At 50.5% G+C, this 72089-nt stretch overlaps 5 non-coding genes across 5 annotated transcripts; 2 read left to right on the top strand and 3 right to left on the bottom strand.

The window, feature by feature from the left end:
* Positions 1-27519: 27519 nt before the first annotated feature.
* Positions 27520-27593, bottom strand: TRNAN-GUU (transfer RNA asparagine (anticodon GUU)). The gene has a single exon. It is a non-coding gene; the product is annotated as a tRNA-Asn (tRNA).
* A 20549-nt stretch (positions 27594-48142) lies between these two features.
* On the top strand, positions 48143-48227 carry TRNAY-GUA (transfer RNA tyrosine (anticodon GUA)). The gene is given in 2 exon segments: positions 48143-48179; positions 48192-48227. It is a non-coding gene; the product is annotated as a tRNA-Tyr (tRNA).
* A 519-nt stretch (positions 48228-48746) lies between these two features.
* TRNAS-AGA (transfer RNA serine (anticodon AGA)) lies at positions 48747-48828 on the bottom strand. Its single transcript has one exon. It is a non-coding gene; the product is annotated as a tRNA-Ser (tRNA).
* Positions 48829-54385: 5557 nt separating this feature from the next.
* Positions 54386-54467, top strand: TRNAS-AGA (transfer RNA serine (anticodon AGA)). The gene has a single exon. It is a non-coding gene; the product is annotated as a tRNA-Ser (tRNA).
* An 11560-nt stretch (positions 54468-66027) lies between these two features.
* TRNAY-GUA (transfer RNA tyrosine (anticodon GUA)) lies at positions 66028-66112 on the bottom strand. Its single transcript is given in 2 exon segments — positions 66028-66063; positions 66076-66112. It is a non-coding gene; the product is annotated as a tRNA-Tyr (tRNA).
* Positions 66113-72089: the final 5977 nt, after the last annotated feature.

Raw genomic sequence — 72089 nt, forward strand, 5'->3', positions numbered from 1 at the left:
TAGGACCAGGGGCCCAGAAAGAGAATTGGTAGCCCCAAGGAAAGGTCCTCATTGTCAGTTGTGGAGAAGGACCCCAAAGAAAGTAAAAGGTGGCAGGTTCAGCTTAAGGCAGGACTGATCCTAAACAACGCACACAGTGTTAGAGGAGGCCTCACAAATCCCCAAGGTGAATAACTCTACCTGCACCGAAAACCTGGTTACCCTCCTGAACTGTACCTGCTACCGGACATCAGTAAAAGAAAGGTACTGAAACAAAGACTTAATGTGTGTGTGTGCCTACTGTGACATTACTGCCTATAGCGTTCGTACAAGCCGTATGCCGATGACCTCATCAACCATACACAGCGCTGGTAACCGATTTTACCAGTTACCACAGGAGGCGTCAGGACACAATACTCCCATCATCCTCACCCCCATCCCTTTACTGACGGTCCAGGGCACGGAACCGGGAACCGACCAACCGTGATCCCCACAGAAATAACCCATCCATCCCGGTATCCGAGTACCCCTACCCCTGTCGACCGACTGAATCCTCTTAAAGAAGAAGTTACAGGTCTGTGAGAGACAGAAATCTTGCTTGTTTGTAATTGACCAAATACTTATTTTCCACTAAAATTTGAAAAAAAATTCTTTCCAAATCAGACAATGTGATTTTCAGGATTTATTTTTTCATTTTGTCTCTCATAGTTGAGGTCAACCTATGATGTCAATTACAGGCCTCACTCACCTTTTTAAGTGGGAGAATCTGCACAATTGGGGGCTGACTAAATACTTTAAAATACAGCCTGCAGCTGAGGATGACTTTCTGTTGATAGATGGTGAGGAGAAGGTGCAGGAACTGCTATAGAAGGTTCGGGCAACCCTGATTGAATCAGGGCCTGCAATCCTCGGCGTCATAGCATGTGTTCCATCCCAGGGTCCGATTGTGTCCCGGCTTCCACAATATTCCCCCAGTGTGCCATTAGGGAAATGTAACGTCCCTGGCCACAAGCACTTGTTCAAGTGTCCCTGGTTAGGTGGACTATCCCAGTAACTGCTTTGGTGAGGGCACGGGTAATATTATGGGACACGTGGTTGTGTAAGGTGGGGACAACACTCCAGGAGAAATAGTGGCGGCTGGGGACCGACTACTGAGGGACGGCCGCCGCCATGAGGTTGTGAAAAGCGTCCGTCTTCACAAGCCTAAAAGGCAACATTTCCAGTGCAAGCAGAATGGAAATGTGGCAATTTAGTATTGTGGCTTTTGAGTGGGTCGCTGTGTATGTGCGCTTGCGTTCCAAGGATTGGAGTAGGGACAACTGAATTCTGCACTGGGACAAGAATGTGGACGTGGTTGCTGACGGTTGTTGCAAGTGTACAATGACAGGTACAGGGTGGGAGGCATCTTTGCCTGCATCTTGGACAGCGGATTGGCATGCACGTACAACAGCGGAAGAAGCAGTGGTGTCACCAGCAGTCACCGTTTCTGGACCCTGGGGTTCGACCCACTTAGTCGGTTGCTTTGCTGTCATGTGCCTGAGCATGCTGGTGGTGCTCAGGCTGGTAGCTTTGTTGCCCCTGCTGATGCTGACATGGCAGATGTTGCGAATGGCCATTTTTGGGTTAACAGTAGTGATGAGCGAGCATGTTCGCTACTGCTCGGTGCTCGCCCGAGCATCTCACTATCTAGATCAGACCTGGCGCCGCCATGCTCGTCACAGTCACTCTGGAATCAGGCAGAGTAGGGAGAGGTCCTGCTGAGCTAGGGAGAGGTTCACTTGTTTATTAGGTAGTGTGGGTATACCTCAAAATATTCTACACATATCCATCTCAACAAACAGTCCTTCTGAGGACTAATCCATCTGCAGAGATATTAGGCAGGCAGTGTATATAGGCAGGCAGGCAGGGTATATAGCAGACTGCAGTGCACATAGCACAAGAGGCTCCATTCCAGTTCTGTCTGCTGCTGTTAGATATTTCTAGAAATAGGCCCAGGTATCAGGGGCCAGGAATAATTTTTTTTTGGATCTTAATCCTCATTATTTGCTTAAAACTCAATCCAGAGAACACTGTTTTTCTGCGCCATTTGCTTGTTGGCACTGCAGAATACAGCCAGGTTCTTTCCATATTACAGCGCTAAAAATCGAGCTATTTAAAACTGTGGTTTGTCCGTCACATGGATCACATATAATTGCGCTGAAAATACTGCCATTTCTGGCCTCCATTAAAAATTTGTTTCAGTGTGTCAGTGAAGATATTGATACCAGTTTGCTGTTCAAAATAGTTACCTACAGGCCAGGTATTTAAAACTGTGGTTGGTCCGTCACACGGATCACATATAAGTTTGCTCCAAATTCAGCCATTTGTAGTGAGCGTGGAAGATATTGTCTTCCTTTTAAAATGGGCAAGGGACAGGGAACTAGACATGATGGTGATGGTGCATGCAGAGGCCGAGGCCGTGGGCAAGCTGAAATTGTGCCACAACAAACACCAACATTTTCTCGCTCGACTTTCCTGTCCCAGTAAATAGGGAACCGCAGAACACCACTATAGAACCCAGAGCATTGTGAAATGGTTATGCGCTGTATAGCAGATAATGCTTCCACCACCAGCATGATCAGGCACATGGCAGCAAAGCACCCAACTTTGTGGGCCGAACCCCAGGGTCCAGGAACAGTGTCTGCGGGTGGCACCACTGCTTCTTCCGCTGTTGTGCATGCAAGCTAATCCCCTGTCCATGGTGCATGCAAAGATGCCTCCTACCCTGTGCCTGTCATTGCACACTCTCAAGTAGCAGAATCAGGAAGCACTTCCACATCCTTGTCCCAGCGCAGCGTTCAGTTGTCCATACCTCAGTCCTTGGAATGCAAGCGCAAACACGCAGCTGACGCCCCACAGGCCACACTACTAAATTCCCACATTTCGCGACTGCTTGCGCTCGAAATGTTGCCTTTTAGGCTCGTGGAGATGGAAGCATTCCGCAACTTGATGGTGGCGGCCATCCCTCGGTGCTCGGTCACCAGCTGCCGCTATTTCTCCTGGTGTGCCATCCCCGCATTACACAAGCATGTGTCCCAAAACATTAGCTGTGCCCTCAACAACGCAGTTCCCGAGAAAGTCCACCTAACCACGTACATGTGGACAAGTGCTTGTGGGCAGGGACGGTACATCTCGCTGACGGCTCACTGGGTTAACATAGTGGAAGCCGGGACCGAGTCGGACCGTGTGACGGAACACGTCCTCCCGACGCCAAGGATTGCAGGCCCTAGGTCAATCAGGGTTGCCCCCACAGTCTACAGCTCATTTACCTCAGCCTCCTCCTCCTCTTCAGCATCCATCTCCGAAATGACCACATCATTCACAAGCTGGAAGCACTGCCTTGGCCAAGCGACAACAGGCGGTGCTGAAGCTAATATGCTTAGGGGACAAACCGCGCAATGAAGAGCTGTGGACAGCTCTGAAATAGCAGGCAGATCTGTGGCTCACACCGCTGAACCTTCAGCCAGGCATGGTCGTGTTTGACAATGGCCCGAACCTGGTGGCGGCTCTGAGGTGAGGCGAGCTCACACATGTACCATTCCTGGCCCATGGGCTTAACCTTGTGGTTCAGTGGTTTCTCAAATATTACCCAGAGCTGCCAGATCTGCTTGTTAAAGTTCGCCACCTGTGTGCCCATTTTAGAAAGTCACCTACAGCTTCCGCCACCCTTGCCGTGTTTCAGCAGCGTTTGCAGCTTCCGGCTCAACGCGTGATGTCTCCACGCATTGGAGCTCTACACTGCAGATGTTGGGAAGGATTTGTGAGCAGAAGAGGGCAGTTGTTGAGTACCAGCATCAACAAGGCTGTTGGTATTCAGTTCAGACTCCACACATAAGACCTCAGGAGTGGACATAGATGTCAGACATATGTACCATCCTCCAAAACTTTGAGGACTCCACCAAGATGGTGAGCGGTGATGACGCCATAATTAGCGTCACCATCCCGCTTCTCTGTCTTCTGAAATGCTCTCTGCTCACAATCAAAGAGGATGCATTGCAGGCAGAGCACGATGAGATGGAGTAAGGAACCATACAGGGTGATTACACACAGCCCAGCCTCATCTCATCCCAACGTGGATTGGGTGACAATGAGGAGGAGGAGGAGGAAGAACAGGAGCTAGTTTCATGCGCTTTAGATGGTACTACCTGCACAACTGTCATACTGTCTGTTCAGCATGGATGGCCTGAGGACAGAGAGGAGGAGGAGAGCATGGTCAGTCATCCTCTTGGTGAGGACACGGAAGTCTTGCCTGTTAGCAGTCTGGCACGCATGGCTGAGTTTATGTTACGCTGCCTTTCCCCTCGCGCTCTCAAAATTTTGGGTGACAGTCATTACTGGTTGGTGACACTTCTAGATCCAAGCTACAAGGAGAACTTTATATCTCTTATTCCCGCGGCGTACAGGTCTTCAAAAATGGGGCTGTACCAGAAGGCCCTTGTTGCGGAACAATTAAAAAAATTCCCATCTGAAAATGCTGGCGGCAGAGGTCACAGTTCATTGCACAACTAAGGACTACAGGCAAGAGAGACACAACTCCTATCTAGTAGAGGCAGGGGAACACTGTAAAAGTTATGGGAGAACTTTCTCAGCCCCTCTCATTGCACAGACCCTGAGGCGTGGAGTACTCTCACAAGGAGTGCAAAGTTTCGGAAGATGCTGAGGGAGTACCTTGCCGACCGTACCAATGTCCTCCGTGATTCCTCTGTCCCTTATAATTATTGGGTATCCAAGCTGGATACGTGGAATGAACTTGCTCTCTATGCCTTGGAGGTCCTGGCCTTCCCTGCCACCAGCGTTTTATCAGAGCGGGTTTTTAGTGCCGCTGGTGGAATTATAACTGATAAGCGCATCCGCCTGTCAACTGAAAATGCTGACAGGCTGACTCTTATAAAAATGAACAAGGGCTGGATTGGGCCAGACTTCTCAACACCACTGAATGATAGCAGCATAACATAAACTCAAATCCAGTGTCTTTTCTTGGGAGGTGTATTCCCATGCACCTCTTCACACCCACACATGGGTATACACTTCCTTATGGCTATTTCCTCTCGTCCTCCTCCTTCTCCTCATCTTCCACCACATCACCAGGGTGACCGTGGTCCGTGATGCAACACCCACATAATTATTTTTAAAGGGTGTTTATGATGCCCGTAAAAAAAATTTTTTTATACAATATGTTCATGTATACCCCCCAGGGGTAAATATTTGTCAGCCCATACACTTAGTGCATGGGCATTACAAGTATAGGAGGCCCGCTCCTTTCTAATGGGAACATTTTTTTTATGAGGCCCTCCTCCATTTCTCTTCCAAGGTTCATTGGAGTGCCTCCCAATTTTTGACAGCCCTTGCATTCACTGCATAGGCCAACACTATGGGAGACCCACTTCCTAATAATGGGAACATTTTTAATGAGGCCCTCCTCTAAGTCTCTTCAAAAGGGTATTGGGGTGCGTCCAACTTTTCAAAGGGGTATTGGGGTGCATCCAAATTTTGGGCAACCCTGCCACTCACTGCATACGCAATAACAGTATAGGAGACCCACTCTTTAGTAATGGGAACAACAAAGCCTAGCCAGCTGATGGCTCTGTAAGAATAGTGAGGGCCATCTGCTGGCCCTTTAAGAATAGTAAAGGCCGCCTGATGGCCCTATATAAATAGGCTTTGTGACTTTGAGAGTCCCTCCTTCATAAATGAAACAGGATGTGTCTGATGATATCTCACAGACCACATGGCCAAATAAGGTTGTAAATTGTTATAATGACATTTCCCGGTGAATGCATTTGTCTTGGTTGAAAGACAAAAATGCATCAAAAACGCTACGTGTGAACATAGCCCAAGGTGTGGAGGAGTATTTTTGTTTTTGGTTATTTATTTTGCCTTATATACAAGTTATTACCCTGGAAAGGATGCTCCTTAACATATTTCCCAGGAAAATCCATTTTGGTTTTGTTTTTGTATGTTTTATTGTGAGTCCGTAAAAGTGGCTTAATACTCTGACAACGTTGTTGACAGCAGTGACCTGGGAGTCAGAAATGCTTCCAGGGGTCTTCCCCATGCTGTCCCCATGTCATTTGAGCACTGTTCCCATCGATTTGGGCAATTTTTAGGCCGTCTGCTGACCGCCGGGGGGAGCCACCAGAAAAGTGCTGGAGTTTCCCATAGACTTACATTGGGCTCGTTGCTCGGGTCGAGCACTCGAGTATTCCAATGTGCTCGACCCGAGCAACAAGTACCCAAGCATTTTAGTGCTCACTTATCACTAGTTAACAGTGTTAACAGACAGGACTTCCAGAGTCTAGCACTTTTTTTAAAGACTAACAGTTGGACTGGCAACTTCCCTCGTGTTGGTGTTCTGAGGAACAGTTGCCCGCCTTGTGTCTGTGGCCACCCCACTGCTTCTTCCTACCTGTTGTGGTGCTACACCTCCCTCCCCCTCTGCGCTGCTGTCCTCAGTCTGCATGTCACCTTCCCAGGTTGGGTCAGTGACTTCACCGTCCACCACCTCATCTTCCACTTACGTACCCCGGTCGTCCTTCTGACTTTCTTGCAATTGTGTCTCATCATCATCCACCTTTTGCAACAGTAATTGCACTTTCCCACCGTTGCCTTCGTGTGACCGTGGCTGCTTAAATATTTCAGCATCACTACATGCGATCTCCTCCTGTCTCACTTGAAGCGGTCAGGATGAGAGGCCAGAATCTATAAATGGAAATGTGAACAGCTCTTCGGATTGTCCAAGTGTGGGATCAGTTGTCTCTGGGTACTCGGCATGGTGGGAGGAAGGAGGATCAGGGTGAGGAATGAGTGGTCCAGACTCACGGCTACTGAGACTGGACCGTCTGGAAGATTGGAAGACAGGGTGGTGGTGGTGGCAAAGTGACTGGAAGCATTATCTACTATCCAACCAACAACCTTTCACAGTGCTCTGGCTTCAAGAGTGGTGTTCCGCGGCCCCTTACAAAGTGGGACAGAAATATACAGTAGGTCGACATAATGTGGGTGTTTGTTGTGCTCCCTCAGCAGGCACAGTTTCATCTTGCCCTCGGCCTCTGCGTCCACCATCAGCATCACGTCCACTTCCCTGTCCCTTACCATGCGCCTCGCCCATTTTAGCTTCTGACTCGCCCCCCTGGGCCGTGGGGCACGCACAACCGGGCAATAGGGAGACACTGGGAGTAGTAGTGGCGGCCCGGTCCCGCGGCTCAGGGTGGTCAGACCAATGGTAGTCTGATACTGTACTGTAGATAATGTCCGACTACGCCACCCGTGGATTGCGGTTATTAGGAACCGCCGCTGCAAGGCAGTCCGCTGGGGCTGATGATGTATGCAGCTGGGATGGTGTGACTCCCCACAGGAAGAGTGCGGCCCCAGGGCAGTGTAGTGGATGGTGGGAGTGATGGTGGTGAGAGTCCCAGTACCGGTAGTGCTGGAGGAGCGAAAGAGCACACAGACAACGTACTGCAGTCCAATGTCGTTTACTCACAGTTCAAGTACTCCAGGTCACTTCTGTACAGGTAGTGACCGCCTGAGCCGTGCTGCATCCGCTCAGGAACCAACCCCTATCTGCCCCTACAGCACTGGGTATTCCACCCCCCTCCCCACTCCAGCCAGGGACATAGTCGGTCGTGCCTGCACTTCTGTCTAGTGGGAGCACCGTTGAGCTGTCCCTCGGAAATGGGGTGTGTGTGCTGTATGCAGCTAACTGAGCCCTGGTCCATACTCCATCCTTACCTGGGAGTGGAATATCACACCTCTGGTTTGAGGTGCAATACCCCTGTAGCGGCCGAACCCTCGGGGCGCTACATTCCCTCCTGGTAAAGCACAGCACGTCCTCGGGCTGGAAAAGAGCAAAACAGTTGATTACAGGACATGCAAAACTTTTTTAAAACTTTTCACATTTAGAAACAGACAACACAGCTCAATTCCCTTTATGGGACACACTTTTTCTTCACTAGGCAATATAAAACATTTTTAACACTACTGGAACTCTTTTGTCACTTGTCATATAAAACGGTTTCAAGATTATGTAAAACATTTTCTAGCAGCATATTAAACTCTTCACATAAAACATCCTTTTAAGCAAAACACATTCTTGTATTCTCGGATCATGGCCGTGGTGCAACTTGCGACCAGGTGTTCATTCTTCTAAGTGCAAAAACTCTAGCAAACTTGTAAACGTGAGGGACTCCCTGTCCCGAGGTAGACGTGGTAGTCTTCTTATAAAACCAGTAGGGGGCGCTTTAGGAAGCGCAACTATTTACAGGGGGTGGCCACTCTCAGTCCTCGGCCAGTTTTGGGAAGGGGAATGGCTGCTCACAGTCCTCAGCCTGTTAGGGGATGTAGGGGGTAACTTTCACACAGTTCCATGACAGTTCTATAACAGTTCTCTGTACCCTGACGGGTAACTATGTACATTGGCGCCTTTTCTTACTCTCTACAGTCGTCCTCCATATGCGCCTTGCTCCTCCTGGTGATGATCTTCAGGCCCGTCCGGGCCCTCTTGGTACTCAGAGTCTGAGTGGTACTGCTCCTCCTCTTCTACCACTCTGTGAACGTGCAGGGCGTAACATCCCTTCACGCCTTGGTGGGGGGTGTAGGACACCACGTCTCCTGGATATAGATCCTGCCCTCGATGACCTTCTGGCAGGTGGCTCTCTACATCCCTCCTAGTCACAAACACGTTGCTGATGGTCTCAGGATCTTTAATGAAACCCCAGCCATGTTCCATGTGAAATTTCATGACAGTCCCGGTGACTTGGGGACCGCGGGCAGCTCGGGGATCTCGCCGGGTCTTCATCTTCTGCTCCGCACTCTGGACCTGCAGCTTCTCCTGTTTCATGCGCCGCTCCCGCTGCTCCCTCTTGAACATCTCCAGCTGTTGGCGGCAGTACTCCCGTCGACAGGCGGTGTCCGGGGGCGCTAGGCCTTGCGACCGGGCCTGCGATTGTGGTCTGCTAATCATGCCCGGGGTCAGAGAGCACGGCGTGGGGCGGGGCTCGCTGGAGGTATCGATGGCCTGGGAACCCATTGGTAGCGGTGGAGCCACTGTGTCGATGGCGGGTTCAGGTACGTCGGGCTCCGCAACAGGGTGCAGGGGCAGGTCGGCGGCCCCAGAGTTCGGGGTAGGGGCGTCTCCGTTACCTGCCTCTGCTGTCGCGGCCTCCTCCGCGGCGTCGTCCTCGGCCTCCGCTCTGCTTTCACTGCCCTCGGTGGCTGGTGTGCCGCTGGATGTTGACGGCGCCTCCTGCTGCAGCATCACGGCCCGCCGGGCCATTTCTTCTTTCCACCCGGCAATCACGCCCCGCTGGCCCGGACCATCCTCCGGTCCAGCTCCTCCAGTGCTGCCCACACATACTCGGGGTCTTCCTTGGGGAGGTGTGCTAGCAGCTCCGTGAAGCTGCATGGGGATTCGGCCTGCAGCAGGCCACGCGCCAGGGCGCTGGAGCTGGTTCCTGTCTCTATCTTCGGGTGCGGCCTGGCCAGACTGATCCAGACCGCGCCCTGCCCCACAGTTTTCTTCTCTTTCCGCCCCCAGAGGGGGTGGTCCTGGGGCATTCTGCTGTCAATCACTCTCAGGGGCAGCCCCCCCACGTTGACGTACATCTCCACAGCCGCTCTCATGGCTGTTGGGGGTGGGCTCCTTCTTTGGCGCCATTCTGGGACCTTGCCCACGATGGGAGGTGGCTTCCTGTTGTCTTTTGGCGCGCACATTATGGCGCTAGTTCTTCTGGGGCGGGCGCCATGTTTGGTACAATAAAACAGTCTCTTTTCAGGTGCGCAATACCCGCAAGCTGACTCGCCCCCTTGGCCGTGGGGCACGCGGAACCGAGCAATAGGGAGACGCTGGGAGTAGTAGTGGCGGCCCGGTCCCGTGGCTCAGGGTGGTCAGACCAATGATAGTCTGCTACTGTACTTTAGATAATGTCCGACTACGCCACCCGTGGATTGCGGTTATTAGGAACCGCCGCTGCAAGGCAGTCCGCTGGGGCTGATGATGTATGCAGCTGGGATGGTGTGACTCCCCACGGGAAGAGTGCGGCCCCAGGGCAGTGTAGTGGATGGTGGGAGTGATGGTGGTGAGAGTCCCAGTACCGGTAGTGCTGGAGGAGCGAAAGAGCACACAGACAACGTACTGCAGTCCAATGTCGTTTACTCACACTTCTGTACAGGTAGTGACCGCCCGAGCCGTGCTGCGTCCACCAGGTGCGGGGCTCGGTCAACTCCCAGGCAGTTCAGGAGCATGGCACAGGACCCCCTTTAATCCTTTCTCTGGCCTGCCTCACCAGTGACCCACTTTTGTCCAGCTGCCGCGGACTTGTGCGGTTAAACGTGGGTCCCGTCCTCCGCTGTCCTATATGGTGCCTTCCTAGCAGGTTTGATGAGGTGTCGCACCTTCCTACGCTCAGGAACCAACCCCTATCTGCCCCTACAGCACTGGGTGTTCCACCCCCCTCCCCACTCCAGGCAGGGACATAGTTGGTCGTGCCTGCACTTCTGTCTAGTGGGAGCACCGTTGAGCTGTCCCTCGGAAATGGGGTGTGTGTGCTGTATGCAGCTAACTGAGCCCTGGTCCATACTCCATCCTTACCTGGGAGTGGAATATCACACCTCTGGCAGAGGTGCAATACCCCTGTAGCGGCCGAACCCTTGGGGCGCTACACTTCAACAAATTTTCAGGATTATTACCGCAGTAATATTTGACCACCACAGATAGACAAGTTTCTCTGTAATAGCGGTATAACCATGCTATTGTTTAGCGGCCAACTCTGGATATATGTTTTGAACTCACAACTGACACACTTTAAATGAATTATAATAATAAAAGCTTCCAAAAAATGTCAGGATTATTACCGCAGTAATATTTGACCATCTCAGATGGACAAGTTTCTATGCAAGCACTATATAGCAATGCTATTCAAATCAATCAAGACTGGCTGTATGTGTAACAAATGGAGCAGTATAAATGGTGTATTATATGGCTTTTCACCAAAATTATCAGGATTCAGAGCAAAAAAGAATATTATCAGCCTGATATCTAGGGCTATGGACAGGAGATCCAGCAGCAGAAAGACCATGCAGTAGCCCCTATTCTGTAATATACGAGGTCTCCACAAACTCTGCCTAACTACTGCTATCAGCGGGATTAATATCCATCAGAATTAGTCCTTACAGGGACTGTTAGTGTAGATGAAATACATAATAGTGGTGGGATCCCAGCCTAAATGCAGGTAAAAATCTCTCCCTGACGCAGCAGCAGCAGCAACTCTCCCTACACTGTCTGATCCGGAGTGACTGACGAGCATGGCGGCTCCAGGTCTGATATAGAGCTGATGAGGCTGTGCGGCCAGCCAATCACTGTAATGCCACAACCAATATGACTGCCGCAATACAGTGCATGGTAGGCAATCCCGCATGTTCATTGGCTCTGTAATGAGCGCCAAACATGTGAGAAGGGTACCCGAGCTCCCGCCAAGCAACCCCGGAAATACTCGCCGAGCGCCGAGTGTAGCATCGGCGTCCCTGCCTCCTGCTAGGCAGGGACGCTGTTCCCCTCACCCCTCCGCTCCGTGCCCAGCGTCTTCCTCCCGCTCTGCTAGCAGCGCGCGCTCCTTCCCGGCCACGGTGCTTAGGGCGCGCGCGCGCTCCCCCTCTCTTAAAGGGGCCGCGCGCGCCGTCCTAAGGAGTCCCCGGCCAATGGCGGTGCCCGAGCAATGTTGTAGCACAGTTCATCACTCTGCTTCAGCCCTCAGGTCCCGTTTCCAGTTACCTGCCAGTTACCTGCCAGTTTCCTGCCAGTTTCCTGTCTGATACCTGCCTGTCTCGTGTCAACCTGCTACTATTCCTGCGGTCCGACAGTCTGCCTACCAGCCCTGCCAGTCTGTCTATGGATCCGTCTGCCCGCTCACCTGGGAGCGCACATCTGCTACCTGCCTGCTAGCCTACCTGGAGGCTCCGCCGTCACGTGCTGTGACCACCAGCCTGTCCAGAGACTCTTGCCCGCTCACCTGGGAGCGCTCACCTTCTACCTGTCTGCTAGCCTACCTGGAGGCTCCGCCGTCACGTGCTGTGACCACCAGCCTGTCCAGAGACTCTTGCCCGCTCACCTGGGAGCGCTCACCTTCTACCTGTCTGCTAGCCTACCTGGAGGCTCCGCCGTCACGTGCTGTGACCACCTGCCTGTCCAGAGACTCTTGCCCGCTCACCTGGGAGCGTCCACCTGCTACCAGCCTGCTTGCCTACCCGGAGGCTCTGCCGTCACTTGCCGTGACCACCCGCCTGTCAAGAGACTGTCCCGGTCACTTGCCGTGACCACCTGCCCGTTTACCCAGAGACTGTCCCGGTCACTTGCCGTGACCACCTGCCCGTTTACCCAGAGACTGTCCCGGTCACTTGCTGTGACCACCTGCCCGTTTACCCAGAGACTGTCCCGGTCACTTGCCATGACCACCTGCCCGTTTACCCAGAGACTGTCCCGGTCACTTGCCGTGACCACCTGCCCGTTTTCCCAGAGACTGTCCCTGTCACTTGCTGTGACTACCTGCCCGTCTTCCCTGGGCGCCACCCGCTTCCTTACAAGGGCCGCCCCCTTGTATAGTTGCTCAGAGGTTCCGCCTCCCAGACCCGTTACAGTTTGCTCGGGCCATGGAACCCGGTGGCACCCAAGCTCCCTCGCTCTCGGACCTATGTCATGAACTGTCCCGTCAGAGGTCCCAACAGGAGTCCATCCTGGGTCACCTGCGGAATGTCAACTCTCGCCTGGACACTCTGACTGCTCCACTAGCAACCACCGCTAGCGTCATGACCCGCAACCCGGCAGCGCCGCTGCCCACCAATACCTTGGTATCCTGCCCCGGACCCCGGCTTTCTGCACCTCCTCGCTTCGGAGGCGACCCCGCTCAAGCTCGGGGCTTCATAAACCAGTGCACCCTGCACTTTGAACTCCTGTCCCACCAGTTTATCTCCGACCGGGCCAAAGTTGCCTTCATCATGTCTCATCTCACGTGGGAGGCACTGGCTTGGCTAAATCCTCTATGGTAGAGAGGAGACCTCCTGGTGTCCGACCTGCCAGCCTTTCTCACGGCTTTCCGGAAAGTCTTTGACGAACCCGGACGGAAGACCTCATCCGCATCGTCTCTGCTACGCCTCCGTCAAGGAGATCTCACCGTGGGCCAATATGCCATACGGTTCCGTACCCTTGCTTCGGAGCGGGCCTGGGATAATGACGCTCTGGTGTCTGTCTTCTGGGAGGGTCTGTCCGGCCGTATTAAAGATGAACTCGCCGGTCGGGACATTCCTACCACTCTCGACGACTTGATAACACTTGCCACCCGGATTGACATCCGGTTCCAGGAGCGCGCCAAAGAGGTCACCCGTGAGAGGAGGTTTCCACGTCTAGCCCCTACTTTCCAGAAACCCGTCACTCCCTCCGTTACTCCCCAGGCACACTCACCTGAGCCTATGCAGGTCGACCAGACCAAGATGGTCAAAACCCGTCAAGACTCACGCCGTGCCGAGGGGAGCTGCTACTACTGTGGCAGTAAGGAGCACCGGATCCGTTCCTGCACTGAGAGATCGGGAAACGCCTGTGTCTAGGGTCGCTCAGAGAGGTCGCCCTAGACAAAAGTAAACCCTCTCCATCCCTGATGCTGTCAGTCTCTATCACCTGCGGAGAGAACCGCTATTTCGAACTGGCTCAACTTGACTCAGGAGCTGCTGGTAATCTCATCTCTCAATCCCTGGTAGAGAGGTACCGCATTCCTACCAAACCTCTGGCCGTACCTTTATCTGTCGCCGCCGTGGATGGGGGCCTCTTACCACATCCTATCCAACTCATCACAGAATCCATAACTCTGCAGGTGGGAATGCTGCATTCTGAGAGCATCTCCTTTCATGTTCTACCTGGACTCTCTCACGCACTCTTGCTGGGTCTACCTTGGCTCCAGAAACATGCACCCGTGCTTGACTGGCAGACCGGAGAGGTCCTTCGCTGGGGACAGGACTGCCATAAGACTTGTCTAGTTCCCGTTCATCCTGCTCGTCCTTCTCCTACCCCAGTCAATCTACCCGGTCTACCGGCTCCCTATTGGTCTTATGCGGATGTCTTCAATAAAAAAGAAGCAGAGACATTACCACCTCATAGACCATATGACTGTCCAATCGACCTGATACCCGGCTCTACTCCTCCCCGTGGGCGTATCTACCCTTTGTCCACAGCAGAGACCCGGTCCATGTCTGAATATATTGAGGAGAATCTGGCCCGGGGATTTATCCGGAAATCTACCTCCCCGGCGGGAGCAGGCTTCTTCTTCGTCAAAAAGAAGGACGGCTCACTCCGTCCATGTATAGATTATAGAGGCCTTAACCAGATTACAGTGAAGAATAAATACCCCCTCCCGCTCATTCCTGAATTATTTGACCGCCTGAGGGGGGCTAGAATCTTCACCAAACTGGACCTCCGTGGGGCGTATAACCTGGTCCGTATCCGTCAGGGGGATGAATGGAAGACGGCATTCAACACCCGGGACGGCCACTATGAATATCTGGTAATGCCCTTTGGTCTCTGTAACGCTCCCGCCGTCTTTCAACAGTTGGTCAATGACATCTTCCGGGACCTTCTCTACTCCTGCGTAGTGGTGTACCTGGACGACATCTTGGTCTTCTCTCCGGATCTCCAGACTCACCGGAGGGATGTTCGTCAGGTCCTGCTCAGGCTCAGGCAGAACCACCTCTACGCTAAATATGAGAAGTGCCTCTTTGAGCAGACCTCGCTTCCGTTTTTGGGCTACATAATTTCTCAGACCGGCCTACGAATGGATCCTGAGAAACTGTCTGCCATCGAGAAGTGGCCTCGACCAGAGGGGTTGAAGGCTATTCAGCGGTTCCTGGGCTTCGCCAACTATTACCGCCTCTTTATACCGCACTTCTCTTCCCGGACTGCCCCAATTTCCGCGCTCACCCGTAAGGGCACTAATCCCAGAGAATGGCCGCCCGCAGCAGAGGAAGCCTTTCTTTCCTTAAAACAGGCTTTCTCTTCCGCCCCGGTGCTGCATCGCCCGGACGGCAACAAGCAGTTCTTCCTGGAAGTTGACGCCTCCTCCTCTGGAGCCGGAGCGGTACTTACCCAAAAATCGTCTTCCGGGAGAATGGTAACTTGCTGCTTCTTCTCCAAACTCTTCTCTTCTGAGCGCAACTAATCTATTGGAGACCGAGAGTTATTGGCCATTAAGCTGGCTTTGGAGGAGTGGCGTTACCTGCGCGAGGGGGCTCTTCACCCGGTAATAATTTACACTGACCACAAGAACTTGGCTTGCCTCCAGAGTGCCCAGAGACTTAACCCGCGCCAAGCCCGGTGGTCCTTGTTTTTTGCTCGCTTTGATTTTGTTCTTCATTTTCGCCCGGCTGACAAAAACATCAAAGCGGACGCCTTGTCCCGATCCTTTCTGGTGTCTGATCTCGAGGAGGAACCTAAACATATCATCGATCCCGCCAGAGTAATGCAGGTGGCTCCCGTGAGTCTAAATCGTCTCCCTCCCGGTAAGACGTTCGTCACTGTACCTGATCGGGAGAAGATCTTACACTGGGGTCACTCGTCTAAACTTGCTGGCCACGCCGGTCAGAAAAAGACCCTCCAGTTTATTACCCGGCACTACTGGTGGCCTACCCTGCACAAGGACGTAATAGACTTTGTTTCTGCCTGTGTGTCCTGCGCCCGCAACAAGGTTCCGAGGCACCTGCCAGCCGGTCGCCTCCTTCCGCTTCCTGTACCTGCTGCCCCCTGGCAGCATATAGCTATGGACTTCATAACAGATCTCCCTGTCTCTGCCGGTTGTACAGTCATTTGGGTGGTCGCTGACCGCTTTTCCAAAATGGCCCATTTCATTCCCCTGCCAGGCCTTCCGTCTGCACCCGAGCTGGCTAAAGACTTTATCCGCCACATCTTCCGTCTTCATGGCCTGCCTCTCCACATCGTGTCGGATCGTGGGGTTCAGTTCACCTCACGCTTCTGGAGAGCCACATGTAAACTGCTAGACGTCACCTTGGACTTCTCCTCCGCTTACCATCCACAGTCCAATGGTCAAGTGGAGCGGATCAATCAGATCCTGACCAGTTACCTCCGGCACTTCGTTAATGCCCACCATTCAGACTGGGTGGATCTCCTGCCATGGGCCGAATTCTCTTACAACAATCACGAGAGCGAATCTTCCTCCAAATCTCCGTTTTTTGTAGTCTTCGGTCAGCATCCTCGGATCCCATTTCCCGTCTCCACCTCGGTGGATAATCTGGCTGCGGAATCTCTCGTTAGCGAATTTTCCTCCATTTGGGAGAGTACCCGATCCGCACTCCTTCAGTCGTCCGAGCGGATGAAAAAACACGCTGGCAAAAAACGCCTGGATCCTCCACAATTCCGTCCTGGAGATAAAGTCTGGCTCTCGTCCAAGTATGTCCGGCTCAAGATTCCCTCCTACAAGTTAGGGCCTCGGTTCATCGGCCCACTGGAGGTTATCAAACAGATCAACCCGGTGGCCTATAAATTGAAACTCCCGGCCAACTTGCGGATCCCTAGCTCCTTCCATGTATCTCTCCTCAAACCCGTGGTACTTAACTCTTTTTCCAAGTCTACAGGTACGCCTCCTGCTCCGGTTTCTGCTGAAGACGAGTTTGAGGTAGAGAACATTCTGGCCACCAAAAGGGTAAGAGGAAAGACCTTTTTTCTGGTAGATTGGAAGGGGTTTGGTCCTGAGGAGAGAACGTGGGAGCCCCGGGAGGACATCCATGCCCCTCTCATCCTTGCTAAATTTCTGTCTGGCCTAAAAAAGGGGGGGGGCCTAAAGGGGGGGGTACTGTAGCGTCGGCGTCCCTGCCTCCTGCTAGGCAGGGACGCTGTTCCCCTCACCTCTCCGCTCCGTGCCCGGCGTCTTCCTTCCGCTCTGCTAGCAGCGCGCGCTCCTTCCCGGCCACGGTGCTTAGGGCGCGCGCTCCCCCTCTCTTAAAGGGGCCGCGCGCACCGTCCTAAGGAGTCCCCGGCCAATGGCCAGAGGACTTCACCATATATAAGGCACCTCCTCCAAAATGGAGGTGCCCGAGCAATGTTGTAGCACAGTTCATCACTCTGCTTCAGCCCTCAGGTCCCGTTTCCAGTTACCTGCCAGTTACCTGCCAGTTACCTGCCAGTTTCCTGCCAGTTTCCTGTCTGATACCTGCCTGTCTCGTGTCAACATGCTACTATTCCTGCGGTCCGACAGTCTGCCTACCAGCCCTGCCAGTCTGTCTATGGATCCGTCTGCCCGCTCACCTGGGAGCGCACATCTGCTACCTGCCTGCTAGCCTACCTGGAGGCTCCGCCGTCACGTGCTGTGACCACCAGCCTGTCCAGAGACTCTTGCCCGCTCACCTGGGAGCGCTCACCTTCTACCTGTCTGCTAGCCTACCTGGAGGCTCCGCCGACACGTGCTGTGACCACCAGCCTGTCCAGAGACTCTTGCCCGCTCACCTGGGAGCGCTCACCTTCTACCTGTCTGCTAGCCTACCTGGAGGCTCCGCCGTCACGTGCTGTGACCACCTGCCTGTCCAGAGACTCTTGCCCGCTCACCTGGGAGCGTCCACCTGCTACCAGCCTGCTTGCGTACCCGGAGGCTCTGCCGTCACTTGCCGTGACCACCCGCCTGTCAAGAGACTGTCCCGGTCACTTGCCGTGACCACCTGCCCGTTTACCCAGAGACTGTCCCAGTCACTTGCCGTGACCACCTGCCCATTTTCCCAGAGACTGTCCCTGTCACTTGCTGTGACTACCTGCCCGTCTTCCCTGGGCGCCACCCGCTTCCTAACAAGGGCCGCCCCCTTGTATAGTTGCTCAGAGGTTCCGCCTCCCAGACCCGTTACACCGAACATCTCGAGCAATGAGACTTTCAGGCGAGTAATGAGTATTGAGGAGCACGCTCGCTCATCACTATGGGTCACTCATCGGAGGTCTCTTCTGTTCTGGCACGTGGGGGATCTACAAATGATATAAGTCACATGGAGACCGTTCAAGCAAAATCTGCCCTCCAATATGGCGCTCCTTCCTATCTGTGCCCGGCCGTGTCCTCGGACAGTAGTGTCTGATCACATGTGGGGTATTACTGCATTCAGGAGTGATTGCAAACCAAATTAGGGGGTCTATATTTTCCTATTACACTTATGAAAATGAAAAATTTGGGGATAGGCAAGATTTATGTGGAGAAATCTTTGGTGAATCACCTGAGGGTTCATGTTGCTCACCAGATCCATAGATGAATTTTTAAGGGGTCAAGTTTCAAAATAAAGTCACTTTTGGGGGGGGTTCTGCTGTTTTGGTCCTTAGGGGCTCTGCAAATGCAAAATGACGTCCACAATTTATTACAGTCAAAATTGTGCTTCAAAAGTCTAATAGCGCTCCTTCCCGTCCTGCCGTCTGGCCAAACAGTAGCTTCTGACCAAATGTGGGGTCCTGCTGTTCTCAGGAGATTGCTCAATACATTGTGGGGTCCACTGTTTCCTGTTATCTCTGTGAAAATGAAAGATTTGATGCTAAAGTGAAATTTTAGTGAAAAAAAAATAAAATGTCATTTTTTTCCTTTTGTTTTCCTATGAAGCAGCTGAAGGGTTCATACAATTCCCGAATGTGGTCTGAAAACTTTAAGGGTTGTAGCTTTGTAAACGGGGTCTTGTCTGGGCACAATATGACATATAGACCCCTCAAAATTACTTCAAGACTCAAGTTGTCACAAAAAAAAAACAGGTTTTGTAAATTTTGTACATTTCATTGGAAAAATAAAAACTTTTAAGCCTTCTAACATCATAAGAAGATAAAAAGCGGATTAGAAAATGATGTGGAAGTAAAGTTGACATTTGGTGACAGAAGAGACTCAAGGTTTTCTCTCGAGCTCTATTTTTCGGAGGAGGATTTATTATACACTGCTCAAAAAAATAAAGGGAACACTGAAATCCCCCATCCTAGATCTGATGAATGAAATCTTCTCATTGAATACTTTGTTCTGTAGAAGCTGAATGTGCTGACAACAAAATCACACAAAAGTCATCAATGGAAATCACATTTATTAACCAATGGAGGCCTGGATTTGGAGTTACCCCCAAAATTAAAGTGGAAAAACCCACTACAGGCTGATCCAACTGTGATGTAATGTCCTTAAAACGAGTCAAAATGAGGCTGAGTATTGTGTGTGGCCTCCACGTGCCTGTATGACCTCCCTACAATGCCTGGGCATGCTCCTGATGAGGCTGAGTATTGTGTGTGGCCTCCACGTGCCTGTATGACCTCCCTACAACACCTGGGCATGCTCCTGATGAGGCTGAGTATTGTGTGTGGCCTTCACGTGCCTGTATGACCTCCCTACAACGCCTGGGCATGCTCCTTATGAGGCTGAGTATTGTGTGTGGCCTTCACGTGCCTGTATGACCTCCCTACAACGCCTGGGCATGCTCCTGATGAGGCTGAGTATTGTGTGTGGCCTTCACGTGCCTGTATGACCTCCCTACAACGCCTGGGCATGCTCCTGATGAGGCTGAGTATTGTGTGTGGCCTTCACGTGCCTGTATGACCTCCCTACAACGCCTGGGCATGCTCCTGATGAGGCTGAGTATTGTGTGTGGCCTCCACGTGCCTGTATGACCTCCCTACAACACCTGGGCATGCTCCTGATGAGGCTGAGTATTGTGTGTGGCCTTCACGTGCCTGTATGACCTCCCTACAACGCCTGGGCATGCTCCTTATGAGGCTGAGTATTGTGTGTGGCCTCCATGTGCCTGTATGACCTCCCTACAACGCCTGGGCATGCTCCTGATGAAACTCAGTATTGTGTGTGGCCTCCACGTGCCTGTATGACCTCCCTGCAACACCTGGGCATGCTCCTGATGAGGCTGAGTATTGTGTGTGGCCTCCACGTGCCTGTATGACCTCCTTACAACGCCTGGGCATGCTCCTGATGAGGCTGAGTATTGTGTGTGGCCTCCACGTGCCTGTATGACCTCCCTACAATGCCTGGGCATGCTCCTGATGAGGCTGAGTATTGTGTGTGGCCTCCACGTGCCTGTATGACCTCCCTACAATGCCTGCGCATGCTCCTGATGAGGCTGAGTATTGTGTGTGGCCTCCACGTGCCTGTATGACCTCCCTACAATGCCTGGGCATGCTCCTGATGAGGCTGAGTATTGTGTGTGGCCTCCACGTGCCTGTATGACCTCCCTACAATGCCTGGGCATGCTCCTGATGAGGCTGAGTATTGTGTGTGGCCTCCACGTGCCTGTATGACCTCCCTACAATGCCTGGGCATGCTCCTGATGAGGCTGAGTATTGTGTGTGGCCTCCATGTACCTGTATGACCTCCCTACAACGCCTGGGCATGCTCCTGATGAGGCTCAGTATTGTGTGTGGCCACCACATGCCTGTATGACCTCCCTACAACGCCTGGGCATGCTACTGATGAGGCTGAGTATTGTGTGTGGCCTCCACATGCCTGTATGACCTCCCTACAATGCCTGGGCATGCTCCTGATGAGACTGAGTATTGTGTGTGGCCTCCACGTGCCTGTATGGCCTCCCTACAACGTCTGGGCATGCTCCTGATGAGGCTCTGTATTGTGTGTGGCCTCCACATGCCTGTATGACCTCCCTACAACGCCTGGGCATGCTCCTGATAAGGCTCTGTATTGTGTGTGGCCTCCACGTGCCTATATGACCTCCCTACAATGCCTGGGCATGCTCCTGATGCAGTTGCGGATGGTCTCCTGTGGGATCTCCTCCCAGACCTGGACTAAAGCATCCGTCAACTCCTGGACAGTCTGTGGTGCAACGTGACGTTGGTGGATGGAGCGAGACATGATGTCCCAGATGTGCTCAATCGGATTCAGGTCTGGGGAACGGGCGGGCCAGTCCATAACTTCAATGCCTTCATCTTGCAGGAACTGCTGACACACTCCAGCCACATGAGGTCTTGCATTGTCCTGCATTAGGAGGAACCCAGGGCCAACCGCACCAGCATATGGTCTCACCAGGGGTCTGAGGATCTCATCTCGGTACCTAATGGCAGTCAGGCTACCTCTGGTGAGCACATGGAGGGCTGTGCGGCCCCCCAAAGAAATGCCACCCCACACCATTACTGACCCACTGCCAAACTGGTCATGCTGAAGGATGTTGCAGACAGCAGATCACTCTCCACGGCGTCTCCAGACTCTGTCACGTCTGTCACATGTGCTCAGTGTGAACCTGCTTTCATCTGTGAAGAGAACAGGGCGCCAGTGGCCACTTTGCCAATCCTGGTGTTCTGTGGCAAATTCCAAGCGTCCTGCACGGTGTTGGGCTGTGAGCACAACCCCCATCTGTGGACGTCGGGCCCTCATACCACCCTTATGGAGTCGGTTTCTAACCGTTTGTGCAGACACATGCACATTTGTGGCCTGCTGGAAGTCATTTTGCAGGGCTCTGGCAGAGCTCCTCCTGTTCCTCCTTGCACAAAGATGGAGGTAGCGGTCCTGCTGCTGGGTTGTTGCCCTCCTATGGCCCCCCCCATGTCTCCTGGTGTACTGGCCTGTCTCCTGGTAGAGCCTCCAGCCTCTGGACACTACGCTGACAGACACAGCAAACCTTCATGCCAAAACTCGCATTGATGTGCCATCCTGGATGAGCTACACTACCTGAGCAACTTCTGTGGGTTGTAGAGTCCGTCTCATGCTACCACGAGTGTGAAAGCACAACCAACATTCAAAAGTGACCAAAACATCAGCCAGAAAGCATTGGTACTGAGATGTGGTCTGTGGTCACCACCTGCAGAACCACTCCTATATTGAGGGTGTCTTGATAATTGCCAATAATTTCCATCTTTTGTCTATTCCATTTGCACAACAGCAGGTGAAATTGACTGTCAATCAGTGTTGCTTCCTAAGTGGACAGTTTGATTTCACAGAAGTTTGATTTACTTGGAGTTATATTCTGTTGTTTAAGTGTTCCCTTTATTTTTTTGAGCAGTGTAGTTAATGCTAAAAAAAAAAAAAATGTTCTGTGTTAGCCGGGAATCGAACCTGGGTCAACTGCTTGGAAGGCAGCTATGCTCACCACTATACCACCAATGCTTGGACTGGAGATTGGTGTTTTTTTCTGGCTTCCATCGCTCTGCCTGGGGGAAGTACATGAAAGCTCACTGGATATTTCCCATACAGCTCACATACAGCTCAGGTACTTTTTTTGATGGAGATTCTACAATCTTTCTTTCTCCCCTATCACTTCTGGACTTGCTGCTTAGCTCCTTTCCATCATTCAAACGCCAATGGTTCATTGAGGCTTCTCTCCCATATGGTCTAGCGGTTAGGATTTTTGGTTTTCACCCTGGTGGCCTGGGTTCGACTCCTGGTATGGGAAGGTGTTTGATTTTGCTTTTACCTTGTTATTCTTACAGTCAGAATCTTATTGTCCATTAAATAATGTACATGTATAATATATTATAGAAATGTCCAGTATTATGTGACCCATACACCTGGAGACGCAGTGAGGTGATGGCGGCAGGAGAGCTGCAGTACACAAGCCTTCGATAGCTCAGCTGGTAGAGCGGAGGACTGTAGTGGGGCACAGACATCCTTAGGTCACTGGGTCGATTACGGTACAAAGGACATTTTATTACTTATTGTTAGTAGGGTATAATTATCTCCAGAATTAAGCAGCCACATTACTGATGGGGTCACATTAGCCACATTATTAATTTTCCTTAACAATCCCTCCTCGCCGTCCGCTCTCCTGAAGTAGGGCTTCTATTAGGGTCATTACGGTTCTTCACTTACAGCGGATTATCCGGACAGAAGTTTCCTGAACTGAACTTACGTTTCCTGACGTTTTTGGTGTGACCAGTAAGCAGAGAACTTGGAGCACTGGGCAAAAACCCTTTAAACAGTAAAAAATTCACCATCAAACAAAACCAACCTACATGACAAAACATGGAGAGCGTGGAGAAAAAAAGAAGAGTACTTCAAATATTGTAATAGGACAGTCCCCAATATATCCAAACACAATAACTAAACCTTAGCTTTTCAATTTCTCCTTTGCACATATATCCATTCTACATACCTCAATTGGATTTACACCCATTGTCAGCTGTGCATGGTACACTAGTGTGCAGACATCATTGCTCAACACAGCGACAGTAGTCTTGTGTAATAGCTATTGAGAATTATTGGCAAGTCTTGATTTATTGGACCACCATTAAATCACCAAGCAACTATTTCTGACTACTGAGAGAAATCACTTGGTGAACAAGGTCCTATAATATTATTGAACATTGATTTTGCAAGGTCATTCATGTATTCATGTTATTTATGTGGTGTGTTCCTGTTCCAACAAGGTCTCTTCATGGAAATGAAAATATTATTCCAAGATGTCAGGGGGCACAAGTCAGGTTTATCCACCCAAAACCTCCCCGATAAGTCATTCCTATGAATATATTTACAGTGGAGGACATAGTGGAGGACATAGTTTATAAGGCCGAAAAAAGACAAGCGTCCATCCAGTTCAGCCTATTTCTTGTGCACTGCAGCTATTCCGCAGCGTTGATCCAGGGGAAGGCAAAAAAAAACCATGCGGTATAGGCCAATTTACATCATTGAGGAAATATTCACTTCCCGACTCCAATCTGGCAGTCAGATTAAATCCCTGGATTAATTAACTATCACTAAGCATAAGATGTAATTTTATTGTTCTCAAGAAAGGCGTCCAGGCCTCTCTTGAACTCATTAAGTGAGTTGGACAGCACCACTTCCTCTCCCAGAGAGTTCCAGAATCTCACGGCTCTGACCGTAAAGAATCCCCTTCTATGCTGGTGCAGGAACCTCCTTTCCTCCAGACGCATAGTGTGCCCCCTCGTCTTTGTCACCATCCTTGGTATAAACAGGTCATGGGAGAGATCTCTGTACTGCCCCCTGATGTATTTATGCATGTTTATGAGGTCTCCCCTAAGCCTTCTCTTTTCCAACGTAAATAGGCCAAATTTTGACAACCTCTCTGGGTATTCTAGTCCCTCCATTCCCTTTATTACCTTAGTCGCCCTCCTTTGTACCCTCTCTAGCTCCAATATGTCTTTCCTGAGCCCCGGAGCCCAGAACTGTGCACAATATTCTAAGTGCGGCCTTAGCAGCGCTTTATACAGAGGAAGAACAATGTTCTCATCATATGCCCCTATTCCTCTTCTGATGCATGCCATGACTCTATTTGCCTTCGCAGCTGCTGCCTGACACTGGGCACTCCAATTTAATTTGCTGTTAACCAAGACGCCCAGGTCCTTCTCCATGTCAGATTTCCCCAACGGTTTCCCATTTAATATGTATAGGTGACTGCTGTTTTTCTTTCCCATGTGCATGACCTTACATTTATCGGCATTGAACCCCATTTGCCATTTTTTGGCCCAACTCCCCAATTTATCTAAATCCTCCTGTAGCTGTGCCCTATCCTCATCTGTATTAACTACTTTACAAAGTTTAGTATCATCTGCAAACATTGCTATTTTACTATGCAACCCTTCCACTAGATCATTAATAAATATATTAAATAATATAGGGCCCAAGACAGACCCTTGAGGCCCCCCGCTAGTAACCCTGACACCCCCTGAGCTTACTCTATTGATAACCACCCTCTGCTTTCTATCACTCAGCCAGCTATTTACCCACTTGCACACATTATCCCCCAGACCAAGCATTCTCATTTTATATACCAACATTTTGTGTGGCACGGTACCAAACGCTTTGGAGAAGTCAAGGTCTACAACATCCACTGACTCTCCCCGGTCCAGCTGTGAGCTCACCTCCTCGTAGAAGGCCATCAGGAGCGATCCCTCATGAATCCATGTTGATATGGAGTTAGACAGTTATTATCATTAAGATATTCTACAATAGCATCTCTAAGAAATCCTTCAAACAATTTACCCACAACAGACGTTAAGCTGACTGCTCTAGAGTTCCCAGGGTCACTTTTAGACCCCTTTTTGAATATTGGTACCACATTTGCTTGGCGCCAGTCTAGTGGGACAGTCCCTGTCCATAAAGAGTGCTTGAATATAAGATACAGCGGTCTGTCTATCACATTACTTAATTCTTTTAGTACCCGGGGGTGTATGCCATCTGGGCCTGGTGACTTGTCTATTTTGATATTATTTAGGCATTTCTGAACTTCCTCCTGGGTTAGGTGGGTGATATTTAGCGGAGGGTTTACTTTATCACTCTGCATTTCCTCCGATAAATTGTTTTCTTTTGTGAAAACAGTGGAGAAGAAGCTATTGAGTAGGTTTGCTTTACCCTCATCGCCCTCTAGGATTTTACCCAGGTTATTTTTCAATGGGCCAACGACATCAGTTTTAATCCTTTTACTGTTTATAGAGTTACAGAACAGTTTGGGATTGGTTTTACTTTCCTTGGCAATTAGTCTCTCTGTCTCCTCTTTTGCTATTCTTATTTGTTTCTTACAGATTTTGTTTTTTTCCCTATAAGATATTAGCGCTTCCTCGCTGCCTTCTTGTTTAAGTTTACCGAAAGCCCTTTTTTTGTTTTTCATTGCCCTCTTGACTTCCTTATTTAGCCACATTGGCTTCCTCCTATTCCTAGCCCTTTTATTCCCATAAGGTATCTACCTTCTACAGTGACTATGTAGGACTGTTTTGAAAATTTCCCATTTTCTATCCGTGCTCCTATTACTGAAGATACTATCCCAGTCTATAAGGTGAAGGGCATCTCTTAGCTGAAGTTTTTGTGACCCCCTTGCTGGGCACCTACTGAAGCACATGTGGAATTGTATAATGTTGTGGTCACTATTTCCCGGGTGCCCCCCGACCTGCACCTCAGTTATTCTGTCTGGCCTGTTAGTTAATATTAAGTCTAAAAGGGCCGTCCCTCTAGTTGGTTCCTGCACAAGTTGTGACAAATAATTGTCTTTGATAATTGACAGAAACCTGTTTCCTTTCTGAGATCTACAGCTTTCGGTTTCCCAGTCTATATCGGGGTAGTTGAAGTCCCCCATAATAATCACCTGGTTATTTTTTGCTACTTCGTCTATTTGTCTCATTAATAGACTTTCCGTGGCTTCTGCTATATTTGGTGGTTTATAACAGACTCCTAAGATAATTTTATTATTGTTTTTTGCCCCATGTATCTCCACCCATAAGGACTCGACCTCCTCATTTCCCTCCCATACATCCTCCCGTATTGTAGGCTTTAGACACGTCTTTACATATAGACAGACTCCACCCCCTTTCCGACTTATTCGATCCCTTCTAAACAGACTGCAACCCTGTAAGTTACCTGCCCAGTCATAGCTTTCATCTAACCATGTCTCGGTTATTCCCACTATGTCATAGTTACCTGTAGATATTTCTGCTTCCAGTTCATCCACCTTCTTTGTCAGGCTTCTCTCTTCCTCCTCATTTTTGCCTTTTTCTGAAGATGATGTTTTTAGCTCTTTGGCCTCGATTCATGATTGTGTTTTTCGGCTGTACCTCAGTCATTACTTACTTTGAGCCTTTTTTAAGTCTATTTCCTCTGTGTTCACCTGTTTTTTCTTCTGGTACCCATTGTAGGCGAGGTTTGGAGTTTCTACATCAGGGGTGGGGAATCTTTTCTCTTCCAGGGGCCATGTGGATCATTGTACCATCCTTCGGGGGGGCGTATAAATTACCCGCTAACTAAGTCCGTCCTGACGCGGCGCTGGTGTCAGGACATAATATTTCATTGCACGCGCCTCAGCGTTCGGTAGTGAAGACTGCGTACACGTGCTCACCGAGCGAGGAGACATTAACCGTCAAAATACAGCTGCCAGCCCCAAGTACTGGGGTCCCCGGATATCTACCCGGGGGCAGATAAAAGGCCATCGAGGGCTGTAAATGTCCCACGGGCCTGAGGTTCCCCACCCCTGTTCCAGATGTTTTCGACTCATCCAATTGTCACTTTTTAAAAAGTCAACACATTTTTGTTAGAAGATGTTCTCCAGTCTCCCCATGGAGTGAATTCATGGACGTCTATAGTTTTTCTGCAAGTTTGGGGAGATTTTAGCCGAACATGTCACTTTTCGCTCTAAAAAGACTCCTAAAAGAGAGAAGAGAAAAATGATAAATGATTTTGCAACAAAATGTAAGAACCGCCTGCGACACTGAAGAAACTGGCGCATAAGATACCAATGAATGGCGCAAGCCGAAAAAGAAAAGTGACTTTCTGTGAATGATTTATCAGGAGACAAGTGAAGCCGCGTCACTTGGTCGTTTTATGGAGACAAAGGACTAGAACTCTGTTAAGGTCTCCACGTGCAGGTTTGTATCCTGCTGACTACATGAGAAGTTCTTCTGATGGACACTAATTACAGATCTGTGCCTTATAGGGGCTGTTTTGCTGGGTTCACGTTACTTGTATTCCAAAAATGCAAATTATATAGAATCCGTGAATTTTGTAAAATTATTAATTGACAACATAAAGCAATTTGGGTAGCTGTCCAAGCAAAAGACACCGACGTCCCTGGGTGGGCTCGAACCACCAACCTTTCGGTTAACAGCCGAACGCGCTAACCGATTGCACCACAGAGACGTCTGTGCTCAGCAGTTCTGCCTGAACAGCAAGTAACCAACATTTCCGCTCAGTGCACATTGTTCATTAGCGGCTGATGGTGACTATTGAGCTCCTGGTTCGGAGGACGACACCACAGAATCCTGGGAATTTCCTCTACATTCAGACATTCTCATTCTTATTCCAGTGACTTATGATCGCTCAGACGATGTCCTGGGAGGTTTCTACGTTTAGGTATTGGTGGCTCCTCTCTTGGGTTTTATAACACTGGATGATGTCGGGTTTTCATATAGATGGTCTTGGGTTCGATTCCTGGAAAGGGAAATTAAGTTTCAATTGTTCCCTGAGAAATTCTATAGTTGTATTATGTGAATAAATATTGTTATTAACTAGAAAACAATATAACGGTATTGAATACATTTCATCACTGTCGTATTGTCTGCGACCTTATAAAACTCCATCACAACTTTTATGTGATCTTCTTTTATGGGCTTGATGTGTTTTTTGTTCCTTGAATTTTATTTTATATATGAAGGTCTATGGGAAAACAGTTTGAAGACAATCTCCTACAGCGCGTCTCGGACCCCGGGGGCCATTACAATATGTTTTTCTTTGAAATGCTGCAGCGTTTTAGAGTTAAACATACCTGGCTGAGATCATATGTAGCGCCCCGAGGGTTCGGCCGCTACAGGGGTATTGCACCTCAGACCAGAGGTGTGATATTCCACTCCCGGGTAAGGATGGAGTATGGACCAGGGCTCATTTAGCTGCATACAGCACACACACCCCATTTCCGGGGGACAGCTCTATGGTGCTCCCATTTATATATTTATGCAGGCACATCTGACTATGTCCCTGGCTGGAGTGGGGAGGGGGGAGGAAAACCCAGTGATGTAGGAGCAGATAGGGGGTGGGTTCTGAGCGTAGGTAGGGGCTCATTGGGTGCTGGTCACCTGAGCTCACATACAGAGGAGGAGGTATAAAAGGTGGGCACCATCTTAGTTCTGGGAGAAGTTCAGTGGAGAAGTGACAGGGAGCAGAGGCTCTGTAGGAGCTCTGCTCAGAAGGCAGGCCTAGAGAAAAGGCCGGGGCCAGAGAGGAGGAAGGAAGGAGAAGGAAGGAAGGAGAAGAGGCCGAGGGAAGGGGGAGAAGAAGGAACAGGAAAGAAGGAGAAGAGACAGAGAAGTAGAAAGGCTCAGAAACAAGAAGGCAGAAGGGACCCTAAGAACCCACGAGATATCGGGTGAAGGGTCAGGCAGAAGAAGGGTACCGGATCCCAAGTTGGTGGAGGTAAATTATCCCTCAGCCAAAGACCGGAGGTTGTGATCATCTATTGGTGCGACCCCCCGCCAAACCTGCTAGGAAGGCACCAGGTAGGATAGCGGGAAACGGGTCCCACGTTTGCCCGCATAGATCCGCAGCAGCTGGACAGAAGTTTGGTCACTGGTGGGGCATGAGCCAGGGAAAGGACAGAAGGGGGTCCTGTGCCATACTCCTGAATTGCCTGGGGGTTGACCGAACTCCTCACTTGGTGGACGCAGCAAGGCTCAGGCAGTCATTGCCGGCAGAAGTGACTCGGATAACAACTGTGAGTAAAAGACCCTGTATTGCATCACTGACTCTGTGTGATTTATGCTGCGCCTGCACCATCACCCCCAGCATCCACCTACACTGCCTCTGGTGACATCTGGGACTAGTGTCCTCCTGGGGATCTGCCATTGTTTCTTTGTGTTTGTTGCTTTCTTTTGTGATATTATATGTGTAATGGACGTTGAACGAGGTGGCACGGGGTGGTAGCCGTGGGCGAGTCTACTGAGCAACCTTCAGCAAGCACCTCGGCACCTCGCACATGAATAAATAGATAGAGTCAGTGCTTTTAAATAAAACCAACTTTACTGACAGATTGCAGTGTACAGGCAGGTACAGCAGATATTCTCAGGCCCAGGTCTTATGCAGGGACAATAAGCCGTTTCTCTACCTTCCGACTCAGTTTATCACAGCAGGCAGACGCTCACCTTCAGCACACCCTCTGTCCTGGTTGTCGCTTGCCCTAGGGAAGCTGTGCTACTCGGATAAGGCTCCTATCCCTTTTCCACAGTCCCTGTCCTCTCTCGCTGTTCTACTCGGATATAGATATATACATGTACATCCCTTTTCCACAGCCTCTGTTCGGTCCTCAGCTCCTGCTGAGGGCTTTTGGCACTCTCTCTCCCGCGCACCTTCTAACCCTGGCCTGGGTCTATGGCTGCCGGACTCTGCTTAGTGCCTAGTCTCTGTCCTTGCATCCGTGCAACTTCTAACCCTGGCTCAGGTCTCTGGCTGCCGGACTCTCTGGTACTCACATGGACCCTTGATGTCTCGTGTACTGGCCTCTTCTCTGAGTGCATTTACACCATCACTGGTCCTTACTCATGGGCTTACGGCCCCACTGCTTCGACCTATCCTCGATCCCGACCTGTCATGAGCAGGTCCTCTCTCATGGGCTTACGGCCCACACTGCCTCGACTCCTTCTTTGCGGGGACACCCCCGTCTTCACACAAGCTCCCTTTCTCTGGAGCTCTTCTTTGACACCTTGTCCTGGGCATGGCCGCCTGGACACTGCTCCTTGACTTCCTGTCTCCTGTCTCTAAGCTCACTGCCTCTGCTCCTCCCTGCTGCGCTCCTCCCCCTGGCCAGCTCTGCCATGCTGCTGTAACTAGGCAACTACTGCACTGTACAATACAGGGAGAACACATAAAAGCATCAACATTACATTAGACATTACACTCACACGGGGACAACTACTGCTGCACGTGGGAATAATAACAGGGAAAAGTCCTTCTTAAAAGGGTGGTGGTGTCCATCCCCCTTACACTCCCCCCCTTCTTAAACATGGCCGTCCTCAGACATGCAGGGACCCTGTAAAGAAACACAGCATAAGCACAGTCCCAATGTGCGCATCTTAAAGGGGTAACCCACACACATACATTCTGCTCCGGCGGAGTCGCAACGAGTCCACTGCTGTGAAGCATAGAAGTCCAAAACATGCAAAATCCAGCCTCACTTGACGAGGCAACAAAACAAAAGAAAGACCCCACGAAAAATCTCTTCCCCTTTAAGGGACAAAAATGTCCCTTTAAGAAATGCAAAAATTGCTGCAAAGTGTCCTTTGCATGCCCAACTGCATCCAGGCAAAGTCCATTACATTCCCTGTGTCTACAGGGACACGATTCCTTCTCCAACGATACTAAAGCATTTAAAGGGGTTACACACACGTGTGCCTGCTCCTGCAAGGCTACACCAATCCGGACCCCAGCGGCAATTGCTGAGGTCATCAAAGTCCAAGTCCATAACAGGCCTCCGATGTCGAGGCTCCAACTGGTATAAGGGAGAAAACAACAACTGCCATCGCAGCTTCACTTCGGTCCAGTTTGACCGGCTTCAACGCCCTCAACTTGCGGGGTAAAACCCTTTTTCAGCAAAGAAAAATTCTCTTCAACTGTCAACGGGCCTCACTGGAAGTATCAGGAGGGCTCGGCAACATCGGTCTTCCACTCATATTCACTCTCCAACTTGCAAATGGCGACAGGCCACCTGCACTTCTCCACACGAGGATCCTCCTACCCCCATCGTGCTGCTTGGGGCGGGCGTTCTTCCTCTTTTCCCTCCATCTGCCGGCCTGCAGATAAAATTCTGGGGACTGCCTCCTTCTCTCAGGTCGTCCCCTCAGCACACACTTGCTATCGGAGGGCGGGCCACTTCTTTGCGCGCTTTCTCTGCCTCCCGAGGATTTCGCGCCACTGACCGCCATCTTCTTGTCAGTGTTCGGCGCCATCTTGGACCACAGCGTTGTCGCCACTGCAATGCGCCATGCGGGCGCCGTCTCACAGGCCTCAGGGGTCCTCCCCACTAGTCCGGTGGGCACAGGACGTTTGGATACTATCCTGCCGACTACGCCAAGAGTAATGAAACTAAATGGGAGGAGACACAGATTAGATATTAGAAAAAACTTTTTGACAGTTAGGGTGATTAATGAGTGGAACAGGCTGCCACGAGAGGTGGTGAGTTCCCCTTCAATGGACGTCTTCAAACAGAGGATGGACAGACATCTGTCTGAGATGATCTAGTGAATCCTGCTTTGAGCAGGGGGTTGGACCAGATGACCCAGGAGGTCCCTTCCAACTCTACCATTCTATGATTCTATGATTCTATGATTCTAATACAGGTACTTTAGATGCAGTGACACAGAAACACAGAGCAGCCAGTACAGGGTTATTAAACAAGGGGGATTTATTGTAACAGGGTCAATCTCCATGCAGGGAGTAACAGGGCAATTATGGGGACAACAAGGGGAGTAGCTGGTAACAGTCTATAACCGAAAATCTACAGTTTCGCTAGATGTAGCAGAGTCGACATGGTTGTAATCAGCAGTTTTTCACTTAGCTGACTCTTGTTCCCCACAAGGCAGTTTCCGGCTGATGCCAGTGTTGTTTTCTTCTGGCTTCCCCACCTAAACATTGTTCTGTCTTCTGGCGGCAGCGGGCGGTTTCCGGTTTGACCTGCTGAGCTGACTCGCCCCTGGGCCTGCTGTGTCGCGCAGCGTCTCGCGCACGGGGGCTTACCCGGAACCGGATCAGATGAGGGTTGTAGTCTCCGAGTGGCGGGGACCCGGTCCATGCCCAGGGAGTCAACTCAGTGTGTGGCAGTCTTGATAGATATTATTTGAGTGTCGACAACGCCACCCGTTGATTTGCAGCTATGGAGCTGCCGCCGCAGGGCAGACCGCTGAGGCCGGTGTAGAATTGTGCAGCGTGATAGTATAACCCCCAACGGGAGGGGTATGGCCTCAGGGCAGCCGACGTGGAAGATGAGGGTAGCAGAAACCACTCAGAGACGGTGCGGTGTAATTCAGGGTCTTTACTGGTAACAACGATAGACCCTCCCGGAGTACTTGCTAGCGAACGGGGCCTGGTCAGTCCTTGAGCAGATGGGATCTCCCCTGGCCAGGCGGAGTTGTAGGCCTCCCAAACTGACTGTACTCTTCTGGCTACCTTGCTAGAAGCGGATATAAGTAGCCCACGTCCCTGAGTGTACCGTGTGGTGCTCACCCGTATGGCCGGTGACTCGGGGCCTTCTAATGGCTTCCGCTCCACGATGGCGGCGCTGGTCCCATGCGTGTGACCGTGCCTTCGGGTTTCTGGGCCTGAGGACCTGAAATCCCCTGCCGGTCGGCTTCTGCTGCTGGGTAAGAGTTAGTCCCCACAGCCTCGGACGCCGGGTCCGGTAAGAAAGCTTCTCAGTCAGGGCGAGCTCTGCAGCTGCCAGCCCCTGACTTGTAGTAGTATTGCTCCCACTGAGCTTCTGCTGTTTCTTCCTGTGACTGTTTCTTGTCTCTACTCTCCTTGACTGACTAACCCTGCTTCAGCCCCGGGTTTATATAGGGGAAGGTCTTCCCCTCCCAAGACTGGGCAGGAGGTGTGGCATGCACAGGATCCCTGACCAAAGGACCTCCCACCTGCTCTCAGACATAACATTACATTACTGTGGGAAACCAGACCCCTGGGGTGCCACATTCCCCCCTAGTGAAATTTAGTACTCCGGGACTAAACATATTTTAGAAAAACATAACAAGATATAACAACAATAATAGTAGAATAAGAAGAAACACATAAAGGTGGTCACGGCATGTCCGTAACCGGGTGTAGTCTTTGAAGAAAAGCAAGGTGTCCATTTCACCAAAACAGGGAGACGTAACCAGGTAGGGGTTTGTCCTGCCCCGAGTCCTTAACAGTCTTTAGTCCGTCCTGGGTTACGCTCCAACTATGTACAAAGGATTCCCGGTAAATCCACCAAGGACTCCTACAAATAACTAGAAACACAAAATTATACACAAGCAACAATACACAGGTAAACATAAATAAAACAATTTATACACTTCAAATCCTCCAACGTGCGGGTAACTGGCCTCTAGTGGCCCTAGTGGACCTACGGAGCTGACTGTCTAGCCCTGAACTACAGGGTGTAGGAGCTGTCAAGGGTAAACTGGGCAGCTGTCTACCGGCTCTTTGGCTCACTAGGGATATGGCAGGCTCACTGCAAGCAGAGGGTTGATCCTCCTGGTCTGCGGGTGTGGGGTCTTCTGCCTCCTGGACCGGCTGTTCTTCCAGCTCTACCTGTTGCTCCGTAGGTGCTTGGGATGCTGGTTGGAGGAAGGTGAGTACGGGTACCACAACTGCACCATTGACTTGAGTCCAAGACCGAGGGAAGTCCCCGAGCACAGTACTAACCATATCTTCCCTTTCCTCTACGGGTCGATGGTCTTCTTGTTCCTCTTCAGGGTTCCTCAGTTGTTCGGGACACTTCTTCAGGTGGTCCCGAGATACAATGGCTGTAGTTTCCCCTCCGTCTTTACTGATGGTACAAACCTTCGGGTTCTCGTGGCTTGAGGGCAGTACGGTGTACGGGTCCTTCTCCCACTGGTCGTCCAACTTGTGGAGCCGTCTCTTCCTCTTCAAGACCTGCTCTCCGGGTACCAGGGGAACAGCGGGAGCATACTGGTTGTAAGTTTTCTCTTGTCTTTCCCTAGCCTGACAGAGACTTCGCTCCACGCTCTCCTGTACTCTCCGGTACTGCTGCTGCCTCTCTGTGTCCCAGTCTGCTTCTGGTGAAGTGTCCTCAGGTGTCAGGACTCCCATTTCCAGGTCAACAGGTAACTTACCAGGTCTTGCCCTCATTAGGTAAGCCGGGGTACAGTTGGTGGAACCTACCGGGATGTGGTTGTATAGGTCCACCAGATCGGGCAGCTTCTCAGGCCACAGACTGCGTTCTTCCAGGGGCAACGTTTTCAGAAGATCCATTACCACCTGGTTCATTTTCTCACAAAGTCCATTAGTTTGCGGATGATAGGGTGTCGTCCTTATCTTCCGGCAGCCATACAGAGTGCAGAATTCTTGGAAGACCTCCGCTTCAAAGGCAGGTCCCTGGTCTGTCAACACTTGGTCCGGGTACCCGTGTGGACGGCAGAAATGCTGCTGGAAGGCTCTCGCTGCTGTTCGAGCTGTTAAGTCCTTGACGGGGACGACAACCAAGAACCGGGAGTAGTGATCCACGATGGTTAGTGCGTAGACGTAGCCACTTCTGCTTGGGGTCAGTTTTACATGATCCAAGGCTACCAGTTCCAACGGCTGCCGGGTGACGATGGACTGCAGGGGAGTCTTCTGGCTGGCACGATCCTTCCTTCTTAGGTTGCACGGGCCACAGTCTCTGCACCACTTCTCAATGGTTCCCCTCATGCCTACCCAGTGGAATCGCTCGCGCAGCAGGAACTCCAGCTTCTTCCACCCGAAGTGTCCAGCTCCGTCGTGGTATGCCTCCATCACCATGGCTGCGTCTCTTCGTGGCACCACTACTTGCCAGAGTAGTTCATGCGTCCGGGAGTTAACCATTCTGCGGCACAACTTCCCCTTGTAAAGGAACAGTCGACTCCTCTCTGCCCATAGTTGTTTGGCTTCCTCCGGAGCGTCTGGTTCAAGGCAAGCCTCCGGGCGAGTCAGCATCTCCTTCACCAGTCGGACGGCAGGGTCGCTGTCTTGCGTTTCCGCCCAGTTGTAGTGAGGTAAGGGGTTCAACGTAGCAGCCTGCTTACTCCTTACCCGGTGGGAGTACTGGATAGTCCCATGACGGTGGAACGCAGGGAGTTCAACTTCTTCCAGTCCCTCCGGATCTTCTCCTTCGTCCGGCAGGTTGGGCATCCTGGACAGGGCGTCCGCGTTGGTATTGGAGCGTCCGGCCCGGTATTTGATTGTGAACTCGTAGTTGGACAGACGGGCCATCCACCTTTGCTCCAGGGCACCGAGTCTTGCCGTGTCCAGGTGTGTCAACGGGTTGTTATCCGTGTACACGGTGAACCAGGAAGAAGCGAGGTAATGCTTAAAGCGCTCGGTGACTGCCCATACTACGGCCAGGAACTCTAGCTTAAATGAGCTGTAATTCTCGGGATTCCTTTCGGTGGGTCGCAGCTTTCGGCTGGCGTAGGCGATTACTCGTTCCTTCCCCTGCTGGATCTGGGACAGTACGGCTCCTAGCCCGATGTTACTGGCGTCGGTGTAGAGGATAAAGGGCTGGCTATAATCCGGGTACGCCAGGATTTCGTCCCCCGTGAGGGCCATCTTCAGCTGGCGGAAGGACTCTTCTTCCAGCTCCTCCCATTTGAAGGGCGGCTTCTGGTTCTTGGCCTTCCGGGACTGGCCTATCAGGAGGTCCTGCATAGGTGCTGCCTTTTTGGTGAAACCGGGAATAAACCTTCGGTAGTAGCCTACCAACCCGAGGAACTGCCGCACTTCTTTTACGCTGGAGGGGCTTGGCCATTCCTTAATTGCGGTGATCTTATCAGGGTCGGGAGCCACTCCGTCAGCGCTCACCACGTGTCCCAGGTACTGCACCTTTGGTTTCAGGAGGTGACACTTGGAGGGTTTCACCTTTAGGCCGTAACTCGCCAGAGCTTCGAACACTTCCGCCAGGTGTTTCAGGTGGTCCTCATACGTCTTGGAATATACGATGACATCGTCCAGGTACAACAGGACCGTCTCGAAGTTTCTGTGGCCCAGACAACACTCCATTAGTCGTTGGAAGGTTCCTGGTGCGTTGCAGAGTCCGAACGGCATGCAGGTGAACTCGCTAAGTCCCATCGGGGTGGTGAATGTGGTCTTCTACCGGTCCGCCTCTGCTACAGGAACCTGCCAGTACCCGCTAGTGAGATCCAAGGTAGAGAAGAAGTTAGCAGATCTTAAAGCAGCCAATGACTCCTCTATCCTTGGTAAGGGGTACGCATCCTTGTGTGTGATACGGTTGATATTCCGGTAATCTACACACATCCTCATGGTGTTGTTTTTTTTTCTGACTAAGACTAGTGGAGCTGCCCAGGGGCTACAGCTATCCCTGATCACCCCAGCCTCCTTCATGTCTCTAAGCATCCCCTTGGCGTGTTGGTAGTGTGCAGGGGGTACGGGTCGATACCTCTCTTTTATGGGAGGATGGTCTCCCGTGGGGATGTGGTGTTCTACCCCCTTGACTCGCCCGAAGTCTAACGGGTGTTTACTAAACACTCTCTCGTACTCTTGAACCACCCGATAGACTCCCTGTTTCTGATGTGAGGGAGTGGAGTAAGTACCCAAATGTAGTTGCTGACACCAGTCCTCCTTTGTTTTCTTAGAGCCGTTACCTTCCTCCGGGTGAGATGGAGGCAAGGGTTCCACAGATTGTATAGCATTTTGGTTAATGGTATATAATTTGGCTAGCGTGGCATACCGGGGTAGGTACACTTCCCTCTTCCCGATATTGATTATGCTAACGGGCACCCTCCCATGGCGTACATTAACCACCCCCCGTGCTGTCAAGATGGTGGGCCTACTGTCTGAGTAAACTGGTTCTACCATTGCCTGGTAATCTCTACCTCTCAGACCAATAGCTGCCCGGCACCAAATCATCATTTCACTTTTTGGGGGCATGGCAATAGGAAAAGGGTCACACATTCTTACGCTACCAACCACACCGCCGGAGAGTTCCACCTGTTGCCGTCGCATCAGTGCCCGGATCTCTTTCTGGAGCACCCGCTGCTCGCCGGAGCTGGCGTTCTTGGCAACCTGCTGTAAAAGGAAAATCACCTCTGCAAGACAATTTTCAATTACATTAGTTCCTAGAGTTATTTTTGGGTGACTCTCATGTTTGTCAATATCTACAATGATCAGTCCCTGTGCTGCCAGTTCGACTCTACCGATTTTGATGGTCACCTCTTTAAATCCGATCTGTGGCACGGGCTGGCCATTGCTGGCGATGATACTCAAGTCGTCGTCAGGGTAGCAGGTAATATCCGAGTCATTCCAGTACTGCTTAAAGAGCACGTACGGGATGGTGGTGACCTGTGACCCGGTGTCCAGTAGGGCACTCATGGGAATGCCATCCAGTACCACAGGCAAGACTGGACGTCCTCCCACATATCTGTCGCGCCAGTTCGATGGGCCTGGTGATCTTTTTCCTGGGGGTTGGCCCTCTACCCCAGGTTGTGCCCGTTTAAAGAACAGTACCTTGCCATATGTCCGGGTTGATTGCAGCGGCGGCAGATGGGTCGTCCGTCTTCGCTGTATCGGTCACTGGGTCTTCCTCTGGCCGGTGGGGTCCTCCTTGGTCGACGCCACGGGATGTCCTCCGGTCCGGATGCCAGCTGGATCTTCCCTGGGGTGGAAACCTGTAAAGACTGCACAGTTCGGGTTAGCGCAGCAACGCTCTTAGCTAGCTCTTGGACCTGATGGTGTAGGTCTGGAGCCGGGTCATTGTCCAAAGCCTGCGCATCAGCTCCCACAGGCCCTGCCGACAAGGGCGCCGCCTCCTGGTGGTAAGTGCTAGCTGGGCGCCTGTGGGTCACAACGCCACCCGCTTCCGGTTCTCGGAGCACCTGGATGGCTCTGTCCTTGAACTGTGCAAAGCCCAGATGGGGATCCTGTAAGGCCATCGCCCGCAACTGGGTTCGGTGGGCATTACAATATAGTCCCTCTATAAATTGTTCGGTCAACAGCCTGTCCTCGTTTCCCACTCCATCAGGGTCGGTCTGCTTAATGGCCCTCAGGGCCTCTTGTAGGTTTAGTGCATAGTCCCTTATACTCTCATGCGCTCGCTGCTTGCACCCGTAGAATCTAAGCTTAATCTCGGCTGAGGTGCGGGTATCAAAGGTATCCTTCAGCCGGGTTAGTATCCCTGCGACAGTCTTCCTCCCAGGTGGCCAGGATTTTACTTCCCTTTTGGCTGCCCCGGTTAGTTGGGCCACCAGGATGCTCACTTTTTGCTCTTCTGTGAGGGGGTACACCTGGAAGAGGCTATCCAGCTTTTCTCTAAAGTCATGCAGGGTATGTGACTCCCCTCAGTACTGGGGTAGCCAAGCTGCTCCCGGGATATAGGGCATGGTGAAGGGCATAACTGCAGCAGCGGTGGCGCTGGCGGGGGTTGAGGCAATGAAGCTCTCCTCTGCATCCGACATCTTCCTCCCCCCTAGTGGACCGTGGCCTACCTTGCGATGATCCTGTTCCGTAGGCCGCGGCTCCGCAGTAGATCGTCAGGGTTGAGGACCTTCCGTCGCGCTCCGGTGACGTCGGCGTCTGCTGGGCTCCTTCCAGGACCTTACGCAACGTCCGGACGTGAGGCGGGGCTTCAGTTCTCGCGCGCTTTCGGAGTCCACGCCCCTCTTCTTCCCGCGCGGCGTCCTCAAGATGGCGTCCAACGGCGGGAAAACTCCACGGATGGCGGGAAGAAGGCTGAAGATGGCGCCGGATGGCGGGAATCTTCACCGATGGCGGGAAAACTTCACGGATGGTAAGTTTTAAAAGTCTCTTTTTCAGGCACACAGTACCCGGTGGTTGCGGGCACGAAATCCTGCCGACTACGCCAAAGTTGACTCGCCCCTGGGCCTGCTGTGTCGCGCAGCGTCTTGCGCACGGGGGCTTACCCGGAACCGGATCAGATGAGGGTTGTAGTCTCCGAGTGGCGGGGACCCGGTCCGTGCCCAGGGAGTCAACTCAGTGTGTGGCAGTCTTGATAGATATTATTTGAGTGTCGACTACGCCACCCGTTGATTTGCAGCTATGGAGCTGCTGCTGCAGGGCAGACCGCTGAGGCCGGTGTAGAATTGTGCAGCGTGATAGTATAACCCCCAACGGGAGGGGTATGGCCTCAGGGCAGCCGACGTGGAAGATGAGGGTAGCAGGAACCACTCAGAGACGGTGCGGTGTAATTCAGGGTCTTTACTGGTAACAACGATAGACCCTCCCGGAGTACTTGCTAGCGAACGGGGCCTGGTCAGTCCTTGAGCAGATGGGATCTCCCCTGGCCAGGTGGAGTTGTAGGCCTCCCAAACTGACTGTACTCTTCTGGCTACCTTGCTAGAAGCGGATATAAGTAGCCCACGTCCCTGAGTGTACCGTGTGGTGCTCACCCGTATGGCCGGTGACTCGGGGCCTTCTAATGGCTTCCGCTCCACGATGGCGGCGCTGGTCCCACGCGTGTGACCGTGCCTTCGGGTTTCTGGGCCTGAGGACCTGAAATCCCCTGCCGGTCGGCTTCTGCTGCTGGGTAAGAGTTAGTCCCCACAGCCTCGGACGCCGGGTCCGGTAAGAAAGCTTCTCAGTCAGGGCGAGCTCTGCAGCTGCCAGCCCCTGACTTGTAGTAGTATTGCTCCCACTGAGCTTCTGCTGTTTCTTCCTGTGACTGTTTCTTGTCTCTACTCTCCTTGACTGACTAACCCTGCTTCAGCCCCGGGTTTATATAGGGGAAGGTCTTCCCCTCCCAAGACTGGGCAGGAGGTGTGGCATGCACAGGATCCCTGACCAAAGGACCTCCCACCTGCTCTCAGACATAACATTACATTACTGTGGGAAACCAGACCCCTGGGGTGCCACAGAGCCCCTAGTCCATAACACTGCACCTCACTTGCTCGGCTCCACAGACCCTGCATCTCTTCTCCCTCTAGTCGGGCTTGACCCCAACTGTCAACTCCCTGCTTTTCCACGCAAAACTCCTTTTTCTCCCACTTCCTGGAGACGCCCCCAGTTCCCCAGTCACCTGACTCCTGTGCTCACAGTCTGTCTTCCCCCTGCAACCAGAGGCACAGCCCCGGCAGTTCCGGATCCCTTGTTCTGAAAGTACTTACACCCAGGTCTTCCCCCTTTCAGACTCACAATGTCGGAGCAGTCACCACTCGGGGCCATTACTCGGCTGTTGTAGACCTCTGAACACTGAGACCTTGTAGTTCTCCAGTGATAGTCGCCTCGTACTGTAATAAGGAGTAGCTGGGGTAACTATGAGATCAGGAGTAAAAAGATTATAACAATTTGATTAAAAAATAAATCAGCGAAAGAAGCTTTGAAGGAACCAATCTCACTACCTCTCGCACGCTAAGCCATTAATAAACATAAATGCTAATATACGATGGTCCCCAGCACTTATATACTTCTTTATGTGTTCTATTCTATACTGGAGTAGACACGCCACCTGATTTTCGAGGACACATCTTGCAGCAATAATGCTACCATTGTACTGACACCCATCATCTGCCAACTTAGTAAACTTGTTGGGGTGCCATCACAGGACGAGCCTCCCTGACACTCTGACTTCTGTCACCCAGCTAGCTGCCTCACTGTCCTGCAGCTCCGTGCTACCATCCTCCCCCACATCTATCCCCGCGAGCACCTGCTCATTGAGGAGCAAACTCCTTTCCATAATGTCTATGGTTCTCAATGTTGCCAGCTATTCATTTATACCTGGTGGTATAAATGATGGTGATGGTCAGTGTGAAAGGGAGACATTATGGAGTGAGCCAGTGTAAAGGGGGACATTATGGAGAGGAGCAATATGGGGACAATATATAGAGTGTTATTGAGGGGGGGGGCATTATGGTGAGGGGCAGTGTGGGGGGACGTTATGGAGAGCGGCAGTGTGAGGGACATTATATAAAGGGGCAGTATGCTGAGGACATTATGGTGAGGGGCAGTGTGAGGGACATTTTATAAAGGGGCAGTGTGGGGGACTATTATGGAGGCATTGTTGTGGAGATGTTTTGTGCAGGAAGCACTGTGAGGGGCAATTATTTATTCAGGGGCACAGCATAGGAGACATCTTTATTTATATGGCAGTATAATGATACTTTTATTGTTAAGGGCACCATGTCGGGATGTGCTGCTGAAGATGGAGAAGAGGCAAGTCTGCAGAGATGAGCTCTGGGTGCGGAGTCTCATCATGACATCTGTGCTACATGGAGACGAAAGCGATGGGAACAAGTCCAATCAGGGAAGATGTCACCTATAAGGCACCTGGATGCAAATATTTGCTTTTGTGATACTGACTACGTCTCATCAATACTGTGATTCTTTCATGGTCTGCAGTCTGATGATTGCTGGTAACAATAACTCCCAGTATCTCATTAACATTGTTGAGGATATAATGAGAATTGTAGGTTCATGTGATACAATTATGGGGATAGGCAAGATTTTTGCCGAAAAAACTTTGGTGAATCACCTGTGGGTTCATGTTGCTCCCCACATCCATAGATGAATTTTTCAGGGGTCAAGTTTCAAAATGAAGTCACTTGTGGGGGTTTTCTGCTGTTTTGGCCCTTAGGGGCTCTGCAAATGCAAAATGACGTCCACAATTTATTACAGTCAAAATTGTGCTTCAAAAGTCTAATAGCGCTCCTTCCCGTCCTGCCGTCTGGCCAAACAGTAGCTTCTGACCCAATGTGGGGTCCTGCTGTTCTCAGGAGATTGCTCAATACATTGTGGGGTCCAGTGTTTCCTGTTATCTCTGTGAAAATGAAAGATTTGATGCTAAAGTAAAATTTTAGTGAAAAAAAATAAAATGTCATTTTTTCCTTTTGTTTTCCTATGAAGCAGCTGAAGGGTTCATACAATTCCTGGATGTGTAATCAGGAGGAGCCACCAGGCTCAAAAAAATGATGATCCAACAAAAGTATTTTATCAAAATATATGAATTTTATTATGCAATTACAATTACGTAATTTAGAGGATAAACATACATAGGAACCACAAAGTGTATTAGAATGGCGCACATAGTGGAAGCAAAATGTCCATAGTCCTGTGAAAAATCATTAGGACTCCTGAGGGTAACTGATTGTATAGTATGGTAAAATGTGACACCACCAGGTGTCATAACAATGGTAGGTACTGTAATGCAGTGGCATTACTGTAATGGTCCTGTGTGTGTGCACTGGATGGTTATATAAACCCTGGTAGATTTGAGACAGATGTGAAAGGCATGAGGCCTGTTCCTGTGTGGGACACCGTGAGAGTGATGGCCTGGTGAAGCCTGGTGGACTCCTGGAAGGTGAAGCCTGGATCCTTGTGTGTGTGTAAGCGATGCCATTAAGCCTTGGAGTGCCAGAGGCTTGGAAGATAAGCGTCCTGGAAGGCAGAGCCTGGATCTGTGTGTATGAGAGATGCCTGTGGCCTTGGATGGGATAAGGGCTGGAGACCACGTTTGGTAAGCCTTAGAGCCACAGGGGTGGCGGACTGAAGCAGCTGTAACCCAGCAAAGGTAAAAACACTGCTTATTGTGGACATTTATGCTATTACCTTGCTGAAGGCTGTGACTGGAGCCAAGTGGGCCTGTCTGCCACTTGAGGCTCCTGGACATTCTATGTTTATGCCGGTGAGCCACTAAGATGGACTGTGTGATCAGCAGTTTATGAAGTGTAATAAACTGCTGGATGGTGAAATACCGGAAAACGTGGCTGGTGTGCATTAATTGACCCGGCGCAGCGAGTATCCCCCAGGATGATGACTAGCGCTGCCTTACATGTGGTTCGAGAATGCGGGCAACTGCAGCCCGGTTGCTAGGGGCAACTGCAGACCGGTTGCTAGGGCCTACTGCAGCCCGGTTGCTAGGGGCAATGGCGCAGGTCGACGAGTATGGATACAAGTATCTTGCTGTGACTCGGTGGGGTCACGAAGATTAAAGCATCTGGCTGCAACTCGGTGGGGTTGCGAAGATTGTCGTCGCACTCAAGCCTGGTTTGCTGTGGCTCGGCGGGCCACGAAATTTTTTTCGGGGAGAGCGGTATAAAGTGTCTAGTGTGTACAGCGATGGCCATGAATGGTGCAGTATCTCCAGACGGAATGGAAAAGGGGTTAAATGACCGTGTGCAATCGCTCTTCGGCATGATGGAGTGTCCTGAAGAAATGTAGGAGCTGATAAAGATGGCTGTGAAAGGAGCAGCAAATGAGTCTGAAGCTGTTGAGAGATTGAAATGCCTGGTGGAGTCGCAGCAGCAGGCATTTGAGAAACAGCAACAGGCATTTGAGAAACAGCGACAGGACTCACATGAGGTATTTGAGAAACTTCTACAGGACATGGTGCAGGAACTGCAGGAGCTGTGGGCACCATATAGAATGGCGGCAGTGGACCATTCTTTGAACCTTCAGGGGGTGCCAGTGTTGTCCCAGAGTGCCCGGGGAGGTGGTAAGAGATATTGTGCACTGAGTCCTAAGACTATTGCTGATTTTTTTTGTAAAAATTCCCCTGCCGCTGTGGTTGTTTAAAAGGGGGCGGAGTCTAAAAAGGGGCGGATTTTCACAAGAGCGTAGAGTGTAGAAAACTGAAAATTGTTACTGGTTGTGGGTTGGTACCTCAAAAAAATGACAATGTGACCGTTGATAACGGGGTAGCTCCAGTAGAAGGGGGTGATGTCAAAGTGGGAGGTGACCTGTTAGTCCACAACACCATGGGGAGTGACACAGACCCCGCAGCTGACGGTCACACTACGGAAGTAGAAGGAGAGGTCAGTCAGGAGGGGATAGACGAGGTGAGAATGTCCCCCTCTCGTCGACGGCGCAAGGGCCACAAAAATGTTGCTCCTGTAGTCTTGACTGAAAGTGAAAATAAAGAAAATGTAATGCTGTGTGCCGTTGTTTCAAGTGTGGATCCTCCTTCCGAGGCAGAAGAGAAGGTGATGTTGCCAGTAGCAACCTCCGGTACGGTACCGAGTCAGAAGGATCGGACAGCCCTGGAAGAGGAGGCGGCCAGTCCTGACCAAGAGCTGGAGCCTATCAGGCAGCAGTGTCAGAGTGACGTGCAGCAACTATGGGAAAACCTGGAGATCGTGTCCTCAGACCAGCTGAGCCTGGAGTCTGAACAGCAGAAATTATACCAGGTAATGAGGAATTTACAGCGAGACCTGAAGGGAAGCAACGAGGAAATTAACCAGTGGAAGGAAATGTTGTACGAAATTAAAGAGGACCGCCACAAAATCAAGGGAGAGGTTTTGCAGTTGAAGCTTGAGAAGGAGACGCGGCAGGATGGAGTTTCTGGACGTGATCAGGAACTAGAACGACTGCGCGAACAGTTCAACCAGGAGCTGTGTAAATCCAAAAAGGAGTATGATGAACTCATGAGGGAGCTGCAGCAATTCCAGGACCAAGTAAAACCTCTAATGCAGGAGAAGGAGCGGCTGGAGGACTCTGTACCAGCGAGACCGGGAGCTATCCACCCTGAAAGAGGCAATAAAAGTTGAAGTGTCTGGTCACGACCATGAGGCAGAAAAGAGGCATGGAAAGTTCAGTGAGGAACTGCAACAGATTAAGAGAGATTTTGAAGATCTCCTCAAGGTTAAAGAAAAACTAGAGAAGGGTAAGGCAGATGCAGAGCAAGAGCGCCAAGTGGTTGAGACCACTCTGCAAGACACCCGTGGTGAAAATGGTGATCCCCGCAGAAAGACCTTAGGTCTGGAAGCTCAGTTGAAGGAGCTGCAGACGTTCTGTGATAATCTCCAGAGGGCAGAGATGTGCCTTAAGGAAAGGCTCAGCAAGATGGAAGCTAAGCCGGAAAAGATGGAGGAGTCCATCGGAGAAGCCACAGACCAGGGCCAGGAGTTGGCCGCTGGTGATGGGAGGTATGAAGCAGATACCTCCTCGAGTGATGGGAGTTCGGATGATTCGGTGGATGTAGGAGCCGAGATCAAGTAGCTCAAGGAGTCGCTACAAACCCATTGGAAGCAAGAGAAGCTTGAGAGACTGGCTGTTGAGAGCCGAGTGGGCGCATTGGAGACAGAGAGGTCTGATAGAACTCTACTGTTAAAGGAACAGTTGAAGCAGGAAGAGCTTCAGAGACGGGCCGCTGAGAGATGAGTGGCGGAGCTAGAGGAAGAAGTTTCCGGGCTCAAAAGTCGCCTGACAAAGTATCACTCAGTGAACGTGGCCTCCTTGGAGAAGGAAAAAGGCAAACAAGTTACACTCACTCCCTTAGACCATGAGAAGGTGGACCTGAGGAGAGCTAGGAGAGTGTTAACAGATGATCATTTGGAGACCACTGGTGAGACCAAAACGTCTCAGTACAAGTGTCTCGTAGATGTACCCGAGGATTTGAGGGAAGAATGCACCAGCGAGTCCGTGCATGCAGCGTTTAAGAAGGCCGTGGGAGCCTGTAAGGTATACTCGACCTCAGAAGCTAAACAGCTGGTGGTCCTGTCCACGACCGAAGTCACAGTGAAGAGGGTGGCGACCCTAAGTGACATGCACTGTCGATTTATTCGCACGAAGCGGTTTCTCCGGTTGAAGACGGAACAAGCCGCTAGACAACTGGAGCTGATGAGAAAAGCTCACAGTCTGCGGGAAGAGGTCATCCGGGTGCCTTATGTTCTGGTGAGAAAGCTCCTTGGGAGAAATGCAAATGATGGTAAAAAAATCTGGCGTGATGAAAGTAAGCAGTCCACGTGATCGTCAGGACTGGATACCAGATGAAGACGGCATGGTGTCATTCTCCGCTGTAGGAAAGGAGGAAAATCTTGCATATATACGTATGCTGATGGAGTACCGAGTGACCTACCTGCAAGAGGTAGAACAGCTGAATCTCGCTAGACTGCGAGTGGATAGACAGCATCGTCTGAGCAGCAGAAGATGGCAGCCGTCTAGAAATTGTGAGATCAGACAGAGAAAGGGCCCCCTAAATAGCAGAACAGCTACAGCTGAAGTTAGGGACCTTTCAAGATGTCCTGAGAGTAGTGGGTGTGGGTTTAGAGGTAGTGAGACCTCCAGTGACTCAGGTTTGGGTGGCCCATACAAATGACCCAATAGAGTGCGGGATAGTACGGAGTCGAACCGAACCTTAAATACCAGAGCATGTGAGTCACACTGCTGTATGGACCGCTGGGAGCGGGGGAGGCCTGACAGGGTTTCGACTGACCGCTGGGAGCGGGGAAGGTCTGACAAGGTTACGACTGACCGCTTGGAGCCGGGGAGGTCTGACAAGTTTACGACCCGGAAATGTGACTTGACGAAATCAGTGACAATGGCAGATAATAGGTCCCTGAGGAATGGGCTGATGTCGTTGACTAATGTTCCAGGGGCTGAGCAGCGCAATTGTCAAGTACATGATCTCTGTGGGTTATAAACTGTTTGTGTATATTATGTGTTCAACCCCACAAGTTTGAACAAAGGGGGGGATATGTAATGCAGTGGCATTACTGTAATGGTCCTGTGTGTGTGCACTGGATGGTTATATAAACCCTGGTAGATTTGAGACAGGTGTGAAAGGCATGAGGCCTGTTCCTGTGTGGGACACCGTGAGAGTGAGAGGCCTGGTAAGGCCTGGTGAAGCCTGGTGGACTCCTGGAAGGTGAAGCCTGGATCCTTGTGTGTGTGTAAGCGATGCCAGCAAGCCTTGGAGTGCCAGAGACTTGGAAGATAAGCGTCCTGGAAGGCAGAGCCTGGATCTGTGTGTGTGAGAGATGCCAGTGGCCTTGGATGGGATAAGGGCTGGAGACCACGTTTGGTAAGCCTTAGAGCCACAGGGGTGGCGGACTGAAGCAGCTATAACCCGGCAAAGGTAAAAACACTGCTTATTGTGGACATTTATGCTATTACCTTGCTGAAGGCTGTGACTGGAGCCAAGTGGGCCTGTCTGCCACTTGAGGATCCTGGACATTGTATGTTTATGCCAGTGAGCCACTAAGATGGACTGTGTGATCAGCAGTTTATGAAGTGTAATAAACTGCTGGATGGTGAAATACCGGAAAACGTGGCTGGTGTGCATTAATAGACCCGGCGCAGCGAGTATCCCCCAGGATGATGACTAGTGCTGCCTTACAGTACATAATTAATACATACTTATACATCATGCACATCTTTGAGATATAATAAACCTGTTAATAACAGAGCCACCCTTCAGTCACTGCCACCTGTGCGCCAGCCCCGACGCACGTTTCGGCAAACGAGCCTTTGTCAAGAGGTATACTCCTTGTAAACCTTTGTAAACGGGATCTTGTTTGGGCACAAATTGCCATACAGAACCCTCAAAATTACTTCAAGACTCAAGTTGTCACAAAAAAAAAACAGGTTTTGTAAATTTTGTACATTTCATTGAAATAATAACAAATTTTAAGCCTTCTGACATCATTACAAAATAAAAAGCGGATTAGAAAATGATGTGGAAGTAAAGTTGACATTTGGTTGACAGAAGAGACTCAGGGTTTTCTTTCGAGCTCTATTTTTGGACAATTTATTATAGTTAATGCTAGAAAAAAAATGTTCTGCGTTTGCTGGGAATCGAACCCGGGTCAACTGCTTGGAAGGCAGCTATGCTCACCACTATACCACCAACACTTGGAATGGAGGATGGTGTTTTTTTCTGGCTTCCATCACTCTGCCTGGGGGAAGTACATGAAAGCTCACAGGATATTTCCCATACAGCTCACATACAGCTCAGGTACTTTTTTTGATGGAGATTCTCCAATCTTTTCTTTCTCCCCTATCACCTCTGGACTTGCTGCTTAGAACCTTTCCATCATTCAAACGCCAATGATTCATTAAGGTGTCTCTCCCATATGGTCTAGCGGTTAGGATTCCTGGTTTTCACACAGGCGGCCCAAAGATGTCTTTTTCTTTTTTTGGTTGTTACTTTCTTATTGTCACAGTCAGAATCTTATTGACCAGTAATTAATGTACATGTATAATATATTATAGAAATGTCCAGTATTATGTGAGCCATACACCTGGAGACGCAGTGAGGTGATGACGGCAGGAGAGCTGCAGTACACAAGCCTTCGATAGCTCAGCTGGAAGAGCGGAGGACTGTAGTGGGGCACAGACATCCTTAGGTCACAGGTTCGATTCTGGTTCGAAGGACATTTTATTACTTATTGTTAGTAGGGTATAATTATCTCCAGAATTAAGCAGCCACATTACTGGTGGGGTCACATTAGCCACATTATTAATTTTCCTTAACAATCCCTCCTCGCCGTCCGCTCTTCTGAAGTAGGGCTTCTATTAGGGTCATTATGGTTCTTCGCTTACAGCGGATTATCCGGACAGAAGTTTCCTCCCTCTCTTCCTCCTCATTTTTGACTTTTTCGGAAGATGATGTTTTTAGCTCTTTGGCCTCGATTCATGATTGTGTTTTTCGGCTGTACATCAGTCATTACATACTTTGAGCCTTTTTTAAGCCTATTTCCTATAGGTGGCACTAGCGAGGTGGATTACTTCTATGATCGGATATTCACACGGAAAATGATTTCTACAACTGATCCGTCAGTCATACAGAAATGACAGGAGTAGTCCGTCCACCTACGACAGCCTCCTGTATACAACGGCCTCCCATTTTTAGATTAAATTAGTATTTTCTTTTTTCAAAAACAAGATCTTACACGTAGTCGGCAGGATTTGAACCTGCGCGGGGAGACCCCAATGGATTTCTAGTCCATCGCCTTAACCACTCGGCCACGACTACAGCTGCATATACCAGATGTGGAGTCACCGGCTCACTATCTACACACACAGCGTTCTCCATTCTGAGGAGAAGACATTAGTGTCACCACCCAACTCCACAATGTGCTCCGAGGAGGAGACATCGATCCTACACGTGAGGTCCTGCCGGCAGCCATGTGATACTTTCATCTGGTGACATCTGGGACTAGTGTCCTCCTGGGGATCGGCCATTGTTTCTTTGTGTTTGTTGCTTTATTTGTGATATTATGGGTGTAATGGACGTGTAACGAGGTGGCACGGGATGGTAGCCGTGGGCGAGTCTACTGAGCAACCTTCAGCGAGCACCTCGGCACCTCGCACATGAATAAATAGATAGAGTCAGTGCTTTTAAATAAAACCAACTTTACTGACAGATTGCAGTGTACAGGCAGGTGCAGCAGATATTCTCAGGCCCAGGTCTTATGCAGGGACAATAAGCCGTTTCTCTACCTTCCGACTCAGTTTATCACAGCAGGCCGACTCTCACCTTCAGCTCACCCTCTGTGCTGGTTGTCGCTTGTCCTAGGGAAGCTGTGCTACTCGGATAAGGCTCCTATCCCTTTTCCACAGTCCCTGTCCTCTCTCGCTGTGCTACTCAAATATAGATATATATATATGTACATCCCTTTTCCACAGCCTCTGTTCGGTCCTCAGCTCCTGCTGAGGGCTGTCGGCACTCTCTCTCTCTCCCGCGCACCTTCTAACCCTGGCCTGGGTCTATGGCTGCTGGACTCTGCTTAGTGCCTAGTCTCTGTCCTCGGATCTGCGCACCTACTAACCCTGGCCTGGGTCTATGGCTGCCGGACTCTGCTTAGTGCCTAGTCTCTGTGCTCGGATCCGCGCACCTTCTAACCCTGGCCTGGGTCTATGGCTGCCGGACTCTGCTTAGTGCTTAGTCTCTGTCCTCGGATCTGCGCACCTACTAACCCTGGCCTGGGTCTATGGCTGCCGGACTCTGCTTAGTGCCTAGTCTCTGTCCTCGGATCCGCGCACCTTCTAACCCTGGCCTGGGTCTATGGCTGCCGGACTCTGCTTAGTGCCTAGTCTCTGTCCTCGGATCTGCGCACCTTCTAACCTTGGCCTGGGTCTATGGCTGCCGGACTCTGCTTAGTGCCTAGTCTCTGTCCTCGCATCCGCACACCTTCTAACCCTGGCCTGGGTCTATGGCTGCCGGACTCTGCTTAGTGCCTAGTCTCTGTCCTCAGGTCCGTGCACTTCTAACCCTGGTCTGGGTCTATGGCTGCCGGACTCTTCTTGGTGCCTAGTCTCTGTCGTCAGATCTGCGCACCTTCTAACCCTGGCTCAGGTCTATGGCTGCCGGACTCTGCTTAGTGCCTAGTCTCTGTCCTCGGATCTGCGCACCTTCTAACCCTGGCTCAGGTCTATGGCTGCCGGACTCTGCTTAGTGCCTAGTCTCTGTCCTCTGATCTGCGCACCTTCTAACCCTGGCTCGGGTCTCTGGCTGACGGACTCTGCTTAGTGCCTAGTCTCTGTCCTCGGATCCGCGCACCTTCTAACCCTGGCCTGGGTCTATGGGTGCAGGACTCTGCTTAGTGCCTAGTCTCTGTCCTCGGATCCGCGCACCTTCTAACCCTGGCCTGGGTCTATGGGTGCCGGACTCTTCTTAGTGCCTAGTCTCTGTCCTCGGATCCGCGCACCTTCTAACCGTGGCTCGGGTCTCTGGCTGCCGAACTCTCTGGTACTCACATGGACCCTTGATGTCTCATGTACTAGCCTCTTCTCTGAGTGCATTTACACCATCACTGGTCCTTACTCATGGGCTTACGGCCCCACTGCTTTGACCTGTCCTTGATCCCGACCTGTCACGAGCAGGTCCTCTCTCGTGGGCGTACACCCCCGTCTACATACAAGCTCCCTTTCTCTGGAGCTCTTCTTTGACACCTTGTCCTTTGCATGCCCAACTGCATCCGGGCACAGTCCATTACATTCCCTGTGGCAACAGGGACACGATTCCTTCTACAACGGTACTAAAGCATTTAAAGGGGTTACACACACGTGTGCCTGCTCCTGCAAGGCAGCACCGATCCGGACCCCAGTGGCAATTGCTGAAGTCATCAAAGTCTAAGTCCATAACAGGCCTCCGATGTCGAGGCTCCAACTGGTATAAGGGAGAAAACAACAACTGCCATCGCGGCTTCACTTCGGTCCAGTTTGACCGGCTTCAACGTCCTCAGCTTGTGGGGCAACACCCTTTTTCAGCAAAGAAAAATTCTCTTCAACTCTCAACGGGCCTCACTGGAAGTATCAGGAGGGCTCGGCAACATCGGTCTTCCACTCAGATTCACTCTCCAACTTGCAAATGGCAACAGGCCACCTGCACTGCTCCACACGAGGATCCTCCTACCCCCATCGTGCTGCTTGGGGCGGGCCTTCTTCCTCTTTTCCCTCCATCTGCCGGCCTGAAGATACAATCCTGGGGACTGCCTCCTTCTCTCAGGTCGTCACCTCAGCACACACTTGCTCTCGGAGGGCGGGCCACTTCTTCGCGCGCTTTCTCTGCCTGCCGAGGATTTCGCGCCACTGACCGCCATCTTCTTGTCAGTGTTCGGCGCCATCTTGAACCACAGCGTTGTCGCCACTGCAATGCGCCATGTGGGCGCCGTCTCACAGGCCTCAGGGGTCCTCCCCACTAGTCCGGTAGGCACAGGACGTTTGGATATGATCCTGCCGACTACGCCAAATGTAATACAGGTACTTTAGTTGCAGTGACACAGAAACACAGAGCAGCCAGTACAGGGTTAATAAACAAGGGGGATTTATTGTAACAGGGTCAATCTCCACGCAGGGAGTAACAGGGCAATTATGGGGACAACAAGGGGAGTAGCAGGTAACAGTCTATAACCGACAATCCACAGATTGGCTAGATGTAGCAGAGTCAACATGGTTGTAATCGGCAGTTTTACACTTAGCTGACTCTTGTTCCCCACAAGGCAGTTGCCGGCTGATGCCAGTGTTGTTTTCTTCTGGCTTCCCTGCCTAAACAATGCTCCGTCTTCTGGCGGCAGCGGGCGGTCTCCGGTTTGACCCACTGAGCCCCTAGTCCATAACACTGCACCTCACTAGCTCGGCTCCACAGACCCTGCATCTCTTCTCCCTCTAGTCGGGCTTGACCCCAACTGTCAACTCCCTGCTTTTCCACGCAAAACTCCTTTTTCTCCCTCTTCCAAGACACGCCCCCAGCTCCCCAGTCACCTGACTCCTCAGCTCTCCCCCTGGACACGCCCTCAGCTTCCCGGTCACCTGACTCCTGTGCTCGCAGTCTGTCTTCCCCCTGCAACCAGAGGCATAGCCCTAGCAGTTACGGATCCCTTGTTCTGAAAGTACTTACACCCCGGTCTTCCCCCTTTCAGACGCACAATGTCGGAGCAGTCACCACTCGGGGCCTTTATTCGGCTGTTGTAGACCCCTGAACACTGAGACCTTGTAGTTCTCCAGTGATAGTCGTCTTGTACTGTAATAAGGAGTAGCTGGGGTAACTATGGGATCAGGAGTAAAAAGATTATAATTTGATTAAAAAATTAAATCAGCGAAAGAAGCTTTGAAGGAATCAATCTCGCTACCTCTCGCACGCTAAGCCATTAATAAACATAAATGCTAATATATGATGGTCCCCAGCACTTATATACTTCTTTATGTGTTCTATTCTATACTGGAGTAGACACGCTGCCGGATTTTCGAGGACACATCTTGCAGCAATAATGCTACCATTGTACTGACACCCATCATCTGCCAACTTAGTAAACTTGTTGGGGTGCCATCACAGGACGAGCCTCCCTGACACTCTGACTTCTGTCACCCAGCTAGCTGCCTCACTGTCCTGCAGCTCCGTGCTACCATCATCCCCCACATCTATCCCCGCAAGCACCTGCTCATTGAGGAGCAAACTCCTTTCCATAATGTCTATGGTTCTCAATGTTGCCAGCTATTCATTTATACCTGGTGTTATAAATGATGGTGATGGTCAGTGTGAAAGGGAGACATTATGAAGTGAGCCAGTGTAAAGGGGGACATTATGGAGAGGAGCAATATGGGGGGACATTATATAGAGTGTTATTGTGGGGGGGACATTATGGTGAGGGGCAGTGTGGGGGGATGTTATGGAGAGGGGCAGTGTGAGGGACATTTTATAAAGGGGCAGTATGCTGAGGACATTATTGAGAGCGGCAGTGTGTTGGGGACATTATGGAGAGCGGCAGTGTGGGGGACTATTATGGAGGCAGTGTTGTGGGGATGTTTTGTGCAGGAAGCACTGTGAGGGGCAATTATTTATTCAGGGGCACAGCATAGGAGACATCTTTATATGGCAGTATAATGATACTTTTATTTTTAAGGGCACCGTGTCGGGATGTGCTGCTGAAGATGGAGAAGAGGCAAGTCTGCAGAGATGAGCTCTGGGTGTGGAGTCTCATCATGACATCTGTGCTACATGGAGACGAAAGTGATGGGAGCAAGTCCAATCAGGGAAGATGTCACCTATAAGGTACCTGGATGCAAATATTTGCTTTTGTGATACTGACTACGTCTCATCAATACTGTGATTCTTTCATGGTCTGCAGTCTGATGGTTGCTGGTAACAATAACTCCCAGTATCTCATTAACATTGCTGAGGACATAATGAGAATAGTAGGTTCATGTGATACAATTATACATGGAGCTGACCTGACATTACAATTCATTTCTGTATTAAGCCTGATACTTTATACATATACTGATGGTGGTTCTGGCGCTGCACTAATATACTGAGGGTAGTTCTGGCACTGCAGTTATGTACTGCCGGTGATTCTGGTGCTGCATTTATTTGCTGCCTGCTATTCTGGTGCTGCATCCATATTCTGACAGTGGTTCTGGCACTGCATTCATGTACTGATGGTGGTTCTGGCACTGCATTCATGTACTGGCCTGGGAGGTCAGGGAGCACAGTGCACGTCAAAGGGCCTGTCACAGATAATTCTATGATAATTAAGCACATAGGCGGAGATTTAGGGGAATAATAAGCACATAGGCGGGGATTTCTTGGCTTTCCCCGGACACTAAGCCTGTACAAGACAGAATTGAATAAAGCGCTTTTCTCTGCAATCAGACCTCTGCTATTGGCCATACAGGTAAGTATAGATTTACATTCCTCTACCCTGTATGGCCATAGTAGAGGTCTGATAACTCCAAAGTGGTGACAGATTCCCTTTACCTTAAAGGGAACCCGTCACGTCCTAGCTACTATCTACACTGCCCCCATAACGTTGTCAGTAAAGCACTAACAAGCTTTTTTCATTAAAATCGGTGGTAATATAATGATTTTCAAACATTATATACACTTTGTCCTACCTGCTGTATTCATTCATAGTAGTGTGATCCTACTACTCAGTCATGGGCTGCCGGCAGGACCTCACGTGTAGGATAGATGTCTCCTCCTCGGAGCACATTGTGGAGTTGGGTGGTGACACTAATGTCTTCTCCTCAGAATAGAGAACGCTGTGTGTGTAGATAGTGAGACGGTGACTCTACATCCGGTGTATGCATCTGTAGTCGTGGCCGAGTGGTTAAGGCGATGGACTAGAAATCCATTGGGGTCTCCCCGCGCAGGTTCAAATCCTGCCGACTACGTGTAAGATCTAGTTTTTGAAAAAAGAAAATACTAATTTAATCTAAAAATGGGAGGCCGTTGTATACAGGAGGCTGTCGTAGGTGGACGGACTACTCCTGTCATTTCTATATGACTGACGGATCAGTTGTAGAAATCATTTTCTGTGTGAATATACGATTATAGAAGTAATCCACCTCGCTAGTGCCACCTATAGGTGGATATCCTGTAAATCATCTAAAGAGACAGAAATTTACAAGGCACGGGCCTTTAGGGCCCCTAACAGGATCATTTTCTTCTTTATGGAGAGGATCTATCTTGGATACATTACATAAAGACTTGTTACCAACTAGATCCTCATAAGGAGAATCCGGAGCTTCCATGAATCCGGACGAACTCTGACTGTAGAAACCTCCCTCATCGGTGATTACTGTAATGTACTGATGTAATGTCCGCCATCAGGAGATGGGTCTGGAGACTTTCTGGGGGGTCTTAGTTATTTTCTTTGCCATGTTGTCCAGTTCTAGGATGCCCGGTGTTGTCTGATTATGAAGATGCCGGTCCCACAATGGCTGATCCATGTTCATTATTCACATTAGTGATTGGTGTCATATTTGGATAGTTAGGAGGCCGACACCATCTCTTGGTGACCTGCTATAACATTCAATGGGGGTGTTGATGGGTTGACAGTGGGAGCCACCCCCTCTAACTGTTTTGGTGTTATGGTCGCTATTGGTTGTGGCATCTAAGGAAACAAAGAGGAGGAGAGGTGCGAGACCAAGAGCGTGATACTTACCTAACTCCTGTAGACAGTTTAAGGCCTTCGATATGACGACCAGTCGTGGCCATCACACCTAAAGAACACATCAAAATCAAAAGTATAACCTGCCATTGGTTGACACGAGAGGTAAAAGTTGCAGTGAAAAGCATGATCCTAAGAACGTGAGAGGAAATGGGATCGATACCTGCATCCTCCACCTTTTCTTCAAATGGAGGAACAGTTATTATTGAGTTATTCTTTTAATTTTTTTAGTCCTGATAAAGTAATCCCCCTGTTTAAACTGTATTACAGTATGAGGCGACCATCACTGGAGAACTACGAGGTCCTACTGTACAGAAATCTACAACAGAAGAGTAACGGCCCCGAGAGGTGACGGCACCGCGATTGTACGGCCATTACTAATCACCTAGGAGCCGATAGAGCCGAGCACTGCACTACTTATTACTTTCAAGTCTACAAAATTGTGGGGGAAATTCTGTCACAGGACAGAGATATCTTTGTACTGAGTTCACCAATAGATAAAAAAATATTATGAATTGAGAGTCCTCAGTGGCTGATACCTTCTAATGTTGAACTGAAAAGATGGTGATAAACATCAGCTCTGGAGACTCCTCCGGTCTCTTCATCAGGCTCAGTATAATACAAAATTTGAAGGGTTACATATTTATACTCAACATAACACAGAATAATGCAGTAATAAGACAAGTGTCGTGAAGCAGAACGATCAATCTGAGAACGGGAGAAGCAGATGTGGCAGTAAATAATGATTGAGCTCTGGTCCAGGTTTGTGATGACCCCACAAGGTCAGAGGAGCACATTTCTTAATTCATGTAAAAAGGCATAAATCCATCCAATATCTGCTTTCCTATTCTGTATGTGTCACCGGTCATCATAAGTTTGTGCTCCCAGACTCTTCTGTCTCTGAGATGTGTATTTTTCTTTCAATACCAGCAATTTCATGTCCATGATGCTATGATCAGGGCTACAGAAATCTTTGGCCACTGGTAATATTTTTCCTTTAATCATTTGGCGATTTGCAATTGTAGTCACCTACCATCCAGATTTGGTTGATAGGTGACTACTAGAGGGATTCAGTGGCTTTCTTTAGTTTTGTTAAGTAGGAGATGATTCCTTGATATTCTAGTGGCTTTTGCAATCTGGTTTTTAATTGTTGTTGGATGGTAGCCATGATTCAAAAGTGATATATAGGATCTGGCAGGGTTGGACTGGCCCAGCAGAGAACCGGAGAATCCTCCGGTGGGCCCTGGCTTCTCCTTTAGGAGAGTTCATAGTACAAATCTTGCAGCTGCTATGGGGCACTTGAGTGGGGGAGAAAGGTGGGCCCTCAGAATCAAATCCTCTGGTGGGCCCAATGTTCTTCAGTCTGACACTGGGGTCTGAACCTATCTCATTGTATCTGATGGCTCAATGAGATTTTATGTGTTTGGGATGAAACCTGTCCCATGTAAAGTGAACCTGACAGCTGATACATAATGCCACGTTCGTGGCCACCGGCTGTATGATCTCAGCCAGGTATGTTTAACTCTAAAACGCTGCAGCATTTCAAAGAAAAACATATTGTAATGGCCCCCGGGGTCCGAGACGCGCTGTAGGAGATTGTCTTCAAACTGTTTTCCCATAGACCTTCATATATAAAATAAAATACAAGGAACAAAAAACACATCAAGCCCATAAAAGAAGATCACATAAAAGTTGTGATGGAGTTTTATAAGGTCGCAGACAATACGACAGTGATGAAATGTATTCAATACCGTTATATTGTTTTCTAGTTAATAACAATATTTATTCACATAATACAACTATAGAATTTCTCAGGGAACAATTGAAACTTAATTTCCCTTTCCAGGAGTCGAACCCAAGACCGTCCATATGAAAACCCAACATCATCCAGTGTTATAAAACCCAAGAGAGGAGCCACCGATACCTAAACGTAGAGACCTCCCAGGACATCGTCTGAGCGATCATAAGTCACTGGAATAAGAATGAGAATGTCTGAATGTAGAGGAAATTCCCAGGATTCTGTGGTGTCGTCCTCCGACCCAGGAGCTCAATAGTCACCATCAGCCGCTAATGAGCAATGTGCACTGAGCCGAAATGTTGGTTATTTGCTGTTCAGGCAGAGCTGCTGATCACAGACGTCTCTGTGGTGCAATCTGTTAGCGTGTTCCGCTGTTAACCGAAAGGTTGGTGGTTCAAGCCCACCCAGGGATGTTCGTGTCTTTTGCTTGGACAGCTACCCAAATTGTTTTATGTTGTCAATTAATCATTTTACAAAATTCACGGATTCTATATAATTCGCATTTTTGGAATACAAGTAACGTGAACCCAGCAAAACAGCTCCTATAAGGCACAGATCTGTAATTAGTGTCCATCAGAAGAACTTCTCATGTAGTCAGCAGGATACAAACCTGCACGTGGAGACCTTAACAGATTTCTAGTCCTTTGCCTCCACCAAGCGACCAGGCGACACGGCTTCACTTGTCTCCTGATAAATCATTCACAGAAAGTCACTTTTCTTTTTTGGCTTGCGCCATTCATTGGTATCTTATGCGCCAGTTTCTTCAGTGTCGCAGGCGGTTCTTACATTTTGTTGCAAAATCATTTATCATTTTTGTCTTCTCTCTTTTAGGAGTCTTTTTAGAGCAAAAAGTGACATGTTCGGCTAAAATGTCCCCAAACTTGCAGGAAAACTATAGACGTCCATAAATTCACTCCATGGGGAGACTGGAGAACATCTTTTAACAAAAATGTGTTTGTGGCACCCCAGGTCTGGTCGCCACAGTGGCAGCAATGTCATGTCTGAGAGCAGGTGGGAGGTTCCCTGGTTGGGGACAATTAGCATGCAGCACCTCCTGCCTCAGTCCAAGCAGGGGAGAAACCTGCCCTTTAAAAACTGGATCTGGGGAGAGGTTAGAGAGACCAGCCAGAGAGAAGTTCCAGACAAGTCGCAGATAGGGACAGGTCAGCAGCAGGCTGAGGAGTCCCTGTAGGCAGAGGAGGAACACGAGGCCAGGAGGGGAGCCAGCAGAGCTCATCCTGACTAGAGACTTACAAAGCCGGACACTGGAGTCCGTGGCTGTGAGGGTTATAAGCCCAGAACTAGAAAACCACCACGCAGGGGACTTCAAGTCCTCTGGCCCAAGGAAGCCCGGTGGCTCAGCCACACGAGAGGGACCACTACTGCCCCGGAGGGGTGAGAAGTACGGAAGGCCCGAGTCGCCAGTCATAGTGGCGAGAACAACACGGTACACTCAAAGACGTGGGCTACCACTACACTACAGCGGGATAGCCAAGAAAGAGTGAAGACAGTACGGTAAGCCTACAAACTCCCCCTGACCAGCGGGATTTCCCAGTTGCTCTCAGACTGACCAGGCCTCCATTGTTAACCTGTATTCTGGAAGGGTCTCTTAATACCACCAACAGTAAAGACCCTGGATTGCATGACAGACTCCATGTGGTTACTGCTGCACCCGCGCACCATCACCACCGACATCCCTATTTACTGCCCTGAGGCTATACTCCCGTGGGGAGTTATACTACCCTCAGCTGCACCCACAACACCAGCCTCAGCGGTCTGCCCTGCTGCAGCGGTTCACTCTGACCGCAATCAACTGGTGGCGTAGTCGGACATTCAGCAAATAGATCGCCATTTGGGTTGACCACCCTGAGCCACGGGACAGGACCTCCGCCACGCAAGGACTACAACCCCCAGCATCCACAAAAGATCCGGTTCCGGGTATCCCCTCACACCCACGGCCCAGGGGGCGTGTCAACTTTTTGGCGTAGTCGGCAGGATTTCGTGCCCGCCCCCAACGGGTACAGCGTGCCTGAAGAAAGTCTGTAATACTTACCTTGGTGGAGTTTCCCGCCATCCGCAGCTGTTTCCCGCCATCCGCAGCCATTTTCCCGCCATCGGGCGCCATCTTAGGGACGCCGCGCGGGAAGAAGAGGGGCGTGGACGACAAAAGCGCGCGAGAACTGAAGCCCCGCCTTACGCACGGACACTGCGCAAGGTCCTGAAGGGAGCCGAGCAGACGCTGACACCACCAGGACGCGACGCAAGGTCCTCAACCCTGACGGTCGCCTGCGGAGCCGCGGCCTACAGAAGAAAAGCAACGGAAGGTAGGCCACGGTTGACTAGGGGGGAAGAGGATGACGGAAGCGGAGGGAACTGTCACCGCCAGCGCGGCCGCTGCCGCAGTAATGCCGTTCACGATGCCCTATATCCCCGGAGTGGCCTGGTTGCCCCAGTACTCAGGGGAGTCGCATACCCTGAGCGACTTTAAAGAGAGACTGTATAGCCTATTCAAAGTATACCCCCTGAAGGAGGAACAAAAAGTGACCATACTGATAGGCCAGTTAACCGGCGCGGCCCAACGAGAAGTAAAGTCCTGGTCAGTCTGAGACAAGGGGACCTTGAAGGAGATTTTAGCCCTTTTAAAGGACACTTTTGATACCCGCACCTCAGCAGAGATCAAAATTAGATTTTATGGGTGCAAGCAGCCGGCCCAAGACAGTATAAGAGACTATGCTTTGAATTTGCAAGAGGCCCTGAGAGCCATTAAGCAGACAGACCCTGACAGTGTGAGGAATGCAGATAAACTGCTGACTGAACAATTCATTGAGGGTCTGCTGTCCAGTGCCCACCGAACCCAGTTACGCCTGATGGCCCTGCAGAACCCTGAGTTAGACTTTGCACAGTTTAAGGACAGAGCCATCCGGGTACTCCGAGAACCCGCACCCGGTGGCGTTGCGGCCTCCAGGCACCCTGCTATCACTTATTACCAGGAGGCGGTGCCCCAGTCTACAGAACCTGCAGGAGCCAATGCACAGACTATGAATAGTACCCCGTCTACAGACCTGCACCATCAGGTCCAAGAACTGACCAAAAGAGTTGCCGCACTAACCAGGACTGTGCAGTCGTTACAGGTATCCTCTCCAGAAAAGATCCAGCTGGCTACCAGTCCGGAGGACGTCCCGGGGCGCCAAGAGAAGAGGATCTGACTCGCCCCCTGGGCCGTGGGGCACGCGGAATCGGGCAATAGGGAGATGCTGGGAGTAGTAGTGGCGGCCCGGTCCCGCAGCTCAGGGTGGTCAGAATAATGGTAGTCTGCTATGCTCTATTGATGATAATGTCCGACTACGCCACCCGTGGATTGCGGTTATTAGGAACCGCCGCTGCAAGGCAGTCCACTGGGACTGATGATGTGTGCAGCTGGGATGGTGTGACTCCCCACGGGAAGAGTGCGGCCCCAGGGCAGTGTAGTGGATGGTGGGAGTGATGGTAGTGAGAGTCTCAGTACTGATAGTGCTGGAGGCGCGAAGGAGCACACGGACAACAAGTTACAGTCCAGGGTCTTTACTCACAGTTCATTTGTTCCGGGTCACTTCTGTCAGCAGTGACCGCCCGAGCCGTGCTGCGTCCACCAGGTGAGGGGCTCTGTCAACTCCCAGGCAGTTCAGGAGCATGGCACAGGACCCCCTTTAATCCTTTCTCTGGCCTGCCTCACCAGTGACCCACTTTTGTCCGGTCGCCGTGGACCTGCGCAGGTAAACGTGGGCCCCGTTCCCCGCTGTCCTTTATGGTGCCTTCCTAGCAGGTTTGATGAGGTGCTGCACCAATAAATGGTCACAGCCTCCGGTCTTTGGCTGAGGGCTGTTTCTCCTCCATCAACTTGGGATCCGGTACCCTTAATCTGCCCGACCCTGCACCCTGGATTCTCGTGGGTTCTTAGGGTCCCTTCCACCTTCTTGTTCCTGAGCCCTCCTATTTCTCTGTCTCTTCTTCTCCTTTTCTGTTCCTTCCTGTTCCTTTCTGTTCCGTTCTCTTGGAGCTGAGATGAGCCAAAATCTCAGCTCCCCTTCACCTCCTCCTCGGCCTCTCACTAGGCCCTTCTGGAGTAGAGCTCCTACAGAGCCTCTACTCCCTGTCTTCTTCTCTCTCTGCACAGACTGAACCTAGATCTAAGATGGTGCCCACCTTTTATACCTCCCTCTGACCATGAGCCCAGGTGACCAGCAACCAATGGGCTCCTATCTACGCTCAGGAACCAACCCCTATCTGCCCCTACAGCACTGGGTGTTCCACCCCCCCTCCCCACTCCAGGCAGGGACATAGTCGGTCGTGCCTGCACTTATGTCTAGTGGGAGCACCGTTGAGCTGTCCCTCGGAAATGGGGTGTGTGTGCTGTATGCAGCTAACTGAGCCCTGGTCCATACCCCATCCTTACCTGGGAGTGGAATATCACACCTCTGGCAGAGGTGCAATACCCCTGTAGCGGCCGAACCCTCGGGGCGCTACATTCCCCCCTGGTAAAGCACATCAGAAAACAGGCAATACGGTTCAATTCCCTTTATGGGAAACGCTTTTCTTTTCTTGTCACACTATTATAAAACGCATACTAGTACTTCTGGAACTCATTTAACATCTGTCTTATAAAACGGTTTCAAGATTATGTAAAACATTTTCTAGCAGCATATTAAACTTTCTCACGTAAAACATTTTTAGGCAAGACACATTCTTGTATTCTTGGATCATGGCCGCGGTGCAACTTGCGACCAGGTAAAGGTGCAACAGTCCAGTAAACTTGTCTTGAGGTAGACGTTGCAGGCTTTTTTATAAAACCAGTAGGGGGCGCTTTAGGAAGCGCAACTATTTGCAGGGGATTGGCCGTTCCCAGTCCTCGGCCGGTTGAAAAAGGGGGGATGGCTGCTCACAGTCCTCAGCCTGGTTACTTAGGGGATAGGGCAACAATCAAACAGTCCTATATCAGTCCCAACGGGGACCACACTCAATTTGAAACAGTCCCACACAGTTTCTTTATACCCTGACGGGTAACTATTTACATTGGCGCTTCTTCTTACTTTCTATCGTCGTCCTCCATATGCGCCTTGCTCCTCCTCGTCATCTTCAGGCCCATCCGGGTCCTCTTGGTACTCAGCGTCCGAGTAGTGCTGTTCCTCCTCCTCTACTACTCTGTGGACGTGGAGGGCGTACCATCCCTTCACGCCTTGGTGTCGGGTGTAAGACACCACATCCCCTGGAAACAGATCTCGCCCTCGATGACCCTCCGGCAGGTGGCTCTCCACATCTCTCCTCGTCACGAACACATCGCTGATGGTCTCAGGGTCTTTAATGAAACTCCAGCCATGTTCCATGTGAAATTTCATGACAGTCCCGGTGACTCGGGGACTGCGGGCTGCTCGGGGATCTCGCCGGGTCTTCATCTTCTGCTCCGCACTCTGGACCTGCAGCTTCTCCTGTTTCATGCGCCGCTCCCGCTGCTCCCTCTCGAACATCTCCAGCTGTTGGCGGCAGTACTCCCATCAACGGGCGGCGTCCGGGGGCGCTAGACCTTGCGACCGGGCCTGCGATTGTGGTCTGCTGATCATGCCCGGGGTCAGAGGGCACGGCGTGGGGCGGGGCTCGCTGGCGGTGTCGATGGCCTGGGAACCGATTGGTAGCGGTGGAGGCACGGTGTCGATAGCGGGTTCAGGTACGTTGGGCTCCGCAACAGGGTGCAGGGGCAGGTCGGCGGCCCCAGGGTTCGGGGTAGGGGCGTCTCCGTTACCTGCCTCTGCTGTCGCGGCCTCCTCCGCGGCGTCGTCCTCCGCTCTGCTTTCACTGCCCTTTTTAAAAAGTGACAGTTGGATGAGTCGAAAACATCTGGAATAGGGGTGGGGAACCTCAGGCCCACAGGACATTTACAAGCCTCGATGACCTTTTATCTGCCCCTGAGTAGATATCCGGGGACCCCAGTACTTGGGGCCGGCAGCTGTATTGTGACGGTTAATGTCTCCTCGCTCGGTGAGCATGTGTACGCAGTCTTCACTGCCGAACGCTGAGGCGCATGCACTGAAATATTACGTCCTGACACCAGCGCCGCATCAGGACGTACTTAGTTAAAGGGTAATTTATACGTCCCCTGAAGGATGATATAAATATCCACATGGCTCCTGGAAGAGAAAAGATTCCCCACCCCTGACGTAGAAACTCCAAACCTCACCCACAATGGGGACCAGAAGAAAACACAGGTGAACACAGAAGAAATAGACTTAAAAAAAGCTCAAAGTAAGTAATGACTGAGGTACAGCCGAAAAACACAATCATGAATCGAGGCCAAAGAGCTAAAAACATCATCTTCCGAAAAAGTCAAAAATGAGGAGGAAGAGAGGGAGGAAACTTCTGTCCGGATAATCCGCTGTAAGTGAAGAACCGTAATGACCCTAATAGAAGCCCTACTTCAGGAGAGCGGACTGCGAGGAGGGATTGCTAAGGAAAATTAATATTGTGGCCAGGGCCGGCTCCAGGTTTTTCTTGGCCCCGGGCGAAAGAGTCTCAGTGGGCCCCGTTAATACATACCACGATTCATGATGCACAGATACCACAGAGAAATATATATATATATATATATATATATATATAGTACAATGCAAAGATTTCACTTCTTACATTACATGAGCGATATCTATTGTAAATTCTACAATAGCCCAGAAACCAGCGAATCGCTCCACACAGAATACTGGCCCCCATAAAATGCTCCATACAGGATACTGGCCCCCATAAAATGCTCCATACAGGATACTGGCCCCCATATGAGGCCCCATACGAAATACTGGCCCCCATATGAGGCCCCATACGGAATACTGGCCCCCATATAAGGCCCAATACGGAATACTGGCCCCCATATGAAGCCCCATATGGAATACTGGCCCCCATATAAGGCCCAATACGGAATACTGGCCCCCATATAAGGCCCAATACGGAATACTGGCCCCCATATAAGGCCCCATATGGAATACTGGCCCCCATATAAGGACCCATACGGAATACTGGCCCCCATATAAGGCCCAATACGGAATACTGGCCCCCATATAAGGCCCCATATGGAATACTGGCCCCCATATAAGGACCCATACGGAATACTGGCCCCCATATGAGGACCCATATGGAATACTGGCCCCCATATAAGGACCCATACGGAATACTGGCCCCCATATAAGGCCCCATACGGAATACTGGCCCCCATATAAGGCCCCATACGGAATACTGGACCCCATATAAGGCCCCATACGGAAAACTGGCCCCCATATAAGGCGCCATACAGAATACTGGCCCCCATATAACGCTCCATACAGGATACTGGTCACCTTATAAAGCTCCATACAGGATAATGGCCCCCATATAACGCTCCATACAGGATACTGGTCCCCTTATAAAGCTCCATACAGGATACTGGCCCCCATATAACGCTCCATACAGGATACTGGCCCCCATATAATGCTCCATACAGGATACTGGTCCCCTTATAATGCTCCATACAGGATACTGGCCCCCATATAATGCTGCATGCAGGCTGTTACCCCCTGCATAATGCCCCATACAGGCTGTCCCCCCCTTATAATGCTCCATGCAGGCTGTTACCCCCCACATAATGCCCCATACAGGCTGCCCCCCCCCCTTATAATGCTCCATGCAGGCTGTTCCCCCCACATAATGCACTATGCAGGCCGTCCCGTCCCCCCTTATAATGCCCCATGCAGGCTATTCCCCACCTTATAATGCCCCATGCAGGCTGTCACACCTCCTCTTTATAATGCCCCATGCAGGATGTCACCCCCCTCTCTTTATAATGCCCCATGCAGGATGTCACCCCCCCCTCTTTGTAATGCCCCTTACAGGATGTCACCCCCTCTTTTTATAATGCCCCATGCAGGATGTCACCCCCCCTCTCTTTATAATGCCCCATGCAGGATGTCACCCCCTCTTTTTATAATGCCCCATGCAGGATGTCACCCCCCTCTCTTTATAATGCCCCATGCAGTCTGTCACCCCCCCTCTTTTTATAATGCCCAATGCAGGATGTCACCCCCCTCTCTTTATAATGCCCCATGCAGTCTGTCACCCCCCCTCTCTTTATAATGCCCCATGCAAGATGTCACCCCCCCATATTATGACCCATGCCACCTCCCCTCTCTTTATAATGCCCCATGCAGGATGTCATCTCCCCCTCTCTTTATAATGCCCCATGCAGTCTGTCACCCCCCCTCTCTTTATAATGCCCCATGCAGGATGTCACCCCCCTCTCTTTATAATGCCCCATGCAGTCTGTCACCCCCCCCTCTCTTTATAATGCCCCATGCAAGATGTCATCCCCCCATATTATGCCCCATGCCACCCCCCCCCTCTCTTTATAATGTCCCATGCAGGATGTCACCCCCCCTCTCTTTATACTGCCCCATGCAATCTGTCATCCCCTCCTCTCTTTATAATGCCCCATGCAAGATGTCACCGCCCCATATTATGCCTCGTGCCTCCATACATTAAAAAAAAAAAAATCAAATACTCACCTCCCTCCTCCTCACCTGCTGCCCGCTGCTCGGGTCCGGACTCCAGGGTTGCCGGCGTCATCCCGCTCTGCGCTCCTTGTGATGGCTCAGGTGAGCGCGCGGTGGAAAGACGTCACCGCACCCTCTAACCTGACATGTCACAGGGAGCGCAGAGCAGGAACACAGCGGATCTGCAGAGGCACGGGGAGAGGTAAGTATCCGGCTGCTGGGGCCCTGAGCAAATGGTGGAGAAGGGCGGGCGCTGACACAGCTCTCCTCCGCCCATAGCCCAGCGGGGTGCGCGACCGCCAGTGGGCCCCCTGCCTGCTCAGGGACCCGGCACTTGCCCGGGTGCTGACGCCGGCCCTGATTGTGGCTAATGTGACCCCACAGTAATATGGCTTCTTAATTCTGGAGATAATTATACTCTACTAACAATAAGTAGTAAAATGTCCTTCGAACCGGAATTGAACCAGTGACCTAAGGATGTCTGTGCCCCACTACAGTCCTCCGCTCTACCAGCTGAGCTATCGAAGGCTTGTGTACTGCAGCTCTCCTGCCGTCATCACCTCACTGCGTCTCCAGGTTTATACAGTCAATAAGATTCTGACTGTGACAATAATAATGTAATAACTAAAAAAAGGAAAAACATCTTCCTATACAGGGAGTTGAACTAAGGACTAAGGACGCCTGGGTGAAAACCAGAAATCGTAACCGCTAGACCACATGGCAGAGACACAACAGTGAGACATTGGCGTTTGAATGATGGAAAGGAGCTATGCAGCAAGTCCAGAAGTGATAGGGGAGAAAGAAAGATTGTAGAATCTCCATCAAAAAAAGTACCTGAGCTGTATGTGAGCTGTATGGGAAATATCCTGTGAGCTTTCATGTACTTTCCTCAGGCAGAGCAATAGAAGTCAGAAAAAAACACCACCCTCCAGTCCAAGCGTTGGTGGTATAGTGGTGAGCATAGCTGCCTTCCAAGCAGTTGACCCAGGCTTGTTTACCGGCCAACGTAGAACATTTTTTTTTTTTTAGCATTAACTACACTGCTCAAAAAATAAAGGGAACACTTAAACAACAGAATATAACTCCAAGTAAATGAAACTTCTGTGAAATCAAACTGTCCACTTAGGAAGCAACACTGATTGACAATCAATTTCACATGCTGTTGTGCAAATGGAATAGACAATAGATGAAAATTATTGGAAATTATCAACACACCCTCAATAAAGGAGTGGTTCTGCAGGTGGGGACCACAGACCGCATCTCAGTACCAATGCTTTCTGGCTGATGTTTTGGTCACTTTTGAATGTTGGTTGTGCTTTCACACTCGTGGTAGCATGAGACGGACTCTACAACCCACAGAAGTTGCTCAGGTAGTGCAGCTCATCCAGGATGGCACATCAATGCGAGTTGTGGCATGAAGGTTTGCTGTGTCTGTCAGCGTAGTGTCTAGAGGCTAGAGGCGCTACCAGGAGACAGGACAGTACACCAGGAGACGTGGAGGGGGCCGTAGGAGGGCAAGAACCCAGCAGCAGGACCGCTACCTCCGCCTTTGTGCAAGGAGGAACAGGAGGAGCACTGCCAGAGCCCTGCAAAATGACCTCCAGCAGGCCACGAATGTGCATGTGTCTGCACAAACGGTTAGAAACCGACTCCATGAGGGTGGTAAGAGGGCGCGACTTCCACAGATGGGGGTTGTGCTCAAAGCCCAACACCGTGCAGGACGCTTGGCATTTGCCACAGAACACCAAGATCGGCAAAGTGGCCACTGGCGCCCTGTGTTCTTCACAGATGAAAGCAGGTTCCCACTGAGCACATGTGACAGACGTCACAGAGTCTGGAGACGCCGTGGAGAGCAATCTGCTGCCTGCAACATCCTTCAGCATGACCGGTTTGGCAGTGGGTCAGGAATGCTGTGGGGTGGCATTTCTTTGGAGGGCCGCACAGCCCTTCATGTGCTCGCCAGAGCTAGCCTGACTGCCATTAGGTACCGAGATAAGATCCTCAGACCCCTTGTGAGACCATATGCTGGTGCGGTTGGCCCTGGGTTCCTCCTAATGCAGGACAATGCCAGACCTCATGTGGCTGGAGTGTGTCATCAGTTCCTGAAAGATGGAGGCATTAAAGCTCTGGACTGGCCGCCCGTTCCCCAGACCTGAATCCGATTGAGCACATCTGGGACATCATGTCTCACTCCATCCACAAACGTCACGTTGCACCACAGACTGTCCAGGAGTTGGCAGATGCTTTAGTTCAGGTCTGGGAGGAGATCCCACAGGAGACCATCTGCACCCTCATCAGGAGCATGCCCAGGCGTTGTAGGGAGGTCATACAGGCACGTGGAGGCCACACACAATACTGAGCCTCATCAGGAGCATGCCCAGGCGTTGTAGGGAGGTCATACAGGCACGTGGAGGCCACACAAAATACTCAGCCTCATCAGGAGCATGCCCAGGTGTTGTAGGGAGGTCATACAGGCACGTGGAGGCCACACACAATACTGAGCCTCATCAGGAGCATGCCCAGGCATTGTAGGGAGGTCATACAGGCACGTGGAGGCCACACACAATACTCACCCTCATCAGGAGCATGCCCAGGTGTTGTAGGGAGGTCATACAGGCACGTGGAGGCCACACACAATACTCAGCCTCATCAGGAGCATGCCCAGGCGTTGAAGGGAGGTCATACAGGCACGTGGAGGCCACACACAATACTCAGCCTCATCAGGAGCATGCCCAGGCGTTGTAGGGAGGTCATACAGGCACGTGGGGGCCACACACAATACTCAGCCTCATCAGGAGCATGCCCAGGCGTTGTAGGGAGGTCATACAGGCACGTGGAGGCCACACACAATACTCAGCCTCATCAGGAGCATGCCCAGGCGTTGTAGGGAGGTCATACAGGCACGTGGAGGCCACACACAATACTCAGCCTCATTTTGACTCGTTTTAAGGACTTTACATCAAAGTTGGATCAGCCTGTAGTGTGTTTTTCCACTTTCATTTTGGGGGTGACTGCAAATCCAGGCCTCCATTGGTTAATAAATATGATTTCCATTGATGACTTTTGTGTGATTTTGTTGTCAGCACATTCAGCTTCTACAGAACAAAGTATTCAATGAGGAGATTTCATTCATCAGATCTTGGATGGGGGATTTCACTGTTCCCTTTAGTTTTTTGAGCTGTGTATAATAAATTCTACTCCGAAAAATAGAGCTCGAGAGAAAACCTTGAGTCTCTTCTGTCACCAAATGTCAACTTTACTTCCACATCATTTTCTAATCCGCTTTTTATCTTCTTATGATGTTAGAAGGCTTAAAAGTTTTTATTTTTCCAATGAAATGTACAAAATTTACAAAACCTGTTTTTTTTTTGTGACAACTTGAGTCTTGAAGTAATTTTGAGGGGTCTATATGTCATATCGTGCCCAAACAAGACCCCGTTTACAAAGCTACAACCCTTAAAGTTTTCAGAGCACATTCAGGAATTGTATGAACCCTTCAGCTGCTTCATAGGAAAACAAAAATAAAATATAACATTTTATTTTTTTTTCACTAAAATTTTACTTTATCATCAAATTTTTCATTTTGACAGAGATAACAGGAAACAGTGGACCCCGCAATGTATTGAGCAATCTCCTGAGAACAGCAGGACCCCACATTCGGTCAGAAGCTACTGTTTGGCCAGATGGCAGGACGGGAAGGAGCGCTATTAGACTTTTGAAGCACAATTTTGACTGTAATAAATTGTGGACGTCATTTTGCATTTGCAGAGCCCCTAAGGACCAAAACAGCAGAAAACCCCCACAAGTGACTTCATTTTGAAACTTGACCCCAGAAAAATTCATCTATGGATCTGGTGAGCAACATGAACCCACAGATGATTCACCAAAGATTTTTCCGCAGAAATCTTGCCTATGCCCAAATTTTTCATTTTCATAAGTGTAATAGGAAAATATAGACCCCATAATTTGGTTTGCAATCACTCCTGAATGCAGTAATACCCCACATGTGATCAGACGCTACTGTCCGAGGACACGGCCTTGCACAGATAGGAAGGAGCGCCATATTGGAGGGCAGATTTTGCTTGAAAGGTCTCCATGTGACTTGTATCATTTGTAGATCCCCCAGGTGCCAGAACAGAAGAGACCTCCGATGAGTGACCCATAGTGATGAGCGAGCGTGCTCCTCAATACTCATTACTCGCCGGAACATCTCACTGCTCGAGATGCTCTGTGCTCACCGAGTATTTCCGGGTTGCTCGGCTGGAGCTCGGGTCTCCTTCCTGCATGTTTGGCGCTCATTACAGAGCCAATGAACATGCAGGGATTGCCTGCCACTCACTGTAATGCGGCAACCATGTTGGGTGTGGCATTACAGTGATTGGCTGGTCGCACAGCGTCATCAGGTGTATATCAGACCGGGCGCCGCCATGGTAGTCACAGTCACTCCGGATCAGACAGTGTAGGGAGAGCTGCTGCTGTGTCAGGGAGAGATTTTTACCTGCATTTAGGCTGTGATCCCACACCACTATTATTTATTTCATCTACACTAACAGTCCCTGTAAGGACTAATTCTGATGGATATTAATCCCGCTGATAGCAGTAGTTGGGCAGAGTTTGTGGAGACCTCCTATAGTACAGAATAGGGGCCACTGCGCGTTCTTTCTGCTGCTGGATCTCCTATCCATAGCCCTAGATATCAGGCTGATAATATTCTTTTTGCTTTGAATCCTGATACTTTTGGTAAGAAGTAATATAATATTCCATTCATACTGCTCCATTTGCTAGTTAGCAGCATACAGCCAGATTTGGTTGATGTGACTGGCATTGCTGTATTGTGCTATTTCCGCCTGTCAACTGAAAATGCTGATTGTCTGACTCTTATCAGAATGAATAAATTCTGGATTGGAGCCGACATCTCATCACCACCGGATGACATCAGCGGAACATAAAGTGAAATAAAAAATTTTCTGGTCTATTCCCATGCACCCCTTCACACCCAGACATGGGTAGATGCTTCAGCATTTAGACTTTTTATGTCATCCTCCTCCTTCTCCTTCTCCTCCACCATGATCTCAACAGGGTGACCATCATACAACACCCCCATTAATTTTTTTAAGGGTGTTTATGATGCCCGTAGGAACTATTATTAGAGGCCTACCTCTAACATTCTGTATAATATATATGCATACCCCCCAGGGGTCAATGTTTTTCAGCGCACGCACTTAGTGCATGGGCATTACCAGTCTAGGAGACCCACTCCTTAATAATGGAAAAAAAAATTTACTGAGGCCCTCCACTACATCTCTTCAAAGGGGTATTGGAGCGCGACCTAATTTTTGGCAGCCCTTGCACTTACTGCATACACATTAACAGTAATTTAGCAATAATTTACCGGATTTATAGTTTCATTCCAGAAAAAAACAGAAGCGACCAAGAAATTAGAACTAAAAAACACTTTTTTATTAGAAAACATTTTAAAACCAATAAACAAACAAGAAAAGGTCCTGTAAAAGGAATGTGACGAGCTCCTGCCTTCAGCCCCAGGGCATTTTGATGATGCTGAGTCTAAAGAAATATATATTAGAGCACGCTTAAAACTCTGGAGACTTGGAATTAACATGTGTCACCCCAGGCCTGGATGCCACAAATATCAAAGGCTGTGTCTGACAGCAGGAGGGAGGTTCCCTGGTCAGGGACCATTAGCATGCAGCACCTCCTGTCCCAGGCCAGTAGAGGGAGCAGGCTGCCCCTATAAAAGCTGGAACTGAGGGCAGGGCTAGAAAGACCAGAACCCACTTCTGAAGCATCCAGAAGGGTTCCCAGAGGAAAGGGACAGGTCAGCAGCAGCTGAGGAGTCCGGGAGGCAGAGGAGCAGCAGTGAGCCAGGGACAGAGGCAACGAGAGCCGGTTCTGGCTGAGAGAGAACTACACAATCGGTCACTGGGGTCCGAGGCTGTCAGGGTTGCAAGCCCGGCAGAAGATAACCAACCCGCGAGGGACTTCAGGTCCCTTGGCCTAAGAAGCCTGGAGGCTCCACCACACAGAGGGACCGGTACAGCACGGAGAAGCAACAGGTACCTAAGGCCCGAGTCGCAAGCCATACAGGCCTAGTACACGGCCAGCTCAGGGACGTGGGCTATCACACCACGAAAAGGGGGATAGTCAGCAAGGGCAGAGAGAGAACGGTAGGCCTACCCACTCACCCTGACCAGTGGGGCTCGCCCGAATTCTCTCAGACCCCCAGGCCCATTCCTACCCTGTACTCCTGTTGGGTCATTAGTACTAACTACAATAAAGACCCTGGACTGTTTGAAGCAGACTCTGAACCCTTATTATTGCGGCCTGCACCATCACCCCCAGCATCCTATTACACTGCCCTGAGGCTACACTCCTCCCGTGGGGAGTTATCCTATCCCTGTGCTGCATACCAACATCAGCCTCAGCGGTCTGCCTTGCAGCGGCGGTCATACCTGACCGCAATCCACGGCTGGCATAGTCGGACATT

This window comes from Phyllobates terribilis, unplaced genomic scaffold, assembly GCF_046119375.1.
Source record: "Phyllobates terribilis strain yellow unplaced genomic scaffold, ASM4611937v1 Scaffold_3__8_contigs__length_932513732, whole genome shotgun sequence".
NCBI classification, from domain to species: Eukaryota; Metazoa; Chordata; class Amphibia; order Anura; family Dendrobatidae; genus Phyllobates; species Phyllobates terribilis.